Below are 60,000 nucleotides of genomic sequence, written 5' to 3'. Positions count from 1 at the left end.
AGAATGGATTTCTTATGTGGAATACTAATGGATAGGGCCTCGTTGCTAAGTGCTACAAGATCTAGTGCACTGGAACTCGTGGTTATGGACCCGAATCCTTTAGTATGGAACATTGTCTTTTCCAAGTAAAAACCCCTAGTATATGAAAGAATGAAAAGGTGCTTTCGTTCTTGTGGAATAAGAAGCCCTCGTACCTTAATGAAAGGAAAATCGTAATTTTTCGTTAGGTATTTGACCAAATAGGATCGTCCAGTTCCTATAGAACCTATCACTAAAATACCCGATAGGGCTAAGCGGAACGAAAAGGGTTTTCCATGAGATGGTAAATGAAAACGATTAGTCCCACACGAGGTTTGGGAATAAGTGATTGTCTGATAATGAGCAAGGAATATACGTCTTTCTGCTAAAGAGGATCTATTAAACTCATAATTCATTAGATCCTTGTTATCAATGCCAACTAGGTATCATAAGGAAATGGATCCCGGTTGTTCAATCCTTTGATAACCAAGGTCATTCTTTGCTAAAGAGAAATGATCACTATGAGTCAGACTCAATAGAATTGGATCCATTCCAAATAGCGAGAATTAGGATTCTTGATCCCTCTCAATCTCTCTTTCAATTCGAGGATCCAGAGAGGTGTTTTCATAGTCATCTCCGAATATTTGCCATCTCGGAATATTTTCGATTTCATTTTTCTATGATATGTCTTTCTATATGAAAATTGGTTATTTACGATGTACGATGATCCCTGTTAAGCATCCATGGCTGAATGGTTAAAGCGCCCAACTCATAATTGGTAAATTTGCGGGTTCAATTCCTGCTGGATGCACACGAACGGGAACATTCCATAAGTCTATTGGAACTGGCTCTCTATCCATGGAATCTCATCCATCATCCATACATAACGAATTGGTATGGTATATTCATACCATAACATAAGAACAATAAGAACTCGAATTCTTATCGATACTGGAACTCAGAGCATAGGAGGGAAAGTCGATTTATGGATGGAATCAAATACGCAGTATTTACAGAAAAAAGTCTTCGTTTATTGGGAAAGAATCAATATACTTTTAATGTCGAATCGGGATTCACTAAGACAGAAATAAAGCATTGGGTCGAACTCTTCTTTGGTGTTAAGGTGGTAGCTGTGAATAGCCATCGACTACCTGGAAAAGGTAGAAGAATAGGACCTATTCTGGGCCATACAATGCATTACAGACGTATGATCATTACCCTTCAACCGGGTTATTCTATTCCACTTCTAGATAGAGAAAAAAACTAAAGGAGAATACTTAATAATACGGCGAAACATTTATACAAAACACCTATCCCGAGCACACGCAAGGGAACCGTAGACAGGCAAGTGAAATCCAATCCACGAAATAATTTGATCCATGGACGGCACCGTTGTGGTAAAGGTCGTAATTCCAGAGGAATCATTACCGCAAGGCATAGAGGGGGAGGTCATAAGCGCCTATACCGTAAAATAGATTTTCGACGGAATCAAAAAGACATATCTGGTAGAATCGTAACCATAGAATACGACCCTAATCGAAATGCATACATTTGTCTCATACACTATGGGGATGGTGAGAAGAGATATATTTTACATCCCAGAGGGGCTATAATTGGAGATACTATTGTTTCTGGTACAAAAGTTCCTATATCAATGGGAAATGCCCTACCTTTGAGTGCGGTTTGAACTATTGATTTACGTAATTGGAAGTAACCAATTAGGTTTACGACGAAACCTAGAAATCGATCACTGATCCAATTTGACTACCTCTACGGGATAGACCTCAACAGAAAACTGTTGAGTAACGGCAGCAAGTGATTGAGTTCAGTAGTTCCTCATAGAAAATTATTGACTCTAGAGATATGGTAATATGGAGAAGACAAAATTGTTTGAAGCACGCACAGAACCGGAAGCGCCCCTTGTTTCAAAGAGAGGAGGACGGGTTATTCACATTTAATTTGATGGTCAGAGGCAAATTGAAAGCTAAGCAGTGGTAATTAAGACCCCCGGGGGAAAATAGGGATGTCTCCTACGTTACCCATAATATGTGGAAGTATCGACGTAATTTCATAGAGTCATTCGATCTGAATGCTACATGAAGAACATAAGCCAGATGACGGAACGCAGAGACCTAGGATGTAGAAGATCATAACATGAGCGATTCGGCAGATTTGGATTCCTTTCCTATATATCCACTCATGTGGTACTTCATCATATGATTCATATAAGATCCATCTGTCTAGAGATCGTCATATACATCTAGAAAGCCGTATGCTTTGGAAGAAGCTTGTACAGTTTGGGAAGGGGTTTTTTGAGAGAAAAGAAGAATCTACTTCAACCGATATGCCCTTAGGCACGGCCATGCATAACATAGAAATCACACGTGGAAGGGGTGGGCAATTAGCTAGAGCAGCAGGTGCTGTAGCGAAACTCATTGCAAAAGAGGGTAAATCGGCCACTTTAAGATTACCATCTGGGGAGGTCCGTTTAGTATCCCAAAATTGCTTAGCAACAGTCGGACAAGTGGGTAATGTTGGGGTGAACCAAAAAAGTTTGGGTAGAGCCGGATCTAAGTGTTGGCTAGGTAAACGCCCCGTAGTAAGAGGGGTAGTTATGAACCCTGTGGACCACCCCCATGGGGGCGGTGAAGGGAAAGCTCCCATTGGTAGAAAAAAACCCACAACCCCTTGGGGTTATCCTGCGCTTGGAAGAAGAACTAGGAAAAGGAAAAAATATAGCGATAGTTTTATTCTTCGTCGCCGTAAGTAAATACGTAACTAGGAATATGGAAAATTGCATTTTTGGAATTTGCAATAATGCGATGGGCGAACGACGGGAATTGAACCCGCGCATGGTGGATTCACAATCCACTGCCTTGATCCACTTGGCTACATCCGCCCCTTATCCAGCTAAAGGATTTTTTTCTTTTTTCCGTTGATCATTATTCTATTTATTCTGACCTCCGTACTTCGATCGAGATATTGGACATAGAATGCCACTCTTTAAAAAGGAAAAAAGGAGTAATCAGCTGTGACACGAAAAAAAACGAATCCTTTTGTAGCTCATCATTTATTGGCAAAGATAGAAAAGGTCAATATGAAGGAGGAGAAAGAAACAATAGTAACGTGGTCCCGGGCATCTAGCATTCTACCCACAATGGTTGGCCATACAATTGCGATTCATAATGGAAAGGAACATATACCTATTTACATAACAAATCCTATGGTAGGTCGCAAATTGGGAGAATTCGTGCCTACTCGGCATTTTACGAGTTATGAAAATGCAAGAAAGGATACTAAATCTCGTCGTTAACTGAATTCTGAATAGAAAGATTAAGAAGAAAAAAAAGATTCAAAATAAAGTAAAGGTAGGCGGGGAATAAACTTATTTATGACAAGTTTCAAACTAGTAAAGTATATCCCTAGGATAAAGAAGAAGAAAAGTGGGCTAAGGAAACTCGCAAGGAAAGTTCCAACCGATCGTCTACTTAAGTTCGAGAGAGTTTTCAAAGCACAAAAACGTATCCCTATGTCTGTTTTCAAAGCACAAAGAGTTCTTGACGAGATTCGGTGGCGTTACTACGAGGAAACTGTTATGATACTGAACCTCATGCCCTATCGAGCATCTTATCCCATCTTAAAGTTGGTTTATTCGGCAGCCGCAAATGCAACTCATTATAGGGATTTCGACAAAGCGAATTTATTCATTACTAAAGCCGAAGTCAGTAGGAGTACTATTATGAAGAAATTCAGACCTCGAGCTCGAGGACGTAGTTTCCCTATAAAAAAAAGCATGTGTCATATAACAATTGTACTAAATATAGTAAAGAAATCTAAATAACCTTTAGATCCATCTAAGATTTCGATTCCCAGTAAAAAAAAATATAGAATAGAAAAATATGGGACAAAAAATAAATCCACTCGGTTTCAGACTTGGTACAACCCAAAAACACCATTCCTTTTGGTTCGCACAACCAAAAAATTATTCTGAAGGTCTACAGGAAGATAAAAAAATAAGGGATTGTATCAAGAACTATATACAAAAGAATAGGAAAAAGGGCTCGAATAGAAAAATAGAATCAGACTCAAGTTCCGAAGTAATTACACATAATAGAAAAATGGACTCAGGTTCAAGTTCCGAAGTAATTACACATATAGAAATTCAAAAAGAAATCGATACGATCCACGTCATAATCCATATTGGATTCCCAAATTTATTAAAGAAAAAAGGAGCAATCGAAGAATTAGAGAAAGATCTACAAAAGGAAATTAACTCTGTAAACCAGAGATTTAATATTTCTATCGAAAAAGTTAAAGAACCTTATAGACAGCCTAACATTCTTGCAGAATATATAGCTTTCCAATTAAAAAATAGAGTTTCATTCCGAAAGGCAATGAAAAAAGCCATTGAATTAACTAAAAAAGCAGATATAAGGGGAGTAAAAGTAAAAATTGCGGGTCGTCTCGGAGGAAAAGAAATTGCACGTGCCGAATCCATTAAAAGGGGCAGACTTCCCCTCCAAACAATCCGCGCTAAAATTGATTATTGCTGCTATCCAATTCGAACTATCTATGGAGTATTAGGTGTAAAAATTTGGATATTCGTAGACGAAGAATAACTAATCTTGTCTTCGAATTCTGTCCATTGATAGAATAAAAAATGACAAGAGACTTTTTTCCTGAAATCCCTGCAAAAGAAGAAATTCTACCTCTTTCTATAAGATTTAATGAAAATTGATAAATCATTTAATATAATTGCTATGCTTAGTGTGTGACTCGTTATTTTTTTTTCTTTTTTAAAGAAAAAAACTTAGTAATTATAGAAAATTAACTAATACTAATAACCAACCTATTGCTTCGTATTGTCGAGATCCTAACTAAGAAACAGTCACTATATGAATAAATACCTCTATCATAAATGAGTAGATGTGTCATATAGTTGTAGCAACTGCACTTTTTTATCTAAAAAAAAAATGGGATTCTAGGTTGTGAAGCAAAACTAAAGGGATGTGGATAAAGGGAGGGATGATAGAAAGAAGGAAGAGGAAATAAATAAGATATAGAATTCCACTGTGTATGGTCTATGAATTACATCATAAAAGGCAATGTGAAAAAGCATCAATATAATAAAACTAATAGAGAATGAAAAATTGTAACTTGAAAGAAGAACTACAAATTTTAAGCAATAATAAAGAGCCGCCCGGGTTAATAAAACTGAGAAAATTAACTCGGAAAGAAATTTTTTGGAAGCTCCGTTGCGGGATTCAGACCTAACCATTCAAGGAGAAGCAGTGGGAACGACAGAACCTATGATTCCATAGGATTTTATTGAAAAGAATCCTAACACTTCATTGGGTGGGATGGCGGAACAAACCAAAAAAATTGTCTTATTTGGTAAGTTTATAAATTAACAAATAAGACAGGAAAGAGTAAATATTCGCCCGCGAAATTCTTATTGAATTAGAATACTTTACCGCGATTCAATAAGAGTAAAAATAAGGATATTTTTTAGAAGGACTACATTATTATCTATAAATATAGAATTTAGATAAATATCCACACACATCTGGATATATTCTAGATCTTCTTTTTTGACTATATATTATATTTTTCTGTTTTAACAAATTCAATATAAAAATAAAAAAAAAACCTAACTTTTTCTATTATCTATTAATGTGTATCTATCCGTACCGTAATATTTTTAAATATTATGGAATTAGAGAAATTTATTTACATGCTTTCTCATTCCATTCGCGAGGAGCTGGATGAGAAGAAACTCTCATGTCCAGTTTTGGAGTAGAGATGGAACTAAGAAAGAGAACCATCGACTATAACCCCAAAAGAACCAGATTTCGCAAACAACATAGAGGAAGAATGAAAGGAAAATCCTTCCGAGGCAATCGTATTTGTTTTGGTAGATATGCTCTTCAAGCACTTGAACCCGCTTGGATCACGGCGAGACAGATAGAAGCAGGACGAAGAGCAATAACACGATATGCACGTCGTGGTGGAAAAATATGGGTACGTATATTTCCCGACAAACCGGTTACACTAAGACCCACGGAAACACGTATGGGCTCGGGAAAGGGGTCCCCCGAATATTGGGTAGCCGTTGTTAAACCAGGTCGTATACTTTATGAAATGGGGGGAGTATCTGAAACTGTAGCTAGAGCAGCTATCTCCATAGCGGCCAGTAAAATGCCCATACGAAGTCAATTTATTCGATTAGAGATATAGAACCCTAAAAGGGGTATGGAAGAAAAAAAATGCCCGGTTTTTCTTTCTGGAAAGACAATATTTCTTTCATCCTTTTGCATTGAAATAACAAATTGAAATCAAAATAATATGATTCAACCTCAGACCCTTTTAAATGTAGCAGACAATAGTGGAGCTCGAAAATTGATGTGTATTCGAGTCATAGGAGCTGCTGGTAATCAGCGATATGCTCGTATTGGTGATGTTATTGTTGCTGTAATCAAAGACGCATTGCCCCAAATGCCTCTAGAAAGATCCGAAGTAATTCGAGCTGTAATTGTACGTACATGTAAAGAATTCAAATGCGAAGACGGTATAATAATCCGCTATGATGACAATGCTGCGGTTATAATTGATCAAAAAGGCAACCCAAAAGGAACTCGAGTTTTTGGCGCGATTGCCGAGGAATTGAGAGAATTGAATTTTACCAAAATAGTTTCATTAGCTCCTGAAGTATTATAAATACTAGTAGGCGAAATTTAGATCAAAGAATTAATATTAGTAGATTGTGTTTTACGTATATGTTTTAAAATCCAAAATGAAAAGAAAAAAAAAGAAAACATGTTGATTATAGAAAAATTAGGAGGAACCTAGAATTAGAGTCTTATGGGCAAGGACACTATTGCTGATTTACTAACTTCTATAAGAAACGCGGACATGAATAAAAAAGGAACAGTTCGAGTAGTATCTACAAATATTACCGAAAACATTGTTAAAATACTTCTACGAGAGGGTTTTCTTGAAAGTGTTCGGAAACATCAGGAACGTAACAGATATTTCTTGGTTTCAACTTTGCGACATCAAAAGAGAAAGACTCGAAAAGGAATATATAGAACAAGAACTTTTTTAAAGCGTATTAGCCGACCCGGCTTACGAATTTATACCAACTATCAAGGAATTCCTAAAGTTTTGGGTGGAATGGGAATTGCTATTCTTTCTACTTCTCGAGGGATAATGACAGATCGAGAAGCTCGACTAAACAGAATTGGGGGAGAAGTCTTATGTTATATATGGTAATCGCCCCGCCTATAGTGCTCGAATTCTACCTCGCCCTTCCTATTTTGAAAATAAAAATGGAAAAATAGGAGAAAAAAATATGACAGAAAAAAAAAATAGGAGAGAAAAAAAAAACCCGAGAGAAGCAAAAGTTACTTTTGAAGGTTTAGTTACGGAAGCCCTACCCAATGGAATGTTCCGCGTTCGGCTAGAGAATGACACCATCATCCTAGGCTATATTTCAGGAAAGATCCGGTCTAGTTCTATACGAATACTGATGGGGGATAGGGTCAAAATTGAAGTAAGTCGTTATGATTCAAGCAAGGGACGTATAATTTATAGACTTCCCCATAAGGATTCGAAGCGTATCGAAGACTCGAAGGATAGCGAAGATTTGAAGGATAGCGAAGATTTGAAGAATACCAAAGATTCAAAGGATTAGGTTTTTCTTTTTTTTTTCTAGGGTAATAAATTCTAAGTTCTAAAATTCAAGCGAAGAGACTTATTTTTTTCCAAAATATTAGATTCATAGTTTAAAAAAGGATACGGAAATATGAAAATAAGAGCTTCCGTTCGTAAAATTTGTACAAAATGTCGACTGATTCGTAGGCGTGGACGAATTAGAGTGATTTGCTCTAATCCGAAGCATAAACAAAGACAGGGGTAATCTTTCGAAAAAGAACTTTACTGTCTAAAAAGTAAAAAAAAAGTACCCGCGGAAATGTTCCAATTCCAAATAAAATAATTTCAAATAATTAAAGTAAAGGGTGTATTTTACCCTGAAACGGATATCTTTGTATCTTTTTTTTTATTTCTAACTCATATTTATGAGATAATAAAATATGGCAAAAGCTATACCAAAAATTGGTTCACGTAAGAAAGTGCGTATTGGTTTACGTAGGAATGCACGTTTTAGTTTACGGAAGAGTGCACGTAGAATAACAAAAGGGGTTATTCATGTTCAAGCTAGTTTCAACAATACCATTATAACTGTTACAGACCCACAAGGTCGGGTGGTTTTCTGGTCCTCGGCCGGTACTTGTGGATTCAAAAGCTCAAGAAAAGCATCACCCTATGCTGGTCAAAGAACAGCAGTAGATGCTATTCGTACAGTAGGTTTGCAACGAGCAGAAGTTATGGTAAAGGGCGCTGGTAGTGGAAGAGATGCCGCATTACGAGCCATTGCTAAAAGTGGTGTGCGATTAAGTTGTATACGCGATGTAACACCTATGCCGCATAATGGATGTCGACCACCTAAAAAAAGACGTCTGTAAAAGAATTAACCCGCTTTCAACTTTCAAGAGAAATAAACGATTCAATGATAAAATAATAATACTAGTCTATTATGGTTCGAGAGGAGGTAGCAGGATCCACTCAAACACTACAGTGGAAGTGTGTTGAATCAAGAGTAGATAGTAAGCGTCTTTATTATGGTCGTTTCATTCTGTCCCCGCTTAGAAAAGGTCAAGCGGACACCGTTGGTATTGCCTTGCGAAGAGCTTTACTTGGCGAAATAGAAGGAACATGTATCACACGTGCAAAATTTGGGAGCGTGCCACACGAATATTCTACAATAGCAGGTATTGAAGAATCCGTACAAGAAATTTTACTAAATTTGAAAGAAATTGTATTGAGAAGTAATCTCTATGGAGTTAGAGACGCATCAATTTGCGTCAAAGGTCCTAGATACATAACTGCTCAAGATATCATCTTACCGCCTTCCGTAGAAACCGTTGATACGGCACAACCTATAGCTAACTTGACAGAGCCCATTGATTTCTGTATTGATTTACAGATCAAGAGAGATCGTGGATATCAGACAGAACTCAGAAAGAACTATCAAGATGGAAGTTATCCTATAGATGCTGTATCCATGCCTGTTCGAAATGTGAATTATAGTATTTTTTCTTGTGGGAATGGAAATGAAAAACACGAGATACTTTTTCTAGAAATATGGACTAATGGAAGTTTAACCCCTAAGGAAGCGCTTTATGAGGCTTCTCGTAATTTGATTGATTTATTTCTTCCTTTTCTACACGCCGAGGAAGAGGGCACTAGTTTCGAAGAAAATAAAAACAGGTTTACTCCACCCCTTTTTACTTTTCAAAAAAGATTAACTAATCTAAAGAAAAACAAAAAAGGAATTCCATTGAATTGTATTTTTATTGATCAATTAGAATTAACTTCTAGAACATATAATTGTCTAAAAAGGGCCAATATACATACACTATTGGACCTTTTGAGTAAGACTGAAGAAGATCTTATGAGAATTGACAGTTTTCGTATGGAAGATAGAAAACATATATGGGACACTCTAGAGAAGCATCTCCCAATTGATTTACTTAAGAATAAACTCTCGTTTTAAATCCATTGCAATTTTTTTTCTTCTTCTTTTTCGAGTTAGAATAGAATAAAAAGAAAAAAGAAAACAATTTTGCATCTTTGGTACAATCTATATTTTCGCGAAATGGATCATAATAAAATAATAAAATGGATTTTAGGTATCTAGGGAAGATTCTACTTGGAAGTAACTATTTCCTAGATACCTATGGTACTTCATGGTTGAATGAATCAAAAAAAATCTAAAAAAGACCTAAAGTTAACGATTTATCAATGGGTAGTGTTGCTCCAATACCTAACCAAAGAGCTACTACAGTACCGATTAAAAAAACGGTCGTAGCTACTGGGCGGCGAAATGGATTTTGGAATTTATTGACATTCTCTAGAAAAGGTACTGTCAATAAGCCTGTTGGCACAGAAACCATTAAGAGAACGCCCAATAACTTATTGGGTACCGTACGGAGTATTTGAAACACGGGAAAGAAGTACCACTCGGGTAATATTTCCAAAGGAGTTGCAAACGGGTCTGCCGGTTCACCAATCATTGATGGCTCGAGAACCGCTAAACCTACATTACATGCAATAGTACCTAGAATTACTACTGGAAAAATATATAAAAGATCGTTGGGCCATGCGGGTTCCCCGTAATAATTATGTCCCATCCCTTTAGCTAATTTAGCTCTTAATACAGGATCATTTAAGTCTGGTTTCTTTGTTATTGGGATAGGTGAACTCTTTAGGATCCATCCCCCAAAGGAACCGGACATGAGAATTTATCATCATCCGGCTCGAGCAAGAGTGAAAGAAATAAGACCGCGGAAGATCCTTAATAGAATTAAGGTATATAATGACTCAATGACTCTAGACAAAAAAAGCTTTATCAGATTCTCTTTTCCAAAGTTGCACCTACCACTACTCATTGAAAATAATCCTATTCTTATGGGTAAATGCTCAATATCCAAGTGGGCTTACAAATTTGATCATGATCAATTGCTTTGTGGATTGTCTCATGTCTCTTGATTAGTTGGTATTTATCCCCTCAATATCGCAAGTTTCTTACCTCCAAACAAAATATTTACTTGTTACTAATAAAAAATCAAAAAGTTTAGCCTACATTCTTCCTTAGATCCCTTCTTTTACTCCGATAGTATTGCGGATCACAATCGATGCAAAGAAAATGAATGCATTTCCATACTATAATAAAAAGGTAAGTGTAATAAATAGAGAATTGGATCATGTCACATGACTGATTCCATTTCCACTCTATGGGATCTTACGGAGCCTGTTCATGGATGACATGGTTGCGGTATGATCATAGAAGATATTCTCCTCAAGTGAACCAGCCTATCCTTCCTAGGTAGGGGACTTACATGTTGATTGGATGCGGAGACACCTTTGGTTGTGAATTCTAATGTGGCAGATCCAATTCTTTATCTGCATGGCCAAATCAATAATTCAAGTCACACACTCCCATAATCCGCCTTTTTTCTTTCGTAAAATTAACTTCAACTATTTGTATCGTATAAAAATACTTCGGAGTTGAAGAGAAGTATCCAAATGACATGTGTTATTTTACAATAACCCATGCTTGTAGCAATGAAATACCACAACCTACCCGATATGATATATGAGAATTAGAATTCTCTATGATATGCCTTCCCTATAAAGGACCCGAAATACCTTGCTTACGTATCATTGGAAAGTGCATTAACATAAATACGGCAGTAAGCAGAGGCAGTACAAAGGTATGTAAACTATAAAAACGAGTCAAAGTGGATTGGCCCACACTAGCACTTCCGCGTAATAACTCCACTAAAGGCGATCCTATTACCGGAATGGCGTCAGGTACACCTGTCACAATTTTGACTGCCCAATAGCCAATTTGATCCCAAGGCAAAGAATAACCAGTTACACCAAATGATGCAGTCAAAACAGCCAAAACCACACCTGTCACCCAAGTTAATTCACGGGGTTTTTTAAATCCCCCTGTGAGATACACACGAAATACATGCAGGATCATCATTAAAACCATCATACTTGCTGACCATCGATGAACTGATCGGATTAACCAACCAAAGTTGGCCTCGGTCATTATGTATTGAACCGAGGAAAAAGCCTCTGTAACGGTTGGTCGGTAGTAAAAAGTCATAGCAAAACCGGTAGCGACTTGTACTAGAAAACAAGTAAGTGTAATTCCCCCTAAACAATAAAATATGTTGACATGGGGAGGAACATATTTACTAGTTATATCATCCGCAATTGCCTGAATCTCAAGACGTTCCTCAAACCAATCATATACTTTATTGAGATAGGTAACTAACCCACGCCCCCCTCTAAGAGCCGTATATGAAAATTTCATCTCGTACGGCTCAAGCAGAAACACACAAATTTTCAACGAATATTAGAAAAAAGGTTCAAAACTTCATCAGCCACTGAATCGGGTCGATTTGCCTTGAAGATAGCAAATAAAAAAAATCCGGAATATCTTCTTTGTGATGATAATGCCAAAAAATCTCAAGTTGGCGCGTCTTTCTTTCTTCCTTTCCCTTATGTTGGTCATTAGAGGCTTCTTGACTTTTCTCTTCCCTATTTTGGATTTTTTTTTATGCGTAATATAGAAATTATCTTGTTGTGATCCTATGAATCAGTTCAATTAAAACCTTAGATTCATACTAGAGCCACGATGATTTAGTCTCAAGCTAAACAAAAGGCAAGGGTTCTTCGAATAAGAACCGCTTGATAATCATTTATTGAAATTGAATCAGTGTAATGACTCGACAAAATCGATAGAAAAAAAGTTGTCTTTTGGGCAAACAAAATTGTAAGGAAGAAAATTTCTTTTTTATTTTTATTTAAGAACTACTTGAATTTTTCAGTCTGGTTGCGAGGTCTTAATAGTGAGTATGAATCATAGTTCCATTTTTTTTGATCCACTCTATCTATTTCGTGTTCCAGATACTAGAATAAATAATATCTGACGAATTAGAATCATCTTGATAGAGATAACAGGCCCTTTCTATGTATTATCAATAGGATCAATTCTAACAAGTCACACACTCATATTCCAGAGATACCGAAACAAAAAAATTCCGCGGTCGAACTACCATAATATCTAGAAATGTAGAGCTTAAACTAGAAAGGCTTTTTTGGATGGAAAAACTCTGACTTCCTAGTTTTAGTTAGTAGAAACCTAATTGGTTAAAATTCCATCCAGTAAAATGGAAGAATTATAAATTTCTAAAATGATAGATAGGAATATAGCGAATAAAGCCATTGCGACCCCCATAAAAGGAGTAGTCCCCCAACCCGGGGCGACTTTCCCATATTCCGAATTCAAGGGTTTCAGTAAACTACCTGCACCAGTTCGTTTTGGCCTAGGTTTAGAACTATCTTCAACGGTTTGTGTAGCCATAAATTATATTTAATCATTGGTGTTGACTTTGTATACTATTCCGTTGTAGTTGTAAATACACGATCTTTTCGTAGATCCATTGTAATCTTGAAATTCTATAAAAATGGAAACAGCAACTTTAGTCGCCATCTCCATATCTGGTTTACTTGTAAGCTTTACTGGGTATGCCTTATATACCGCGTTTGGGCAACCCTCTCAACAATTAAGAGATCCATTCGAAGAACACGGAGACTAATTTAAGTAAGAAGTCCCCCTATCTGGGAGACTTCTTACTTAAATGAAATTATTTTATTCTTTTAGTTGGAGTTGGTGGAACCTTAGGTGGTTCTCGGAAGAAGATAGCGAAAAAAATTATCCCTAAAGTCGAAACTAAAAGGAACGTATAAACCAATGCTTCCATAGATTCGATCGTGGTTTATTTACAATTATAACTTCCACACCTATTCATTTGTCATTTGGGAGAATTTCCCATATAAAGAAAGAAAAAGAGTCAAAGAAAGGATGGGAGATGTCAAATCAAAAAAGAGAGGTGAAAGATACCATAACAATGTGTATCAGACTGCCTGTTTCTTTGTAGTTGGATCTCCCACTTTTTGGAATGTTCCAAATTCCACTTGAGCATCCAAATCTGGATCAATACCAGCAAAAACATCTCGGAACAATGTTCTAGCGCCATGCCAAATGTGTCCGAAAAAGAAGAGCAAAGCAAAGGTAGCATGACCAAAAGTGAACCAACCCCTTGGACTGCTGCGAAAAACACCATCGGATTTCAAAGTAGCCCGGTCTAATTCAAAAATTTCCCCTAATTGAGAACGCCTCGCATATTTTTTTACAGTAGCAGGATCAGAATAATTTACTCCATTAAGTTCGCCACCATAGAACTCCACCGTTACGCCTACTTGTTCAACACTATATTTGGATTCTGCTCTTCTAAAAGGAACGTCCGCTCTAACAATTCCCTCCTCATCTACCAAAACAACCGGAAATGTTTCAAAAAAAGTAGGCATACGGCGTACAAAAAGCTCACGTCCTTCTTTATCTCTAAAGACGGGATGTCCTAACCATCCAACAGCTATTCCATCCCCATTGTCCATTGAGCCCGCTCTGAATAATCCCCCTTTTGCCGGATTATTACCAATATAATCATAAAAGGCTAATTTTTCGGGAATTTTAGACCAAGCTTCTGATAAACTAAGATTTTCGGCTAAACCATTGCTAACTCTTCGATATATTTCTTGCTGAAAGTATCCCTGATCCCACTGATAACGAGTAGGCCCAAATAATTCGATTGGGGTCGTTGCTGACCCATACCACATAGTTCCAGCAACTACGAAAGCTGCAAAAAAAACAGCAGCGATACTACTGGAAAGTACAGTTTCAATATTGCCCATACGTAATCCTTTATATAGACGTTGAGGCGGACGGACACTAAGATGGAATAAGCCCGCTAATATACCCAATGTACCCGCAGCAATATGATGAGAAGCTATTCCCCCCGGAACAAAAGGATCAAAACCTTCTGCACCCCACGCTGGATTTACAGCTTGTACTTTTCCAGTTAGTCCATAAGGATCGGATACCCATATCCCAGGACCATACAAACCCGTTACATGAAATGCCCCAAAGCCAAAGCAAGCCACCCCTGCAAGAAATAAATGAATTCCAAAGATCTTGGGCAAATCCAAAGAGGGTTTTCCCGTCCGCTCATCAGAGAATATTTCTAGGTCCCAATATACCCAATGCCAGATCGCTGCCAAGAAACACAAGCCAGAAAACACAATATGCGTAGCTGCCACACCTTCATAACTCCAAATACCCGGATTTGTTACAGTTCCTCCTGAAATACTCCAACCACCCCACGAATCCGTTATTCCTAAACGAGTCATGAAGGGAATTACGAACATACCTTGTCTCCACATTGGATCCAGAACAGGATCAGAGGGATCAAAAACTGCTAATTCGTATAAAGCCATTGAGCCAGCCCAACCAGAAACTAGAGCTGTGTGCATTATATGCACCGCAAGCAATCGACCCGGATCATTCAATACGACAGTATGAACACGATACCAAGGCAAACCCATGGAAATACCCCTTTAGCAAAGAAAAATAGACACGATGTCGCTTTATTTTATCGCATTGAAAAAGATTATCCATTGTACCTAACCCTTCTAGGGGATTCTGTGTCAGAAAGCGCGAATATTTATTTCATTCCATTAAAAATAAGAAGCCAATTCTGTTCATAAGAAGAAAGAGAAGCAGATCTATTCTATACTCGATAAGTGCCAATATGCAATGGGTAACTTGGCCAATTTGGAAAAAACGAAGAATAGATCGCTACCCCTCTTTGTTTAGCATTCGAATCACCCATTCCTTTTTCTTTATTCAATCTGTCTTACCTTTCTTATATGTATAACCTTTCCATCTATGTATTAATAGAATCTATAGTATTCATATAGAATAGAATAAGAATAAAATAGAATAGAATAAGAATAAAAATTAAGACAATAAACTGCAGATTCTTTCTTTCTGTTCCATTCTTACGTTTCCATATTAAAGTGTTTCTTACTTAAATTTAATAATATTAATCTAATATGCCCATTGGTGTTCCAAAAGTACCTTACCGGATTCCTGGAGATGAAGAAGCGACTTGGGTTGACTTATACAATGTTATGTATCGAGAAAGGACACTTTTTTTAGGTCAAGAGATTCGTTGCGAGATCACGAATCATATTACAGGTCTCATGGTATATCTGAGTATAGAAGATGGAATTAGTGATATTTTTTTGTTTATAAACTCCCCAGGCGGTTGGCTAATCTCAGGAATGGCTATTTTTGATACGATGCAAACGGTGACACCAGATATATATACAATATGCCTCGGAATAGCCGCGTCCATGGCGTCCTTCATTCTGCTTGGAGGAGAACCCGCCAAGCGTATAGCATTCCCTCACGCGAGGATTATGCTTCACCAACCTGCTAGTGCTTATTATCGGGCAAGGACACCAGAATTTTTACTAGAAGTAGAAGAGTTACACAAAGTTCGCGAAATGATCACAAGGGTTTATGCACTAAGAACAGGCAAGCCTTTTTGGGTTGTATCCGAAGACATGGAAAGGGATGTTTTTATGTCAGCAGACGAAGCCAAAGCTTATGGACTTGTCGATATTGTAGGGGATGAAATGATTGACAAGCACTGCGATACTGATCCAGTGTGGTTTCCGGAAATGTTTAAGGATTGGTAGTGTCCGGATTTCTTGTAAAGTTATTTCACAGCTAAATTCGTGTTTTCCTCGATTTAATAGAAAATAGAAAGACTTCATGATGAGCAATCATCAGGTTAAGATGGATCTAAACCAATCCATTTTTTTCTATATACATACAACATGCCAACGGTTAAACAACTTATTAGAAACGCAAGACAGCCAATACGAAATGCTAGAAAAACGGCTGCGCTTAAAGGATGCCCTCAGCGTCGAGGAACATGTGCTAGGGTGTATGTGCGACTCGTTCAGATCATGACTTCAAACAAATATAAAAAAAATTTGAAGTATCCCTGATTAGTACCAATGAATAGGATATAGCTTCTCTATCCTAGATTTCTATGGTATATGGAATTTCTGGTTTCCTTTGGTGCAAATCGAATTATCTAAATTTGGAAATAAGAAGCAATTCTCCCATTGGTAGCAAATGGTTATCCATTAAGCGGAGGAAATAGTAATAAAAAGAAAAAGGCTTATGCTCTTTTATCTTATAAAGAACGGACTAACAGGGTCAGCTACTTAGCCAACTTTCATAATTAAATACCGTCACTGTATGGATAACTCTTATTGTGAAAAGAGCTATTTACTCTATAATGGATAGGTAGAGCCAAAGAATGTGAACTATACAAGTTCGTAATACTTTTTGATGAAAGAAAGGGCTCCGGTGTATAGAGAGGGCCTCACCGTTTAAAAGGGAACCATAGAAACGATGGAACCCACTATTTTTTTTAGTATTATTTAGAATGAATTTGTTATTTCGTATAGAAATAACTGAACGGAGTGGAATAAAAAATCGTGGTTGGGAAGGTTACTATAGCAAAAGCCATTGGAATTAATATTTTATATATCGGAATAATTAGTTTTGTTATTAATGAGAAAAAGGGTGGCTAAAAGAAGAGAAATCATTAGTTATTCATTAAGGTTAATTTGATTCAATGACCAGAGTTCCGCGAGGATATATAGCCCGGAGACGACGAACAAAAATGCGTTCATTTGCCTCAAACTTTAGAGGGGCTCATTTAAGACTTAATCGAATGATTACCCAACAAGTAAAAAGAGCTTTTGTTTCCTCTCATCGAGATAGAGGTAGGCAAAAGAGGGATTTTCGTCGTTTGTGGATCACTCGGATAAACGCAGCAACGCGGGTATATAAAGTATTCGATAGTTATAGTAAATTAATACACAACCTGTACAAGAAGAAATTGATTCTTAATCGTAAAATGCTTGCACAAGTAGCTGTATCAAATCCAAATAATCTTTACACGATTTCCAATAAAATAAAGATCATCAATTAAAGGTATAAATAAAGTAATATACTGGAATAATAAAAGATGAATTCCCGGAGAGGGAACTCCGGGAAGATACAATAAATTAAGATTAAGTGGTAGGAATCGACGAGCTGGATTACTTTCTTTATAATATATATAGGTCTGGCCCTTGCGAATTCGAATAAAACATCAACAATCGGAACTTAAGTTCCGGTTGTTGTTTCTTAAATTTTGGTTGTAGTTTCTTAAGTTTCGATTGGAATTGTACTTTTGCGTTAATTGAGGAATATGTCTATTTTTTCTGGGTCTAGAACCTGTAATTATTGAAATTGACTGGGCTTGAAATTGTTTTTCGTTCTCATAGTTACGAAACGGTAAAAAAGATAAAATACGAGCCTGTTTTATAGCAAGAGTAATTAATCGTTGTTGTTTCAAGGTTAATCTATTTATTCGTCTCGATAATATTTTTCCTTGTTCACTAATAAATCTATTAATTAAACTCATGTTTCTATAATCAATTCGATCTCCCGGGCCAATCCGGGGACGCCTACGAAAAGGTTGTTTAGATTTACGAAAAGGTTGTTTGAATTTACGAAAAGTTTGCTTGGATTTACGAAAGGGTTGCTTGGATTTATTAAAAGTTTGCTTGGATTTACTAAAGGGTTGCTTAGATTTAAGAAAAGGTTGTTTAGATGTATACATGATTTATTCCTTATTTAATTTAAAATTGGAAAATGCACTTCTTTATTTTATTAATTTAGGATCCAGAAGAAGTAGTTTTTCTTTGATCCATATCTTATTTGATTCATATTTATAGTATATGAATACCCTCTATACATATGAAATAATATCGACCGGAAATCAGATGAGTTGATTTGTATTTTGTATTCTATACTATGTTTTATTTATATATAAAATATGAAGTTCTTACTCTTTCTGTTGTTTGGAAAGATCGAATACACGATGTTCCTATTTCTTTATTTCGTGATGAGTCGTATGCTTGCGACAATAACGACAAAATTTTTTGAATTCTAATTGTCCGGGTGTATTGTGGCGATTCTTTTGAGTACTATATCTAGAAATCCCCGTCGATTCCTCATTGGCACCTTTTCGAACACAACTGATGCATTCCAAAATAACTCTGATTCTAACATCTTTTCCCTTGGCCATGAACCTCCTTTTCCTTTTGGATTGACTTAATTTAATTCTTCTACTTATTCTTTTATTCTTCTATTTTGAATCCGAAGAAGAAGAATAAAATTCATTAGAATAATTTTTTTTTATTCTTAAATTAAGTAATAAAAAATAGAGAAATAATTAAAGAATACAATCCTTGTCGAATTAGCAAAGATTTTGGTTCGAAATCCTTTCATTTAATTAGTCAGCCCCGCCTTTTTCTATGCTCTGATTTCTGAGGCCTGATTTAGCTTGGGTACCCCTTTAAATTGAATTTCTATTTTTAAAAATAGGGTTTACCAAATTTTTAATGACTCTGAGGTTCAACCCAATCCATCTTTTCTTTCTTTTTCCTTCCGATACTAAAAAAAGATTGAAAAGGATAAGATAAAATTTTGTCATATCACGAAGAAATCTATCCCTCCCATAGCAATAACTAGAATTAAAAAAAAGGGAATGACAAAGCATCCGGGAATAAACGATTAATTTCTATCAATAAACCTGCTAAAGCACCAAACCATAGAGTACTTAGCACGGGTGCTACAGAGAGATATGTTTTTATATCCCGCATTGAAAATCCTCCTTCCTTGTTGGAATACATATATGATCATAAACTTATGCTATATATAAACTGAACCATAATCGACGAAATTTTCCGAAATTGTCCTATCCCTAAAAAATAAAAAGATGACCCCTTCTTCCTATATATTATCAAGGAAAAGTAATCTTTCTTTTATAGGCGAAATTCTATTGGATTTTAGCTGTATATAATTCCTTAATTATATGAGACCAAAAAGAAGAAATGACACGAGGGTTCTATATAGATAGAGAAAGAATAAGAAAATTATGATGTGGAAAAGAAGACAGGAATTGTGTACAATGGCATTGCACAACAATTTAATTTGGAAAAGGGATGTAGCGCAGCTTGGTAGCGCGTTTGTTTTGGGTACAAAATGTCACAGGTTCAAATCCTGTCATCCCTACCTATTACTTCTTTCTTCTTTATAGGCAGTAGCAACGAGATCAATTAAAGTAAAGTGGGTATAACTGGAATTTGTGGAGACTATACGTACGTGAGATACATTAGGAATAGAAAAAGATTTTCTTTTTGAATGAATGAAAGCGCTCTTAGTTCAGTTCGGTAGAACGCGGGTCTCCAAAACCCGATGTCGTAGGTTCAAATCCTACAGAGCGTGATTCCATCTATCTTATGTCGAAGCAGAGTAAAATAATTTAACAAAATTGAATTGTAACTCCAATTTGACCTCCTCCAGACCAGAGAGGAGGTCAATAAAAAAAAAAAAATGACTCAATCAAAGATCCAACTGATCCCCACGCCTGTATTGCAAATACGCAGTCACGAATAATCCCGCTAAAGTAATAGGAATTAGGCCTAAGACGATTCCAAATAGAAAAACTTCAATCATTTCGATTTGTTCGGGGGGATAAAAAAAGAGGTACGATCTATCCCTAAATAGTACTCTAAATTATCCACGAATCTCAATGACCAAGAAAAGAATTCCTAATTAGTCTGGAAAAGAGTCGTAGAATATCAGGAATCCCAAAGAAAGATTTTGCTTTTCTGAATTATTATTATTCAGTCAATTCAAATAAGACGTATCTTGTTCAAGCCAATAAATAGAGCTGGGGTTATAGTTAAAGCAGCCAGTAGAAAACCGAAATAACTAGTTAAAGTAAGCATGAAAGAGTTAAATTCCATTTATTTTTTTTTACTACACTACATATGTTGGTAAAGCATTTACCTAAGTTATGGAAAATTCATAATTCATCAGTTATTTTAGATAATACTAAAAAACAAGATAGAGTGAGATACAGAAGTGTAAAAGAAAGTGGATTCATCAGATGATACATGAGTCCCTAATTTCGAATCAAGAGATTTGTTATGGAATTTTTCAATTGAGTAAAGTAATAATATTAAGAACTAGATCATATAACCCCATTGAATGAAAAAATGAAATTGGATTTTCAGGGAAATTTCGGAATAAGAGATAAATAAACAATTGAATTTGAAAAAAAAACTTCTTTCTATTTTGGATAATTTCTTTTTCAATAGGACCCTCTTTTTGGACTGAACGATCGAATATTCCCCTATTCCTTCTTATTTTAATTTTAACTGATTGTATTCTATATGGAATAAGAGGAGAAGAAAAGCATTCCACGACCTCCCGAGGGTCTGTTAAAAAAAAAAGAAAGCTCTTCCTTGAATTTACTTTATTTTTATTCCTTTTTCGAACTCCAACCAAAGTAGATTCGAAGACGAGTCACTTCAATTATCCTTTTAAGTTCTATTCTATCTTCTGTCTTTCCCTATTTCATCTCGTAAAGTTCCACGCTCGCAGTTTGGTCAAGAAAGTTAGACCTAATCCAACAAACAAGACAAGGATTAATTACGAATTATGAAAGGATAAATTTCACATATATATACTTGTCCTTGTATTGTGTCAGTATGAGAATATCCTTCCTAAATTATTTATCCAAACCTATTGATCATTAACTTAGATTTTCCCAAGATTTTGGCTGCTATTCCGAATTACTCTATTATTCCGAAGCCAAGGAAAATAAATAGAACCTACAAAAAAGGGGTTTTCTATTGACGCCTTGAATAACATATAGCTTACCTATAGACAAAAAAAAGTAATTATGTTTCGGAACCAGGCAAAACCAGATTGCTGTGCCATAGGAAGGATAGCTATACTAATTCGGTATACTCAAAATACACCTTTGGTACAAAATTGACAATCTCACAAGGATGAAATATCAGTAATTTTCTATTTACTGGTTGATCCCATCTTTTACGGAATCAATTCCTTTTTTGAATGTACAAAAATTTTGGGAGTTCAGCATGTCTGGAAGCACGGGAGAACGTTCTTTTGCTGATATTATTACCAGTATTCGATACTGGGTTATTCATAGCATTACTATACCTTCCCTATTCATTGCGGGTTGGTTATTTGTCAGTACGGGTTTAGCTTATGACGTGTTTGGAAGTCCTAGGCCAAACGAATATTTCACGGAAAGCCGACAAGGAATTCCGTTAATAACCGACCGTTTTGATTCTTTAGAACAACTCGATGAATTTAGTAGATCCTTTTAGGAGGCCCTCAATGACCATAGATCGAACCTATCCTATTTTTACAGTGCGATGGCTGGCTATTCACGGACTAGCTGTACCTACTGTTTTTTTCTTGGGATCAATATCAGCAATGCAGTTCATCCAACGATAAACCAAATTCCAACTATAGAACTATGACACAATCAAACCCGAATGAACAAAATGTTGAATTGAATCGTACCAGTCTATACTGGGGTTTATTACTCATTTTTGTACTTGCTGTTTTATTTTCCAATTACTTCTTCAATTGAGAGAAAGAAAGAGACTAATAAGAATTCTCTTATCCCATTTGGAAAGATACCATCCTTATAACTACCCATGACTGTTTTTGTCTCTAGCATGACCAATTGATAAAATGTGGAGGAAAGTAGGGGAAATGGCCGATACTACTGGAAGAATTCCTCTTTGGCTGATAGGTACTGTAGCTGGTATTCCTGTGATTGGTTTAGTAGGTGTTTTCTTTTATGGTTCATATTCTGGATTGGGTTCATCTCTATAGTAATCGGAGGGACCAGATTGTAAACATGAAAAAGTAGGAGCTTAGCGGGTCCTTACCCCCTTTATCTGATTAGAGCGGAAAGGACCCGCGGAATTTTTACTCTTATAACGCGAATTGAATCTATTCGATTCACTCTTATGAAGCAACAAGAAAAAGAGATCACTCGAGGATCCAATATCTTATTCCACAAAGGAAGTATCCTGAAAATCCTTGATTTAGTTTCGAGTAATAAACTAATAAAACCTTAATCAAAACTATTCAACTAGCCTAAAAATAAAAAAAAAACCTTCAATGGAAGAGTTTACTTTTTTTTGCAAAATTTCTGTAAGTTTGAAGTTAAACTTAATTAAACAAGCCAAGCAATTCTATTTGCTTACAATCACAAGAAATTTGTCCCCCGCCATATTTTCTTCCCCTCTGTTTGTCCACTACCTCGGCTAAACCTAAGCAAAAGAAAAAGAGGCCCAAGAGACAGACCCGAATAAAGAAGAAATAGTAAAGTAATCTTTGACGAATTAGGAAGAAAAAGGATTCTTATTTTGATACAAGAAGAATCGGCACAAGAAAAAGCCTTTTTCTTGTGCCGAATAGACGATTAAGAAGACCTGCAATCCCTCGAAAGAAATTTAAATTTTATTGTTCTCGCCTTTGCCTTGGATTCTCTTCTTTTGCATGAGATATAAATAAGGAATTCCAGACATCTCGTAAACAAAAAAAAGTCTAAACAAAAAAAGGATTTCCAAAAAAGATCATAGATAATTCTAGCAATTGCCAATAAATCGAGGCTTTTTACCAACTTGATGGTAAGAAATTCCGGGACCTAGAAATTCATTTCGTACAATTGAACCTTTTCAAACTGTTTCTTTTTGAGAACCAAAAAAACTTGTGCCAAAATAACGGATGCGAAGAAGAACAAAAGGCCTTGGACACGTAATGGATCCTGAAGCACGATTTCTGCGTCCCCCTGACCAAAACCTCCCACATTAGGATTGCTTGTTAATGGTTGATCAATCTTGATGGATTCCCCCTCTGAAACAAGAAGTTCTGGTCCGGGAGGTATAATATCAATCACTTGGCGTCCATCTGATGCATCAACTATGGATATTTCATACCCCCCTTTTTCTTTACGTAGTATTTTTCTTACTATACCTGTTGACGTAGCATTATAGACTGTATTGTTACTCTTGCTACCATCAGGATAGATCTGTCCTCTTCCTCGGTTTCCCCCTACATATATAGGATATTTTAAGAAATGAGCATCTTTCTTCGTAGCAGGATCAGGGGAAAGAATGGGAAAGACAATTTCACTATATTTCTTACCGGGAACAGGGCCTATCACAAGAATATTTTTTTTATCGGGACGATAACTCTGAAAAGCAAGATTTCCTATCTTTTCTTTTAACTCAGGGGAAATACGGTCGGGCGGCGCTAATTCAAATCCCTCGGGCAAAATAAGAACAGCACCTACATTCAACCCTCCCTTTTTTCCATTAGCAAGAACTTGTTTCAATTGCATATCATAAGGAATTCGAAGAACTGCTTCAAATACAGTATCGGGAAGCACAGCTTGGGGAACTTCAATATCGACGGGCTTGCTAGCTAAATGGCAATTGGCACATACAATTCGCCCAGTTGCTTCTCGTGGGTTTTCATAACCCTGCTGCGCAAAAATGGGATATGCATTTGAAATAGATGTCCGAGTTATTACGTATATCATGATCGATACAGAAATCGATCGAGTTATCTGTTCCTTTACCCAAGAAAAAGTATTTCTATTTTCCATGTCCAATCACAGATCCCAGAATTTCTACAATAAATTAGATAGGTAGCTAAGCTAATCTAGTTCCCTATACACGAATTTGTTGGCATTCTACTGCAACAGTTGTACTGCAATGATGAATACCTTAAAGCAGGTATAAATAGAAAGAATTTTGGTAAAATGGAAAAGGGCTTTCTTTCTAAAGAAAGATGCTAATTTGATTAATATTAATATCGGGAGATCAAATGAATTTATGCTTCACTAATTGAATGATAAATGACTACAAGCGAAGGAGATAGACGGTTTAAACAAAAAAAGACCCAAAATTTCAAACATGTATCTAGAATTACTGGAAAACTACAAACAAAAATAGTGAAAATAAGCTCATTAGGAGCCCATCCAAAATCGTTATAGACCCAACGAATTACTAGTTCCCAACCACGGGTGGAGTGAAATCCAACAAAAAAATCAGTAACTAAAAGAATAAAAAAAGCTTTTATTGAGTCATTTAAATTATAGAAGAATTCCTGAACCCAAGAATTCAAAATGACAAGTTCCTCTTTACCCAGAAAAAAAGAACCACTTAGAATAGCCAAACAGATTATATTTGTCGAGAAATGCAAAATGATATGGAGATGATCCTCATTATTTATTTTGACCCATTGTATTATTTCCTTGTGTATTCCTGTAGGAGGTTTTTGTACATGTGTCTTTAGTTTCCCTTTTATCATCTCGTCCAAGAGAGAAAGTTCTTCTAATTCTATGAATCTTTCTAGAATCCTTTTCTCTTGAATATCAGTTAAGAGAGTTTCGGATTGCCTGGTATTCCACCAATTCTTAATCCAAAGTTCCAGACATTTGTTAAATGAGGAAGAGACCCCCCAAGGCAAAAGTACGATAAATACAAGATATAGTAAAGAAGGCAATGCTTTCTTTTTTTTCATTTTTGATCTGTAAATGGAGTTGTTAATGAATATGCTTCATTCGCTGACTCTATTCCATTCCCTGACTCTATATGATGATATTTCTATTTCATGATATTTCTATTTCTTTGAAGCAAAAACTCTATAGGTTTGATACCCTGTATCTATTCTTCTTTTTTGTATATTAGTGGAATTTCAGTGCATTGGGTTCTTTCTTAGATCTAGATGGAATGAAATAGTGAAATAGAATAAAAAAAGCCCTTTCGGGTGAAAATGGAAGAGAAGAATAGTATGCAATATATCTAACTTCGACAAAAAAAATTTAAAATAATTTTATCTTATCCTCGTTTGTTCCTTCCTTTAGATAAATACTTAAAAATCCCCTTACAATAACAAATCCAATTTCGAAGGGACTTCCTCCCCATGTTGAGAAAACTTTTCTTCTTCCAATTTATCTTTTCTTCATTCAATTCAGTTCAAAAAAGATACCTCAAAATACTTCAATTGGTACGCGCAAGAAATAGGCCAATTCGGCAGCTTTTTGTTCAATTTCTCGTGGAGTAAAAAACTTATCATCAGTACGAGTCAAGGGAATGATCCCCTGGCCCCGGATTTCCATATAAAGAATACGACGAGGATAAAGACCCTCTTTAACCTGAATTCTAATTGATTGGATATCCCGCATAAGGAATCGAAGGAAGACGCGACGTTTTATTCCAGGGAATCCCCAACGAAAAATGCAAACTATTCCCTCTTTTCTATCGAATCGGTCATAACCACTACCTACATTCCACAAAATAGTACACCACAGGTAGGAGCTAATGAATAGGCCTGCGATTCCGTAGAAAGACATCACGACCCCCTGCGGAAAAAAAAGAATTTCTTGAGATGGAAGTATAGATATAATATTCTTACCAAGATAACTGGAAGTCCCAACCAATAAGAATCCTAGTGAACCTAGAAAAAGAATACAGGCCCAGAAAAAATTACTCCTTTTTCGAGAACCTTTTAGAAGTTCTACCCATATGTGTTCTGATCGCCAATTCATATTAGATATACTAAATCCAGCAGCGGTCGATTGAAATTGAGAGAATAAGCTAAATAATTTTGCCTTTACTTTTTTTGATTCTGAAATCGCCTTCAGCAACTAGTACTCCTGTGAAATAATAGGTTAGATACATTGACTTTCTATTCAAAAAATATTCGTTGATTCAATTAAAATAAATAAAAAAAAACTCGCTATACCAAGCTCTGCATATTCATGCATTTATGCTCGTAGCCTATATCTGCATCCATAGCCGTTTTTCATTTGTGTGTAGAAAGTGTGTGTAGAAAAAGTCACATACCCTACCATATTATATTACTTACACTAAAAAATACTAGACAATCTTTTTTTTTTGCACATAAAGAAATAAAGAAGTCATTGCAATTGCCGGAAATACTAAGCCTACTAAAGGCACGAAAATAGAAGGTAAGTTTAAATCCGTCATGGAATAGGTGTCTCAATTCAAATTTACTATTTCTATCTAGTCGAAAAATATCTTAAGATTCTTATGATATAATTAAGTATATCTATTATAAGGAATATTGACTATTGTATTTTTTTAGTTTGCAAAATATTCTGTAAAAAAAATGATAAGGATAATAAGAAAATTCCAAAAAAGGAGAACTAATTAAAAAGATTTTTTTTATTTTCCCATCCTCATGGCCTTTCTATCTTTCTAATCTAATTTGAAATTGGATTCAAAAGAAAGCGACTAGAATTTACTTCCTGCATACATACTTCTCTAGAAGCGCATACAATAATGCGTGGTAAAGGCAGAAAAATAGTATATTCAATCAAAATCAAAGGGCAAATTATCTTACCTACTATAGATCCCCTACTACCCTCTTAAGATCCCCTACTACCCTCTTAAGATCCCCCCTACTACCCTCTTAGACTTTTAAAGGCGATATACCACCCAAAGAAAGGGTATGAAAATGCCGGGTGGTGTTAGCTTTTCGACGAAGACCCGTCCTGTGCCGCGAAGTCCTGTTAGTAAGACCCCGCGCAATAATGGATTATAGAAGAATAGTATTCAAAATACTGCTCTGGACGCATATAGTAGCATTGCGATTCCTAATCTTTTTTATTTATGAATATGAACAGAAAAAATTCATTGTATCGTTGGGTCGGAGCGGAGGTTTGGTCCAGAAAAATTAGGAACAAAACGTCTACTCTACCACACTGAAGTCTATAGCGCTGTATTTCCACGAAAGTATAATTCTTACCATCAGGATACGCTCCTTTCAACGTCTCTCCGATGGGTCCAGGTTCTATGTCCAATCCCAAATCAAGGATTTCTCGCTCTTGATCGGAGTCATAAACTAAAACTACCTTTTTATCCTTTTTATTAAGGTTATAGAAAACTTCCTTATCTAGTTCTAGCATGTTGACTCACGATTACGCCTGTTAAAAGTTTCAAACGTCCTCTTTTTTGAAATTGAAAGAGAGTCTTATAAAAAGGTCTAACTTCCAAACTATGTCTTTTTTCATTCATTCTCCTTTAGTTTTTTTCTCTATCTAGAAGTGGAATAGAATAACCCGGTTGAAGGGTAATGATCATACGTCTGTAATGCATTGTACGGCCCAGAATAGGTCCTATTCTTCTACCTTTTCCAGGTAGTCGATGGCTATTCACAGCTACCACCTTAATCCAAAGAAGAGTTTGAACCAATGCTTTATTTCTGTCTTAGTGAATCCCGATTCGACATTAAAAGTATATTGATTCTTTCCCAATAAACGAAGACTTTTTTCTGTAAATACTGCGTATTTGATTCCATTATCATATGATACTACTATATTTTATTATTTTCTTTTTATTTCTTTATTGTATTATACCTTAATATATATATATATTCTAGATATATAGAATAGACGAATCTCGATTTGTCAAGTCTCATGATCATATCATGATCTATTTTTATTCGGCTCAATCTTTTTTATAAAAAAAAAGATTGAGCCGAGTTTAATTGCAATCAATTAGAAGAATAAAGAAGAATTACTGCATTTCATAACTTATTTTTTTCTCTTTTTATTTCGTTTATTTTTTTTTAGACCTTCTTATCGATAGTATCTACCGGCTCGAACTCGAATTTGATCGCCTTCCATACTTCACAAGCTGCGGCTAGTTCAGGACTCCATTTGCAAGCTGCTCGGATAATTTCATTACCTTCGCGAGCAAGATCACGCCCTTCGTTACGAGCTTGTACACAAGCTTCTAAAGCCACTCGATTAGCTGCTGCACCAGGTGCATTCCCCCAAGGATGTCCTAAAGTTCCTCCACCAAATTGTAATACAGAATCGTCCCCAAAGATTTCGGTCAGAGCTGGCATATGCCAAACATGAATACCACCTGAAGCTACCGGTATAACACCTGGCATGGATACCCAGTCCTGAGTGAAAAAGATACCGCGAGCACGATCTTTTTCAATAAAATCATCGCGCAATAAATCAACAAAACCTAAAGTCATTTCGCGTTCCCCTTCTAACTTACCTACTACTGTACCGGAGTGGATATGATCTCCCCCAGACATACGCAATGCTTTAGCTAATACACGGAAATGCATACCATGATTTTTCTGTCTATCAATAACTGCATGCATTGCACGGTGAATGTGAAGAAGTAAGCCATTGTCGCGGCAATAGTGAGCCAAAGTAGTATTTGCGGTGAATCCCCCGGTTAAGTAGTCATGCATTACAATAGGAACCCCTAATTCTCTCGCAAATACAGCTCTCTTAATCATTTCTTCACATGTACCCGCAGTCGCATTCAAGTAATGCCCCTTGATTTCACCGGTTTCGGCCTGTGATTTATAAATAGCTTCGGCACAAAAGACAAAACGGTCTCTCCAGCGCATAAATGGTTGTGAGTTTACGTTTTCATCATCTTTGGTAAAATCAAGTCCACCACGTAGACACTCATAACACGCTCTACCATAATTTTTTGCGGATAATCCCAATTTTGGTTTAATAGTACATCCCAATAAAGGACGGCCATACTTGTTCAACTTATCTCTTTCAACTTGGATACCATGAGGCGGGCCTTGGAAAGTTTTTGAATAAGTAGGGGGAATTCGTAGATCCTCCAAACGTAGAGCACGTAGGGCTTTGAACCCAAATACGTTACCCACAATGGAAGTAAACATGTTAGTAACGGAACCCTCCTCAAATAGGTCTAATGGATAAGCTACATAACAGATCCATTGGCTGTCTTCCCCAGCAACAGGCTCGATGTGATAGCATCGTCCTTTGTAACGATCAAGACTGGTAAGTCCATCAGTCCAAACAGTTGTCCATGTACCAGTAGAAGATTCGGCAGCTACTGCAGCCCCTGCTTCTTCGGGCGGAACCCCAGGCTGAGGACTTACTCGGAATGCTGCCAAGATATCAGTATCCTTAGTTTCATACTCTGGGGTGTAGTAAGTCAATTTATAATCTTTAACACCAGCTTGAAATCCAACACCTGCTTTAGTTTCTGTTTGTGGTGACATAAGTCCCTCCCTACAACTCTTGAATTAAGAATTCTCACAATAACAGGGTCTACTCGATGTTAATTAGGCGTAAATGAAACTTTAGCAAAAATCTCGTAAAACAAAAAGGATATTCAATTAATATAATATCAACTCATTAAAGAAAATTGAGGGCATGCTTAGGTTAATGAATATGTTTCATTCATATATAATGCGTACACCCTGTGTATGTTCTATCCTATAGGAATTCCACTATAGGAATTCGATAGGAATTGAGTTGTTGTTATGGTAAGTTAACACGGTTCGTTATTAAACCATGGATTTGATTTACCAAATCCATCATTATTGTATACTCTTTGATAGGTATAGCGCAACCCAAATTAATCCCTAATCCTTATTTTACAAGTTCTTAATAGGTCTCTTTTCTTATTTGGAATGCAAATACCTAACTAAATACTAATAAAATTCTTTGTTGACAGCAATCTATGCTTCACAGTAGTATATATTTTGTATATCGAAGTCCTAGATAGGAAAGTAGAGTAGGCACAGATCCTCCACAAAAGGCAAAATGTATATGAAAAAAAGATTGATTGAACTTTCCAACGGACTCATTCCATGAGTAAACGATTGAATGGGATTCGCTTGGGCAACGAAATCAAGTCCTGGTCCCCTTTTCTCTCTTATTGAATTAACTAATTCATTTCCTTTTTACTTTTGGATTTTTTTTGATTTGATTTGGCATTATTCAACAATAAAAAAAGAAAAATTTCGACAAATTCCTTTTTTTTAATTATGTGATAATTATGAGAACCAATCCTACTACTTCTCGTCCCGGGGTTTCCACAAGTGAAGAAAAAAGTACAGGTCGTATCGATCAAATTATTGGACCCGTGCTGGATGTCACTTTTCCCCCGGGCAAGTTACCTTATATTTATAACGCTTTAGTAGTCCAGAGTAGAGACACTGCCGATAAGCAAATTAATGTGACTTGTGAGGTACAACAATTATTAGGAAATAATCGAGTTAGAGCTGTAGCTATGAGTGCTACGGACGGGTTGATGAGAGGAATGGAAGTGATTGACACGGGAGCTCCTCTCAGTGTTCCGGTCGGTGGAGCTACTCTCGGACGAATTTTCAACGTTCTTGGGGAGCCTGTTGACAATTTGGGTCCTGTAGATAGTAGTGCAACGTTCCCTATTCATAGATCTGCGCCTGCCTTTATCGAGTTAGATACGAAATTATCCATCTTTGAAACAGGTATTAAGGTCGTCGATCTTTTAGCTCCTTATCGACGTGGAGGAAAAATAGGACTATTTGGGGGGGCTGGAGTAGGTAAAACAGTACTGATCATGGAATTAATCAATAACATTGCTAAAGCTCATGGGGGCGTATCCGTATTCGGTGGAGTAGGGGAACGGACTCGTGAAGGAAATGATCTTTATATGGAAATGAAGGAATCCGGAGTAATTAATGAAAAAAATATTGAAGAATCAAAGGTAGCTCTAGTCTATGGCCAAATGAATGAACCACCGGGAGCTCGTATGAGAGTTGGTTTAACTGCCCTAACTATGGCAGAATATTTCCGAGATGTTAATAAGCAAGACGTGCTTTTATTTATCGATAATATCTTTCGTTTTGTTCAAGCAGGATCAGAGGTATCCGCTTTATTAGGGAGAATGCCCTCCGCAGTGGGTTATCAACCTACTCTTAGTACAGAAATGGGTTCTTTGCAAGAAAGAATTGCTTCTACTAAAAAGGGATCTATAACTTCGATTCAAGCAGTTTATGTACCTGCGGACGATTTGACCGACCCTGCCCCTGCCACAACATTTGCACATTTGGATGCTACTACCGTACTTTCCAGAGGATTAGCTTCCAAGGGTATTTATCCAGCAGTAGATCCTTTAGATTCAACATCAACTATGTTACAGCCTCGGATCGTTGGCAACGAACATTATGAAACTGCGCAAAGAGTTAAGGAAACTTTACAACGTTACAAAGAACTTCAGGACATTATCGCAATTCTTGGCTTGGATGAATTATCGGAAGAGGATCGTTTAACTGTAGCAAGAGCAAGAAAAATTGAGCGTTTCTTATCACAACCGTTCTTTGTGGCAGAAGTTTTTACTGGTTCTCCAGGAAAGTATGTTGCTCTTGCGGAAACTATTAGGGGATTTCAACTAATCCTTTCCGGAGAATTAGACGGCCTACCTGAACAGGCTTTTTATTTGGTGGGTAACATCGATGAAGCTAGCACGAAAGCTATAACCTTAGAAGAGGAGAACAAATCGCAGAAATGAAATTAAATCTTTATGTACTGACTCCTAAGCGAATTATTTGGGATTGTGAAGTGAAAGAAATCATTTTATCCACGAATAGTGGCCAAATTGGCGTATTACCAAACCACGCCCCTATTAACACAGCAGTAGATATGGGTCCTTTGAGAATACGCCTCCTCAACGACCAATGGTTAACGGCGGTTCTGTGGAGCGGTTTTGCGAGAATAGTTAATAATGAGATCATCATTTTAGGAAATGATGCGGAACTGGGTAGTGATATTGATCCGGAAGAAGCTCAAAAGGCACTTGAAATAGCCGAAGCTAACTTGAGTAAAGCTGAGGGTACGAAAGATTTGGTTGAAGCGAAGCTCGCTCTCAGACGAGCTAGGATACGAATCGAGGCTGTCAATTGGATTCCCCCATCCAATTGAAGACAATCCAGTGGTTTATAGTTGATACAAAGAAAAAGGGAAGAGGGGTAGAAAAAGTTATTAGATAGCGAAGCGAAGTAAGTCCAATGCTATCTAGTAATTTTTCTACCTACTTACCTACTATTGGATTTGAACCAATGACTCCCGCCGTATGAAAGCAATACTCTAACCACTGAGTTAAGTAGGCAATTTATCACCACAAAGGAAGACCCATTACTTCGATCGATTATATATTGAATCCCTTTTCTAAGCAATACCGCTCTGTTATTGGTCTGTTATATACTAAATACTAAACTAAATACTAAACAGATACAGATCAAAGGGATATCCTCTGGCATTAGAAAATATTCATCTTGACAAGAAATTCTCTATATGTTAAGATATCTCTGATAAGGGCTATAGCTCAGTTCGGTAGAGCAACTCGTTTACACGTGCGCCAATGCTTTTCAAAGGAGCTTATTATGCAATGAACATAATCGATCTTATTGCAAAATCAATGTCTTACTTCATAGATTCGAGAGAATAGGAGAACAGTAGCCTGACAAACAGTCGGTTCAGTCCGATTCAGGTGCCAATTCAGGTGCCTAATCAAATAGAACCCTTATGGATTTGCTAGTTGATAAGGTAAATATCCAGCCCACTAAATGCTAGGCGTAATGAGGATAAGGGCCTCCAAAAAACTTCTTTTCGTTCTATGAACTTTAAGGTGTATGAAGTCTCATAGTTAACTCTTGCAGTGGAACGATAGAGACTCCATTTCACTTAGGTTGATTTAATTTAGACCAGAGGCAGACCTAAGTCAAGGTAATCCTCCTTTGAAACACTTTGGTATTGCTCCTAGATAGATCATAATACAAAAAATCAATCAGAGCACAGGGAGCCATCTCATTATCTTTCCGTAAAGAAAAACTATGGTGGACTAACTGATCTTTAAATCAGTTTATGAAAGAGCCCAATGCAAAAAAATGCATGTTGGGTCTTTGAAACAGTTCAAATCATTTCGATAATAATCCGTTTGATCTGTTTTACCGAGAAGGTCTACGGTTCGAATCCGTATAGCCCTAATATGCCCTTTTTTCTATTTTAGGATCTCTATCCTATGTTTTCTTTAGTTTAGTATAGTTTTCATTTTCGCATTAGTATTTGTTTATAGACTGGATAGGCGCCTGCGACATAGAATAGAGATAAAAGCATTACCAAAGGCTCATTCATCGAAAATCAAAATCATACAGACAGGAAAAGAAAAACGAAAAATAGAAAAAATAAAGTAAAGAGTAAATAAGAAAACAGAATATTCTGTCTCATAGTTCTGAAATAGAGTTCTTTATTTTTATTTTTATAGTATTACTTCTCATTATACTGCATAGATTAGTCCTACTATCTTAATTAGGTTCTAATTATTCTAATTAGTAGTATTCTCATTTTTATTTAATAGTCTCTTATTATTATTAAATAGTAAATAAAGGATAGAGCTATTCTTTTTTTATAGAGATTCTAGAGAAAGCGAGACAAAGTGAAACGATAAAGTTTTCTTTATATAAGAATTAGATCTACATACACCATATCTAAATAGAATGGAAATCCAAAAGAAAGGGAGTTGGGATTCCATTGGATGAATCTTTAAAGAAGATGCAGCACAGAGGAAACAAAGGCTAAACTAAGCGCTTTTGTTTGAACAAAAAAGATTCTTGTTTCACCGAGGAAAAGAGAGAAGTTCTGGATAAATTGACAATGCTGAATTGAATTGACTAATTTAAGTTCCGCCTATTCCACATTAATGGGAGTACATTATGTTTCTGCTTCACGAATATGATATTTTTTGGACATTTCTAATAATAGCAAGCCTTATTCCTATTTTGGCATTTTCGATTTCAGGGCTTTTAGCCCCGGTTAGTGAAGGACCAGAGAAGCTTTCTAGTTATGAATCGGGTATAGAACCCATGGGAGGGGCTTGGGTACAATTCCGAATACGCTATTATATGTTTGCGCTCGTTTTTGTTGTTTTTGATGTGGAAACCGTCTTTCTATACCCTTGGGCAATGAGTTTCGACGTATTGGGTGTATCCGTTTTTATCGAAGCTTTGATTTTCGTGCTTATCTTAGTTGTCGGTTTAGTTTATGCATGGCGAAAAGGAGCCTTGGAATGGTCTTAACTGAATATTTAGACAAAAAAAAAGAAGGAAAAGATTCTATTGAGACAGTTATGAATTTGATTGAGTTTCCCTTACTTGACCAAACAAGTTCCAATTCTGTTATTTCAACTACACTAAATGATCTTTCGAATTGGTCAAGACTCTCCAGTTTATGGCCCCTTCTATACGGTACCAGTTGTTGTTTCATTGAATTTGCTTCATTAATAGGTTCACGATTCGATTTTGATCGTTATGGATTGGTACCAAGATCAAGTCCTAGGCAAGCAGACCTAATTTTAACAGCCGGTACGGTAACAATGAAAATGGCTCCGTCTTTAGTGAGATTATACGAGCAAATGCCTGAACCAAAATACGTCATTGCTATGGGAGCCTGTACTATTACAGGGGGAATGTTCAGTACGGATTCCTATAGTACTGTTCGGGGAGTTGATAAGTTAATTCCTGTGGATGTCTACTTGCCGGGCTGCCCTCCTAAACCGGAGGCAGTTATAGATGCCCTAACAAAACTTCGTAAGAAGATATCGCGAGAAATAGTTGAGGATCGAACTCTATCTCAAAATAAAAAAAGATGTTTTACTACCAGTCACAAGCTTTATGTTAGGCGCAGTACTCATACAGGAACTTATGAGCAAGAATTGCTCTATCAATCACCATCGACATTAGATATATCTTCTGAAACTTTTTTAAAATCCAAAAGTCCAGTACCTTCCTACAAATTAGTGAATTAGGAGGGGGGGGCTCTTTTGTGTAGAAAAAGAAAAAGCAGAGCAATCTTTCAAACTTGCATCCGAAATGGGAAATATTTATACAAAGAGGGAGAGATGAAGACAATGCAGCAGGGTTGGTTATCTAATTGGCTAGTCAAACATGAGGTGGTTCATAGATCTTTGGGCTTTGATCACCGAGGAATAGAGACTTTACAAATAAAAGCAGGGGATTGGGATTCCATTGCTGTCATTTTATATGTATATGGTTATAATTATTTACGCTCCCAATGTGCTTATGATGTAGCACCCGGTGGATCTTTAGCTAGCGTGTATCATCTTACAAGAATACAATACGGTATAGATAATCCAGAAGAAGTCTGCATAAAAGTCTTTGCCCAAAAGGATAATCCTAGAATTCCGTCTGTCTTCTGGATTTGGAGAAGTGCCGATTTTCAAGAACGCGAATCTTATGATATGGTGGGAATCTCTTATGATAATCATCCGCGCCTTAAACGTATCCTAATGCCTGAAAGTTGGATAGGCTGGCCCTTACGTAAGGACTATATAACCCCCAATTTTTATGAAATACAAGATGCTCATTGAATGATAAGAAATTCGTGCTCACTTATACAACACAACTCCAGATTTTATTCAAGTCAAGGAATATTTTTAGGTTCTTTTCCTAGATGAAACGGAATACCTATTTATAATTAATTCCTATTATACAAAAGCATTCCAGATAGACTGAGCCAAAAAAGGGTTTCATTTGGATTCCCCTATTTTGAAAATCACATATTAATTTCCTTCATATGAACAGAAAAATAGGATGACTCAAAGAAGTTCTCTACCAGGAACTTTGTATCGCGCACATGACTTAGCACAACTAGGAAAATAAGATAAGATAAAGATAAGCAAGACTAAAAAAATATTCGTCGGAATAGTGGAATACAAAATAAAGAAACGCAAAAAAATAAAGGGGAACCTAATCTCACCCCCTTCCTTATCATAAAGAAAGGGTATATTTTAAAACTTCTCTAAAAAGAAGTGCCTCTATATTTATATTATAGATTTATCCACTTAGATGAATAAATCATACTCTATCTATATTATATATTATTAATAAATATGTATCACAATCCATCTCGAGGTATTTGGATCAATACCTATTCGGTGGATCTTTTTTTTTCTCTGCCAGGAACCAGATTTGAACTGGTGACACGAGGATTTTCAGTCCTCTGCTCTACCAACTGAGCTATCCTGACCTTTTCTTGTGCATCATCCTAGTAGAGTATTTGTATCTATGTCAATTAAAAGGACTAAAAAATCAATTAAAGTATTTCAAATTCAAAATTTGAAAGGGGGGGGGTAGCCCTATGCATTGTGCATGGTTTACTTAAATAATACTTAAAAATAGAGTGAATAACCAAGATTTCTTGCCGATACTCTAATAAAAAAGAAATCTATTCAATGAATAGGATAAGATCCATTGAGTTCTCTTCGCATTCCTTTCCTTTGTGAAAGAGTAGAATGAGAAAGCTAATGAATCTTAAACCCATTGATAAAAAGAAAAAAAAAGAGGATTTGGGGATAGAGGGACTTGAACCCTCACAACTTAAAAAGTCGACGGATTTTCCTTTTACTAGAAATTTCATTGTTGTCAGTATTGACATGTAGAATGGGACTCTCTCTTTGTCCTCGTCCGATTAATCCACTTTCTTTTTAAAAGTTCTCAAAACTTTGAATTTGAATTGAAGAATTTGATTATTCAATATTCGAATGGAGTGGATTCACAATAATTCAAAATAAAATTATGATATGAGTTTTTTATTTCATAATCATTTCGAATTTTATTTTGAAATTTTAAAAAAGATAAAGAACCTATATTATAATATGAGTTCTGTGATTAATCGTTTGCTATGTCAGTATCTATACGTGTTTATTAAATGTATAAAGTATAAAACCCCTCTTTCTCTAATTTAGAATTAGAAGGAATTCCACTAACAACACAACGTAATTAACTCGATTCGTTAGAACAGCTTCCATTGAGTCTCTGCACCTATCCTTTTCCTTTGTATTCTAGTTCGAGAATCCCTTCAAAACACGGATTTGGCTCAGGATTGCCCTTTTTTAATTCCAGGGTTTCTCTGAATTTGGAAGTTACCACTTAGCAGGTTTCCATACCAAGGCTCAATACAATCAAGTCCGTAGCGTCTACCGATTTCGCCATATCCCCACTTCCCTCTTCTTTGAGACCAGGATTCCTTGTGTAATTTCATCCATCTCTTAGTTTTTTTTTTGAATCATTGAGTTCATCACTCAACGTAGTCTAGCAGTTCAGTTCGACTCTATTTGAGAGACCCCGCTTGCTTATTGCAATTCTGAATTACATTGATTCTATCCTTGATGTATTTGCAATTCAATCCGAATCAATATATCCAAAACTTTTTATCTCCCCCACCTCCCGTCTTACTTTTTTATAGTATTCGAAATTATACTATAACGCTGGATATTTATTCTTTTTTTCTAATCAGAATTATCAATTTTATTTACTCTGACTTTATGTTCCCCTTAGTGAAATATTAATCCTCAAATTATTAACAAATAATAAAGTCTATAATGATCGAATGAAAATACCCATAAAGTCTATAATTTTCTTTTTAAATATCCTATAGTTAAGCATATCAAGCTAACTTTATCTTTAAGAAGTTTTAGTATTTTTTTATTTAGTATTTTTTTATAAGTAGAACTTCAAATTTAGAACTAGTTAATAGCTAAGAGTAATAACTAATATCTGAGATTTTACGGATTTCCTATACTATACCTATTTCTATTTGTTACACTATTTCCGTTATGTAAGCCCACTTAGCTCAGAGGTTAGAGCATCGCATTTGTAATGCGAGGGTCATCGGTTCAAATCCGATAGTCGGCTTTTTTTTTCTCTATCGATGTTCTACGAACAAGAATCTCTTTTTTTCCGAATTAAATGGAGAATCCAGGATCTTTTATGTTTTTTACCTTACTATTTTGCTAGATACAAAACAATAAAATAAATAATATATATACAAAAAATACAAAAAATACAGATTTTGATGAAATTCCATTTTTTGTGGTACTTTAGTTGATTTTACTCTGTTTATCCTGTAGTTTAATTCAGTTTTAATTTCGATGTATTCTGTAATGTAAATACAATGAAATTAATTGTGTAAAATGAAATTTCAATAAAAAAAAGGAGTCTTCATGTCCCGTTATCGAGGACCTCGTTTAAAAAAAATACGCCGTTTGGGAGCTTTACCAGGACTCACTAGAAAAACACCTAAATCCGGAAGTAATCTTAAAAAAAAATTCAATTCTGGGAAAAAGGAGCAATATCGTATTCGTCTTCAAGAAAAACAGAAATTGCGTTTTCATTATGGTCTGACAGAACGACAATTACTTAGATATGTACATATCGCTGGAAAAGCAAAAAGGTCAACAGGCCAGGTTTTACTACAATTACTTGAAATGCGTTTGGATAATATCCTTTTTCGATTGGGTATGGCTTCAACCATTCCTGGGGCCCGCCAATTAGTCAACCATAGACATATTTTAGTTAATGGCCGTATAGTCAATATACCAAGTTTTCGTTGCAAACCCCGAGATATTATTACTACGAAAGATAACCAAAGATCAAAAGGTCTGGTTCAAAATTATATTGCTTCATCGGACCCGGGGAAATTGCCAAGCCATTTGACGATTGACACATTGGAATATAAAGGACTAGTAAATAAAATCCTAGATAGGAAGTGGGTCGGTCTCAAAATAAATGAGTTGTTAGTTGTAGAATATTACTCTCGTCAGACTTGAACTTAATGAAAAAAGGAAAGGTTCATAGAATTTTCTTCCCCTTCCCCTTTCCCCGAACTAAATAGCCCTAAGACCATTACCATTAATTCGTATTTTCCCATCAACTAGCTAAAATTGATTAACCCTAGGATTAGGATCCTTTTTGCTTTTTTCCTCTATGTTTACATACCACAGTAATTTGCTATAGAGAATTTTTAATTTCTATTAAATAAAAATAAGATAATATAAGATATTATTACTGGAATAAATTGCTATTTGATTTGATACATTGTGATCCTTAACGTTGATGAATTAAGAAAAACGGAAAGAGAGGGATTCGAACCCTCGGTAAACAAAAGTCTACATAGCAGTTCCAATGCTACGCCTTGAACCGCTCGGCCATCTTTCCTACATAACTTATTATGGAAAATAAACTGAGTGAATAGCGAGTTTTCTTATTCCTGCAGTACAGGTACAACCGCAACCGCTCGGGGGTTCCCTAGTTCTATTGGAAAAATTCCTTTTGATCTAGGTGGAAGGATACAGGATTTTTTACTAGAAATTGCGCTCGCTATAAAATAAAAGTTTTAATTTAGGTTTTCCCGCAACTAAAGAAAAAGAGAATGCAAGAATTCTTCTTATTGCATAATAAAATAAAGAAACCTTAGAATTCCGTTTGCATAAGATACGCTACACCATTGAAATCAAAAATAGAGTATGAGACAATTAATAACTTTGAAAACACGAAATAGTTGATGACATAAGTTGTTGTTCAGAAATAGGAAAGTGGAATGAAATCCAGTCTTAGTCAAATATTGCATATCTCTTCGTGTCCAAGCAGAAGGAAAAGGATACAATTTGAGCTGAGCGGAAAATCCATATCTCTCTTATCCATTTAAAACATATGGATTTAGAGCATATGGATCAATCTATTTATAATTATAAGAATCGAATGTGTTTGTTTTTATGTTATTTTGTGAAGGAATGAAAACAATTCTATATAGAATGGCTTGGGAATTATGCCTAGATCCCGTGTAAATGGAAATTTCATTGATAAGACCTTCTCAATTATAGCCAATATTTTATTGCGAATAATTCCGACAACCTCAGGAGAAAAAAAGGCATTTACTTATTATAGAGATGGTGCGATTTGACTCTTTTTTTTTTTGCTTTTTTTTAGACCTACCTATACCTCAGTCTTAGGAAAAAGAAAAGGGGTTGGCATAGAGAGAACCAAATTTGTAAAGCAAGCAAACCCACGCTTCGGGAAGGTGAGGCGAACTAACAATTCCTTCCGTCGTGTATCCTCGATTGATGCGGCTTCAGATACTTCAATTGTAGATTTGAGTATTGAGCGAAAGGTTACACCTACAGGATATGGTATGGTATGGATTACAGGCCACTCTATTAGTATCCGTAGGCAGCATAGGGGAGAAAAGCACTACACCTAGAAATAGGAATCAACAAGAGAAAAACTTTGGTAGAAATTACCCCTTTCCTGATCGGTATCAGGGCTGGGAAGAATGGTTGGGATAACAAACAACCATCAGGTTTGTACTTTGGATACCCCTATAACCATCAAAGATCGTTGAAGTAGCTAATTCCTCTAAATAGGAGGCGTTGAGAACAAAGAAATTATTGGAGCTATCGTTTTCCTCTAGCATTAATAGAATTCATTGGTGTTAAGAAAAACCTCTTGTGGGAAGGTTGGCTAGAGATTTCTTGGAAAAATACCAGCCCCTTTCGGTTCATAATGAGACGGGACTAATTCTATTTTGATTCTATAGATTAAGATTATTTCGCTTAGTACTATTATGTACAGAAGGGAGGAGCCGTATGAGATGAAAACCTCATGTACGGTTTTGGAACGGAGATTTTTTGAATAGAATGAACGACCGTAACGGATGTTGGCTCAATCCGAAGGAAATTATGCGGAAGCTTTGCAAAATTATTATGAAGCTACGCGACTAGAAATCGATCCCTATGATCGAAGTTATATACTCTATAACATAGGCCTTATACACACAAGCAATGGAGAGCATACAAAGGCTTTGGAATATTATTTCCGGGCACTAGAACGAAACCCCTTCTTACCGCAAGCTTTTAATAATATGGCCGTGATCTGTCATTACGTGCGACTATCTCCACTATAGAAAGACAAAAAAAGAGAGGATCAAATTTTCTAGTAAATACTGGAAAAAAGGGCTTTCTACATAGGGATCGTAAAAACAACGATTTTTCCCTATCAGCTGTAGGAAGGAAGGACACTTCACGAGAATCAAAAAACGAAGAAAGTATGGCCTATACTACTACTCTATGGATAAAGTTTCTCAAATTGATAGAGAAAGCACCGTAAAGATCAATTAGTGAGCGACTGGGTCGATACAACTAAAAAAAACTGCTTACTTATCCCATGATATGGGGCAAAATTTAGGAATCCGCTTATGTAATAGAGCCGATCCACTAAGGGATTAAGCAGCGGTGTAGTATCAGATCCCAAAGATAGTAAGTTCTTTTTTCTTTCTTATGGAAAAAAGTCTTTTTCAAGGATTCTATAGAGATTTCATATATGAAACCGGGATAGTTACCTTTCAGAAAATTTGAACGAAGGCTCTATATCTATCTATGCTTCATTCTTCTGAAGGTGGGAAAAAAGATCAAACTAATTATTGAGAAAAATTAGGGTTTGAAACTTAGGTAATTAATTTCTTCTGCTTAACACAAGAACAAATTGGATCGATTTTTGATAAATCGAATTCAGTTAAGATAGGGGAAATTAAGATAGCAATTTCTGAGCCGTATGAGGTAGGAAACTCTCAAGTACGGTTCTAAGGGAAGGAACTGCCTATTCCGACCGAGGAGAACAGGCCATTCTAGAGGGTGATTCGGAAATTGCGGAAGCTTGGTTTGATCAAGCTGCTGAATATTGGAAACAAGCTATAGCGCTTACTCCGGGAAATTATATTGAAGCACAAAACTGGTTGAAGATTACGAAGCGCTTTGAATTTGAATAAGACCATGCTCCTTTTTTTTCCTAAAATGGATGGTTTGGTTGTTGATCCATTAATCAAATAAATTAGGTCGTAAGATCGAATCAAGAATTTCATTATATCCATTTCTTATACCTTCTATTTTATAAGATATTTCATAAGAATAAACCATAGGGATAGGGTCTAGAATAGAAGTAATAAAGTGAATAAAAAAAAGGGGGCCAATCTAAATATTGCTAATATATTAGAACCATCTTATTAATAATTCTAATGAGTTATCTTGGAATTTAGAATCAAATAAAAAATAAAAAACCCTATATTATGCTCAAGGAAAGTAGATATAGATAGGAGCTTATGCCCTAAAAAAAAATACACTAGTTTCTTAAATTTAAAATAAAAAAGATTTTTTCTTACGCCGAGAAATATTTGTTTTTTCAAGATAAACAATGTCCGTTAGGCACCTAACCTTTATGTCATAATAGATCCGAACACTTGCCTCGGATTGACTTTAATATATAATTGCTCCAGTGAATAACTAAAAAAAAAGAAGGGTGGTAGTATAGTAAAGAAAAGAACTAATCACAATATCTATCTTTCAAAATCTATCTTTCAAAATCTATCTTTCAAAGATTCACTAAAAAAAAAGACAGTTGGCGGGTCTCTTTGTATGTCTTGTCCGGAAAGAGGAGGAGTTAATGATTATTCGTTCGCCGGAACCAGAAGTAAAAATTGTTGTGGATAGGGATCCTGTAAAAACATCTTTTGAGGAATGGGCGAGACCCGGCCATTTCTCAAGAACACTAGCTAAGGGCCCTGATACTACCACTTGGATCTGGAACCTACATGCTGATGCTCACGATTTCGATAGTCATACTGGTGATTTGGAGGAGATTTCTAGAAAAGTTTTTAGTGCTCATTTCGGGCAACTTTCCATTATCTTTCTTTGGTTGAGTGGCATGTACTTTCATGGTGCCCGTTTTTCCAATTATGAAGCATGGCTAAGTGATCCTACTCACATTGGACCCAGTGCTCAGGTAGTTTGGCCTATAGTAGGGCAAGAAATATTGAATGGTGATGTAGGTGGGGGTTTCCGAGGAATCCAAATAACCTCTGGTTTTTTTCAGCTTTGGCGAGCATCTGGAATAACTAGTGAATTACAACTCTATTGTACTGCAATTGGTGCATTGGTTTTTGCAGCGTTAATGCTTTTTGCTGGTTGGTTCCATTATCACAAAGCCGCTCCCAAATTGGCCTGGTTCCAAGATGTAGAATCCATGTTGAATCACCACTTAGCGGGATTATTAGGACTTGGGTCTCTTTCTTGGGCGGGACACCAAATTCATGTATCTTTACCAATTAACCAATTTCTTGACGCTGGGGTGGATCCTAAAGAGATACCACTTCCTCATGAATTTATCTTGAATCGGGACCTTTTGGCTCAACTTTATCCTAGTTTTGCCGAAGGAGCAACCCCTTTTTTCACTTTAAATTGGTCCAAATACGCAGAATTTCTGACTTTTCGTGGAGGACTAGATCCAGTAACCGGTGGTCTCTGGCTGACCGATATTGCACACCATCATTTAGCTATTGCTATTCTTTTCCTAATCGCAGGTCATATGTATAGGACCAACTGGGGTATTGGCCATGGACTTAAAGATATTTTGGAGGCTCACAAGGGCCCATTTACAGGACAAGGCCATAAGGGTCTTTATGAAATCTTAACAACGTCATGGCATGCTCAATTATCTCTTAACCTAGCTATGCTAGGCTCTACAACCATTGTTGTAGCTCATCATATGTATTCTATGCCTCCCTATCCATACCTAGCTACTGACTATGGTACACAACTTTCCTTGTTCACACACCACATGTGGATTGGCGGATTTCTAATAGTCGGTGCTGCTGCACATGCAGCAATTTTTATGGTAAGAGACTATGATCCAACTACTCGATACAACGATCTATTAGATCGCGTCCTTAGACACCGCGATGCAATCATATCCCACCTTAACTGGGTATGTATATTTCTAGGTTTTCACAGTTTTGGCTTGTACATTCATAATGATACCATGAGTGCTTTAGGCCGTCCACAAGATATGTTTTCGGATACCGCCATACAATTACAACCTATCTTTGCTCAATGGGTACAAAATATCCATGCTACTGCGCCTGGCGTAACAGCTCCTGGTGCAACAACAAGTACTAGCTTAACGTGGGGAGGCGGCGAGTTAGTAGCAGTAGGTGGCAAAGTGGCTTTGTTACCGATTCCATTAGGAACCGCAGATTTTTTAGTCCATCACATTCATGCATTTACCATACATGTGACTGTATTAATACTTTTGAAAGGTGTTTTATTTGCTCGGAGTTCCCGTTTGATACCCGATAAAGCAAATCTAGGTTTTCGCTTTCCTTGCGATGGGCCTGGCCGAGGGGGAACATGTCAAGTATCTGCTTGGGATCATGTTTTCTTAGGTTTATTCTGGATGTACAATGCAATTTCGGTAGTCATTTTCCATTTCAGTTGGAAAATGCAGTCGGATGTTTGGGGTACCATAAGTGATCAAGGGGTGGTAACTCATATTACAGGGGGAAACTTTGCACAGAGTTCCATTACGATTAATGGGTGGCTTCGAGATTTCTTGTGGGCACAGGCATCGCAAGTCATTCAGTCTTATGGTTCTTCATTATCTGCATATGGTCTTTTTTTCTTAGGTGCTCATTTTGTCTGGGCCTTCAGTTTAATGTTTTTATTCAGCGGCCGTGGTTATTGGCAAGAACTCATTGAATCTATCGTTTGGGCTCATAACAAATTAAAAGTTGCTCCTGCTACTCAGCCTAGAGCCTTGAGCATTATACAAGGACGTGCTGTAGGAGTAACCCATTACCTTCTGGGTGGAATTGCCACGACATGGGCATTCTTCTTAGCGAGAATTATTGCAGTAGGATAGTGGCTAGGAGGATTTGAAAGGCATTATGGAATTAAGATTTCCCAGGTTTAGCCAAGGCTTAGCTCAGGACCCCACTACTCGTCGTATTTGGTTTGGTATTGCTACCGCACATGATTTCGAAAGTCATGATGATATTACTGAAGAACGTCTTTATCAGAACATTTTTGCTTCTCACTTTGGGCAATTAGCAATAATCTTTCTATGGACGTCCGGAAATCTGTTTCATGTAGCTTGGCAAGGAAATTTTGAATCATGGATACAGGATCCTTTACACGTAAGACCTATTGCTCATGCGATTTGGGATCCTCATTTTGGTCAACCCGCTGTGGAAGCCTTTACTCGAGGAGGTGCTGCTGGTCCAGTGAATATTGCTTATTCTGGGGTTTATCAGTGGTGGTATACAATAGGATTACGCACCAATGAAGATCTTTATACTGGAGCTCTTTTTCTATTATTTCTTTCTACGCTGTCCTTAATAGCGAGTTGGTTACATCTACAACCCAAATGGAAACCAAGCCTTTCGTGGTTCAAAAACGCGGAATCTCGTCTCAATCATCATTTGTCAGGACTTTTCGGGGTAAGTTCTTTGGCTTGGACAGGACATTTAGTTCATGTTGCTATTCCCGCATCCAGGGGGGAGTACGTTCGATGGAATAATTTCTTAGATGTATTACCCTATCCCCAGGGGTTGGGACCCCTTTTGACGGGTCAGTGGAATCTTTATGCCCAAAACCCTGATTCGAGTAATCATTTATTTGGTACCGCTCAAGGAGCGGGAACTGCCATTCTAACTCTTCTTGGGGGATTCCATCCACAAACACAAAGTTTGTGGCTGACTGATATGGCTCACCATCATTTAGCTATTGCATTTATTTTTCTCATTGCCGGTCACATGTATCGAACTAACTTCGGAATTGGGCACAGTATTAAAGATCTTTTAGAAGCGCATACTCCTCCGGGGGGTCGATTAGGGCGTGGGCATAAGGGCCTTTATGACACAATCAACAATTCGATTCATTTTCAGTTAGGTCTTGCTCTAGCTTCTTTAGGGGTTATTACTTCCTTAGTAGCTCAACATATGTACTCTTTACCTCCTTATGCATTCATAGCACAAGACTTTACTACTCAAGCTGCTTTATATACTCATCACCAATATATTGCGGGGTTCATCATGACAGGGGCTTTTGCTCATGGAGCTATTTTTTTCATTAGGGATTACAATCCGGAACAGAATGAGGATAATGTATTGGCAAGAATGTTAGACCATAAAGAAGCTATCATATCTCATTTAAGTTGGGCTAGCCTCTTTCTAGGATTCCATACCTTGGGCCTTTATGTTCATAACGACGTCATGCTTGCTTTTGGTACTCCAGAAAAGCAAATCTTGATCGAACCTATATTTGCCCAATGGATACAATCTGCTCATGGCAAGACGACATATGGGTTCGATATACTCTTATCTTCAACGAATGGCCCCGCTTTCAATGCGGGTCGAAGCCTATGGTTGCCCGGATGGTTGAATGCTGTTAATGAGAATAGTAATTCGCTTTTCTTAACAATAGGACCTGGGGATTTCTTGGTTCATCATGCTATTGCTCTAGGTTTGCATACAACTACATTGATTTTAGTAAAGGGCGCTTTAGACGCACGCGGTTCCAAATTAATGCCGGATAAAAAGGATTTTGGGTATAGTTTTCCTTGTGACGGCCCAGGGCGCGGCGGTACTTGTGATATTTCTGCTTGGGACGCATTTTATTTGGCAGTTTTCTGGATGTTAAATACCATTGGGTGGGTTACTTTTTATTGGCATTGGAAACATATCACATTATGGCAGGGCAACGTTTCACAATTTAATGAATCCTCCACTTATTTGATGGGATGGTTAAGAGATTACCTATGGTTAAACTCTTCACAACTTATCAATGGATATAATCCTTTTGGGATGAATAGTTTATCGGTATGGGCTTGGATGTTCTTATTTGGACATCTTGTTTGGGCTACTGGATTTATGTTCTTAATTTCTTGGCGGGGGTATTGGCAGGAATTAATTGAGACTTTAGCATGGGCTCATGAACGCACACCTTTAGCTAATTTAATTCGCTGGAGAGATAAGCCTGTGGCTCTTTCCATTGTGCAAGCAAGATTGGTTGGATTAGCTCACTTTTCCGTGGGTTATATATTCACTTATGCAGCTTTCTTGATTGCCTCAACATCAGGCAAGTTTGGTTAATTTAGTTTGTTTTTTTGTACTGTATCAGCACCTAGTTCATTACTCTTGATAGAGAGGGAGGATCCGCCTTCTTAAATTTCTTTTTCTATTTATTTTTCCATCTAGGATTAGAACCGTATACTTGATAATAATAGCAACGGCACATTATGGCAAAAAAGAGTTTGATTCAGAGGGAGAAGAAGCGGCAGAAATTAGAACAGAAATATCATTTGATTCGTCAATCTTTAAAAAAAAAGATAAGAAGCAAAGTTTCTCCCTTGAGTTTGAGTGAAAAAACGAAAATGCGAGAAAAATTGCAATCCCTACCGCGTAATAGTGCACCTACACGCCTTCATCGACGTTGTTTTTTGACCGGAAGACCTAGAGCTAACTATCGACATTTTGGGCTATCCGGACACGTACTTCGAGAAATGGTTTATGAATGTTTATTACCGGGTGCAACAAGATCCAGTTGGTAAGGATAAAATACCCTTTCGTATTTGTATGGATTTCTGGAATTGATAATCATAGAGGAGCCCTCTTTACCATTCTGTATAAATGGACTATTCTATTTGTATAGATATGGTAGAGGGACGTATCGAACCCTCTTTTATCCACTAGTTACCCCTCTTTAGTTTAAGAGTATAGAGCAGTTTGGTAGCTCATAAGTCTCATAACCTTGGGGTTGCGGGTTCGATTCCCACTACCGGCCCCATACTCCTTCTTTAATGATATATGCATGATATATACATCATCCATTTGTATCTGGATTTTTTGATTTCCTAAAAGAGTTTTGGTCTAACAGTTTTTTCTCGGAAGAAGACAACAAATAAAAGAAAGAATAAAAGAAAGAATAAAATACGAAAGAAAAGCGTCCATTGTCTAATGGATAGGACAGAGGTCTTCTAAACCTTTGGTATAGGTTCAAATCCTATTGGACGCAATCTTATTTCTATCTATTCTTTAAATAACTATACTAAACTAAAAACAAAGAAAACTTTTTTGCATGATTCAAATAACAAGAGTAGACATGCAAAATAACAAGAGTAGATATGCCAAATTTATTTGTTACTGAAGGGAAAACCGTTCCAGCTGTTCCTGAATAGCTTCCTTCAAAAGGATTTCCGCTTGCTCGGTGAATGTCTTGCTAGAAGATATAATTTCTTGGAATTGAGGTTTAGTATCTTTTAGGTGTTTACGTAACTCATCCAGAAATTTATTTACCTGTTCGATTTCTAACGAATCAAGATATCCTCTTGTTCCGGTATAAATAGTAGCTATCTGCTCTTCCACTGGGAGAGGATTTGCCTGGGATTGTTTAAGCAATTCCCTTAATCGTCGACCCCTTGCCAATTGATTCTGACTTGTTTTATCGAGAGCAGAGGCGAATTGTGCAAAGGCTTGTAACTCTGCGAATTGAGCTAGTTCCAATTTTGATTTGCCAGCTACTTGTTTCATGGCTTTAATTTGAGCCGCGGATCCTACTCTGGAAACAGAAATACCCACATTAATAGCGGGTCGAATTCCGGCATTGAATAGATCCGCCGATAAGAATATTTGTCCATCTGTAATGGAGATTACATTAGTAGGAATATAGGCGGAAACGTCTCCAGATTGAGTCTCAACTATTGGTAAAGCGGTCATACTTCCTTCGCCTAAAAGAGAATTTAATTTAGCGGCTCTTTCTAAAAGGCGTGAATGCAAATAAAAAACATCCCCTGGATAAGCCTCACGGCCGGGAGGTCTTCTTAATAGAAGGGACATTTGGCGATAAGCTTGTGCCTGTTTGGAGAGATCATCATAAATTATTAAAGTATGCCGTTCGCGGTACATAAAATACTCAGCCAGGGCTGCTCCCGTATAAGGAGCGAGGTATTGTAATGTAGCAGGTGAATCCGCCATTTCAGCTACTACAATAGTGTATTCCATGGCCCCCTCCTCATGGAAAGTAGTTACTACTTGAGCTACGGAGGATGCTCTTTGACCGATAGCTACATAAACACATATTACACCTTGCCCTTTTTGATTGAGAATTGTATCTGTAGCTACTGCTGTTTTGCCAGTCTGTCTGTCCCCAATAATTAACTCTCGCTGACCGCGCCCTATAGGAATCATCGAATCGATAGCAATAAGCCCTGTTTGAAGAGGTTCGTATACGGAACGCCTGGAAATTATACTTGGAGCAGGAGATTCAATTAAGCGAGATTCGGAAGCTATAATTTCGCCTTTCCCATCAATAGGTTTAGCCAGAGCATTTACAACACGACCCAAGTAAGCCTCACTCACGGGTATCTGAGCAATTCTTCCTGTTGCTTTTACAAAACTGCCCTCTTGTATCATCAACCCATCGCCCATTAATACAATCCCAACATTTTTGGATTCCAAATTCAGAGCAATACCCCTAGTACCTTCTGCAAATTGGACTAATTCACCCGACATTATTTCACCAAGACCTATAATACGAGCAATCCCATCCCCCACTTGAACTACGCGACCTATATTCTCAATCCCTACTTTCCTATTATATTGTTCAATACGTTCGCGGAGAATTTTATGAATTTCGTCGACTCGAAGGGTTGCCATTAGTGTTTCTTGACTCTTTTTTCGAAAGCAAGGGGAAAAATAATGCCTAAATTCTAAACGAAAGTAGAAGTTCAAGGCCTAATTAATTTAATTATCTCTTCCATTCCAGGGACCCGAGAATGCCAATATTAGCACGAATCGTACGGAAATGTAACTCGGTATTCAAACAACTATTCAGAGTTCCTAGAGCTCCTTGTACGGCCTGTTGGAAAACCCGCTGTCGGACCTGATTCATTGCCCTTTGTTTTTCAAAATAAAGGGTTTCGTTTTTAGACTTTTCTAATTGTTCCAAACTAATAGAAGTAGCATTAATCAAATTTGCTTTTTCTCGTTCTATCTCAGAGTATCCATTCATTCGATACTCATCCGCTTCTAGTTCGACTTTCTGTAATCGAATCCGAGCTTTTTCGAGTTGCTCAATGGTCCCTCTACGCAATTCTTCTGAATTTCGAATAGTACTCAAGATCCTCTGTTTTCGATTATCTAATAAATCTTTTAATGAAAGTAGATTATTTTGTAAGTTTACAACTTTTATGATCTCTTCCCGAACCAAACATGAATCTTTCGATTCATTTGGCTCTCACGCTCCTTTTTTTCTTTTTTTGCTATAGCAATTTCCATATCTTTTTTTAAGTATAAGTAATGAGCCTATCCTCTATCTTATTTTTTATGTTTATATTTCAATATACCGAAACCTATATAAGACTAGATAAATATTAAGAGGACTCTTCCGCCTAGATAAAAATATATCATGGTCAGCAAAGTTGTTTCTTTATTTATATTTGCCCTTTAGTTAATAATTTCAATTTCATTAAGAAAAACTAACTAAATAAATGGAAAATGAAAATTAATAGAATTCTTTTTTTTTTTTCTTCAAATCCAAAAAATTTCTCTTTTTTATACATAGGTCGTCGATTCGGCATTGGTTAAAAAAGGGCAGGGTGCCCCTTCTTTTTTTTTCTAGTAAATAGTTCAAACCATTTTATCGATATGAGTGTTCTATATCAGATAAATTTTACATTAGCTATTTCCCGTTTAAATTCGGTACTAATACTAATATAGTTGTAGAAAGAGTACCTCTTTTTGCCTGGACTTCAAGCAGTTTAGCTTTAACCGTGTTAATGGTCTCACATTCTTGGTTTATAGAGAATCAAAATTGATTTACCAATGAGTCGCGAAATGCTATGGTTCTTCCATATGATTTCTGAATTTATTCAGAAGTAATTCGTCGAGATCGTGCACCCTTTTCTTATTTATCCGAAAAATACTAAAAAATATTCTAAAGTGCAGCCGGATAGATCCAATCTATTCTTGAAATAGACAACTCGCACACACTCCCTTTCCAAAAAAAATCAAAACACCAACCACTACAGTTAGATTTATTAGATTTGTTGCTAAAATATCGGTATTAAGCCCGAAACTGCCAGCGGATGGCCAGTGAGCTAAAAAAACGAAAGAATGGGTTACATTTTTCATATGCTCTCCTCTTATAGATAGGACGAACAAAGAACAAAGTTTTTCGATCACTTACTTCGCTCGCCCTTTTTTGATCGGTTTTTTTAATGCAAATAGATTCAATCTAGTAATTTCTTTTAGATTAAGTCTTAGGTCTTGTTTGACCGGTGAAAGGCTTCCTTTGTTGAAATGTTCCGTTCCCAAAATTCCTAAAATAAAAGGAAAAAACTTTCCACTTTCCTAAACTAAGGACGGGAAATAAGAAGGCGAGCATATCTTCTAAATTAATCATACTCAACTCAGCCCTTCCTAGAATGCGGTATTATCTGTCCCGATAAATAGATAATTCCAGGAGTAATAAATAGGAGTAAATTAAATAAAGTATTGATATAATTGGAATTGCGGAAGCAAATACCAATTTACTAAAAAAAGAAAAAAGTATCTAATCGAAATCGAAAGAACTTTTTTTTTTAGGATTAAACAAAAGGGTTCGCAAATAAAAGCGCTAGTGCCACAACTAGTCCATAAATTGTTAAAGCTTCCATAAAAGCTAGACTAAGCAATAAAGTACCTCGTATTTTACCTTCTGCTTCTGGCTGTCTCGCAATACCTTCTACAGCTTGTCCTGCAGCAGTACCTTGACCAACTCCAGGTCCAATAGAAGCAAGCCCTACGGCCAATCCAGCAGCAATAACAGAAGCAGCAGCAATTAGTGGATTCATGGTGAGTAGTTCCTCGTGTCAAAAAAAAAGAAATGGTTAAGGATACAATCAACCAAAAAATTCTTACTTCTAAGCTCTATTGGGGAGAAGTAAAGTAACTAAAAAGTACAAATTGAAATCAAATTGAAATGTGAATTGTCCGAACTACATAGAAGGGAATTCTATATCCATATATCGGATTAGATAATGAATCTAACCTAGGAATATATAATATAATATCAATATCCTATATACATTTGTTTCTTCTATTTTGTTTGCATATTTTCTCATTTTCTATTGAATCGGATTCTAAAATCATTGCTTAAAGTGGAAACCCGCATAAAAGAGGACTCCACTTATAGATATTAAGGATATTTATTATAGTATAGATCTAGCCTGACTCCACCCTCCTTAATGCATATATACTTTGAAAATTCCATAATATAGTCTATTCTATTCTCTCTCCTACAACTCTAGGCTATATATTCATACGCATTTCTAACTATTGCAACCAAGCAGATTATCTGGAACCATGCATGAATTGAGCTAAGCTGAAAAAAAAAATACTATATTCCAAAACTAGTCAATTCAATGATGACCCTCCATGGATTCACCTATATAGGCTGCGGCTAATGTTGCAAAAATAAGAGCTTGAATACCGCTTGTAAATAATCCAAGAAACATGACCGGTATAGGGATTACTAAGGGGACTAAAGAAACAAGAACAACAACGACTAATTCATCCGCCAATATATTCCCGAAAAGTCGAAAGCTAAGCGATAATGGTTTTGTGAAATCTTCTAGGATGTTAATTGGTAAAAGGATTGGGGTTGGTTTAATATATTTCTCGAAATAGCTCAATCCTTTTTTGCTAAGACCAGCATAAAAATATGCCGCTGACGTGAGTAAAGCTAAAGCAACAGTAGTATTTATATCATTCGTGGGCGCTGCTAATTCCCCATGGGGTAACTCTATAATTTTCCAAGGTAAAAGAGCACCCGACCAATTTGAAACAAAAATAAAAAGGAACATAGTTCCAATAAAGGGAACCCAGGGACCATATTCTTCTCCAATCTGAGTTTTGCTCAAGTCTCGAATAAACTCAAGGACATATTCAAAAAAATTCTGCCCGTCGGTCGGGATGGTTTGTGGATTCCGAACAGCTATGACAACTGAACCTAGCAAGATAGTAATTACGACCCAAGAAGTGATGAGTACCTGGGCATGAATTTGAAAACCTCCTATTTGCCAATAGAAGTGTTGGCCTACTTCTACACCCGATATATCGTATAACCCCTTGAGTGTTTTAATGGAACAAGGTATAATATTCATATTGTCCTCTGATAAAAATTGAACTTCAAAAAAGGAATTCTTTTGATTCAACCATCTCTTTCTCAACTCAGCAACTTGAACTATTAATTTGATATTTAGGATACCAAGAAAGCACATCAGATCATAATATATATCAATACCCTCTAATATATATCAATATTCCCCTTCTTTTTTCTATGCAAAACAAATTCTATGCAAAAAAAGATATAGTAAGTCATTCCATAAATCTACGCAGTTGTCCAAGAATTCACTATATATTCTTAATCAACGATTTCTTATATAGAGAGAACGGCCCTCACAAATTGAAAATACTAATTTGTTAAGAATCAATCGAATTGAAGTCATAGTGTCATCGTTGGCTGGAATCGATATATTCGCGAGATCCGGGTCACAATTTGTATCGACTAAAGAAATAGTAGGAATTCCCAAAATGGCACATTCCCGAAGAGCTATATACTCTTTTTGCTGATCAAGGACGATCACAATGTCTGGCAATCTCGTCATATATTTGATCCCGCCGAGATACCTTTGTAAGGTAGATAATTTTCTCTTCAAGATTGCCACATCTCTTTTTGGGAGATGGTGGAATTTTCCCATTTTTTCTTCCGCTCTTAAGTCTCTAAATTGAGAAAGTCTAGTTTTCGTAATCGACCAATTCGTTAACATACCACTGAACCACTTTTTATTAACATAATGACAACGAGCCCTTATTGCAGCTGATGCTACTAAATCTGTTGCTCTTTTTTTGGTACCAACAATTAAGAAACTTTTTCCCTGACTTGCTGCATCAAAAACTAAATCACAAGCTTCTGATAAAAAACGGGCCGTTCTAGCGAGATTTATAATATGAGTACCTTTACGCTTTGCCGAAATGTAAGGGGCCATTTTAGGATTCCATTTCTTAATACCATGACCAAAATGAACTCCTGCTTCTATCATCTCTTTCAAATTAATGTTCCAATATCTTCTTGTCATTTTTTCCACACTTCCTTTTTTTTTCATCCTAACATTCCATTACGGAATTTATTTCTTTTTGAAGATTAAGAAAGATCCGAAATAGCTTGAAATAAATAAAATAATAATTGTTCTGAGAGAACCTTGTACTAAGAGTTGGCCATTGATACATTGATACATGGTATAAACAAAACCTTAATTTAATGAATTAACTGACTTGTTTTACTTATTAAAATAAAAATCTTAAAAATCTAAAATTTAACCTGTTAGTGTTCTAAGTTCAAAAGTCTAGTAAAGTAAAAAATATGTTTTATGTATCCTTAGGGTTAAATGTTAAATGGGGGTTTTTATGTCTCATAAAAATTGTTTGTTACGTCAGAATCTGAAGAAACTAATTCTGTATGGAGAAACAAAAAATCTCTCATTTCCGACGCGAATAGATTTTTTTTTTTTATTTCGAAATAAAGGTTCTTGTCTTGTGGGGAACGATGCACAAATTTTTGGAATCCGGTACCAACAGGTATAATCCCCCCCAGAACTACGTTTTCTTTCAAGCCTTTCAACCAATCAATGCGACCTCGTAGGGCAGCTTTTGCTAAAACTCGAGCAGTTTCTTGAAAACTTGCTTCAGATATGAAACTTTGGGTATTCAGGGAAGCCCTTGTTATTCCCAATAAGATTGCCCGATAATAGATCGATTCATCCAAAGCTCGCCCTGCTCGTTCCGCTCGCAATAGTCCGATTAATTCCCCAGGCGAAAAAACATTAGACATTCCATCTTCGGAAACCCGCACTTTTGATGTTACTTGGCGTATAATAATCTCTATATGTCTATTATGGATCTGTACCCCTTGGGATCGATAAACCTTTTGGATTTTATTAACCAAAGAAATACGACTTTGGGCTATGGTTAGCTCAGCTCCAATCAAGAATCCCCAAGGGACCCCAAGAATTCTTGGTATACGCTCATTCCAATCCTCAATTCTCCTTTCGAGATTGGGGGATAATGAATCAATTGAACGCGCTTCAAAGATTTGTTCCACTTTTGGAAGACCTTGCGTTATGTCACTAGATCTCGATTTTTCATATATAAACGTAACTAACCTATCTCCCTTGTAAAGGATTTCTCCATAATGACCATTAACAGTTGCTCCTGTAGTGGCCAAATAAGGTTTAGCTGCTCTTATAACAAAGGAATCCATATTTACACTGAAAATTTGACCAGATTTTTTTATGTGCGATTTAAATAGACATACATTTTCACAAATAAATTGTCCAAGGTGAATTATTGCCAATGTCTCTTCCCAAGAATCATGATGGACAAAGTGACAATTCAAAAGGAATGGATCCAACATTATGTTACTATCGAAATTGGAAATCCTTTTATTTTCATCTATTAAAGAGTATTTAAGTTCTTGAAGTACTTGGAAGGTTTGTTTCAAATTGTCAACGAACAAATATTTTTTTAGCAGGATTTTATTATGCGTTAGTAAATAGTAAGATGAAGAAAAATGCGATATACTAGCTACAATAGCCCCTAAGGGCCCAAAAATTTCTAGAATAGGAATTCTAGGATTCCATTCTTTTATCGCATTGGGATGTTTTGAATTCTTGAATAAACCAATTCGAGAACAGTTGGATGCCGACAAAATCATCAAAGATTGGTATTCTTTATTTCGATTCAACAAAGTGCCAATAGCTTCTTGATGTTGGCTAAGTGATTCAATCTTCGCCTTGGAATAAAAAGAATTGCTATTGGCGCGATCTAACCTATTATGGGGAGTCGGTCCTCCACTTGTCCTATCATACCTTTTTCGTGTATACGAAATAGTGGACTTGACTAACTCAATTCTTAGGAAATCGCGAATAAGATCATTTGCTCTTACCTCAACAAGGGAAGCACCAGCCTTTTCTTTTTCTTCTTGTTCCCAATTCACTACTAAGCAAGTTCTAACAAATTGACTATTTGTGTGATAAATTCTTTGAGTTAACTTGCTATTTTCATGATAAATAAAATTGACAAGTCGAATTTGGAGATTATTTTCTTCTTGCAAGAGATCCTGCGGGAAAAGTGTTGCTAAATTTCTTCCTTCGTCCATTTCATATGCCACTGTAGGGCGAACGGAAACAAAATACTTTTCCTTGCTCTTGAGAATTTTTTTCCGTTGAACATAGACCCAATTTTTCTTTTTTTTTGATTCCTTAGAATCTTTTTTTTGTCTTTCTGGCGGTATCAAACACCCACCTAATATCTTATCTGCCTCTTCAGGAAAATGAATATCTCCGGAAAATATTTTGAGTTCCGTATGGCTTTTTTTTCTCTTCACTCGGACCAGTCCGCCTAGTCCACTTCTTGTATTTTTTGTGAGTTGTGTATCCACTCCAATAATACTATTGTCAAGTATCTTTAGGGATGAAGATCTCGGCAAGATATGAAGTTCTTGAAGAATGAAAAAAAACCGATCTACTTCTTTTTGGTATTTTAGACTAAATTCTTTTGTTCCTCGATGCTCAATCAAACCCTCTTTTTTTAAGATGGAATCTTCCTCTGGGCTCTCGTATTCGTCCTCTGAGTCTTCTTCTGAGTCTTCCTCTAAAGTACCATATTTTTCCTCGCCGCTTTCCCCGGGGCTGCCATATTCGTCTTCTGAGTCTTCTTCTAAAGTTCCATATTCGTCCTCTTGGGTCCTATATTTGCTCTCTGGGTTCCCATATTCCTCTTCTGAGTCTTTCTCTAAAGTCCTATATTCGTTCTCTGGGTTCCCATATTTGTTTTCTGGGCTCCCATATTCGTTTTCTAGGGTTTCATATTCGTATTCGTCTTCTAGGATTCCATATTTAGATTCTTCTAGGGTTTCATATTCGTCCTCTCGGGTCCTGTATTCGTGTTCTAGGGTCTCATATTCCTCTTCTGAGTCTTCCGCTCGAGTCCTATATTCTTCTTCTAGGGTCCTATATCTAAATTTAACAATTCCTGAACCCTTTTTATCTTTTCTGTATCGGGGATCGTCAAAATAAGCAAAAATAGTATTTCTACGTAAAACACCCATAAAGGGGATTTCAATCGAAATCCCAAAACAGGATATTAGTTCTTTCTCTTGTTCTTGATGATATTGTAATGGAATGACGAACCTATTTCTTCGCTTTTTCGCCAACAAATCTGAATTATCTTGAAAAATAGAAGGATAGATCAAATTCCAATGGCCATTGGACATGATTCGATCCGACGTTGAATAATCAAGAATTTCCCTATCTTTTTTACCATAAGTATTCATTTGATCTTGATCCTTGTGGAGTGAAAAAGACGCTATACTGGATCTGCACATACTTACGGATAATATCCATAAATGGCTTGTTTTTGGTAATCGACGAAGATTACCATATTGATATTCGGGCGCATGGTAAACATCAGTACTCCAGTGCATTTCGCCGTCTGATTCAGAATAAATATGCTTTTGTACCCTTTCTTTAAAATGTAAAGTGGACGTTCCGGCACGAATCTCCGCAATTACTTGTTCAGATTTTACATATTGATCATTTTGCACTAGAATCAAGCTTTTTGAGGGAATATTCACACTATATAGAATATCTTGACTCTGAATAGTTACATGCAAGTCTATATAACATAGAAAAGCAGGCTGTCCATGACGGGTACGTGTGGGGTGAACCAAATTCTCATTGAATTGGATTTTTCCATTCGAAGGGGATCGTACAAGGTCGGCAGTACCCCCTGTGAATACTCCGCCAGTATGAAAAGTTCTTAATGTTAGTTGAGTCCCTGGCTCCCCAATTGATTGACCCGCAATAATACCTACGGCTTCTCCCAATTCCACCAGATCACTATGAGTAGGACTCCGGCCATAGCATAATTGACAGATCCAAGAAGTGCTTCGGCAAGTAAAGGGGGTTCTAATATATATTGGTTGTGCTCGAAATGGTTGTGCTCGAAAGGCAGTTATGAATCGATTGACTAATCCAATTCCAATATCTTGATTTCGCGCGGCAATGCATCGTGAACCGATATATATATCGTCTGCTAATACACGACCAATTAGTGTTTGGACAAAAAGTTTTTCCGTCATCCCATTTTGAGGACTTACAGAAATACCTCGGATAGTACCACAATCTCTTCTACGCACAATAATATGTTGAACTACTTCAACAAGTCTACGTGTAAGATATCCAGCATCTGCTGTTCGTACAGCAGTATCTACAACCCCTTTGCGGGCTCCATAGCAGGAAATTATATATTCTGTCAAAGAAAGTCCCTCGCGTAAATTGCTTTGAATAGGTAAATCAATCATTTGTCCTTGAGGGTCCGACATTAATCCTCTCATACCTACTAATTGGTGTACTTGAGATGCATTTCCTCTGGCTCCTGAAAAAGACATTAGATAGACTGGATTAGAAGGATCCGTTATCCGAAAATTTGAATTCATTTCTTGTTTCAAATATTCACTTGTCGCATACCATATCTCAACAGATTGGCGTAATTTTTCTACCGCGTGTACAGCCCCATAATAATAGTGTTTCTCCAAAAGAAAACTCTGTTGTTCCGCGTCTTGGACTAACCATCCCTTAGAGGGTATTGTTAAAAGATCCTCGATTCCTAACGAAATCGATGTAGTAGTGGCTTGATAGAAGCCCAGAGTCTTTAGTTGATCCAGTATATGGGATGTATATCCCATTCCAAAATGATCTATTAATCTGCTAATAAGTCGTTTCATACCAGTTCCGTCTATCTCTTTATTATGAAAGACCAGATTGGCCCGTTCCGCCATACATAAGTACCCCCTTTTCGGCTGAGTAGGATTCGACAATTGCTGAGTAGGATTCGACAATGGGCCTGAGTCAGTGATTCGAAAATTTAATTAACTTAATTGCCTCAATCTCAATCTGGATTCGCGTGGCAAATAATGATGATACTAGGGAAATCGGAATGCCCCCCGAAAGCAAAGGGGAGGGGCATCGCCGAATCTAACTTTCTTGTTTAGGTAGTGTATGAATAGGCCTGACTAAATCCTTGTACGGCTTCCTCTATTTCTCTATAAAAAGAAATATGACCAAGAGTGGTTCGAATGTATATCGAACGAATTTCTTTTTTTCTATTTCCCATTATTAGATAGTGAGCATAAATCTCATGATAAGTCCCCAAAGATTCATATTGAATTTCAATCGGAACTTCTCTTGACCCAATGACGCGTTGATCCAGGTTCCATCGTAGCCACAAGGGACTATCTAAACTGATTAGTTTTTGTCTATAAGCTCCCAGTGCATCATAAGAACTAGAAAAATGGGGTTCTTTATCTTTCCTATACTTAGAATTATTATTATTGTAATTGACTTTTAAATTTGGATAGTTTCTGAAACTATTATATCTATTTGCACAAATACCTCGACGCTTTCCAATTGTTAATACATAAAGCCCGATAAGCATGTCTTGGGTTGGTACGCAAATAGGATCCCCAATAGCAGGAGATAAGAGATTCATATGAGAAAACATAAGTAAACGGGCTTCCGCCTGAGCTTCCAAGGATAAAGGTAGATGAACAGCCATTTGATCTCCATCAAAGTCTGCATTGAAACCCTTACACACTAATGGGTGTAAAGAAATAGTACGCCCCTCTACTAAAGTGGGTTGAAAGGCCTGTATGCCTAATCTATGCAGAGTAGGTGCTCTATTTAACAGTACAGGATGTCCCCGCATAACTTCTTGAAGTATTTCCCATACAATGGGTTCCTTTTCCCAAATTTTCCTTTTAGCAATCCTGACATTAGAAGTGGCGCGTTTCGTGATTAAATCGCGAATTACAAATAGCTGAAAAAGCTTTATTGCTATCTCTAGAGGTAATCCACATTGATGTAATGAAAGCGAAGGACCCACA

The 60,000-nt window shown here is 36.6% G+C and overlaps 10 protein-coding genes and 6 non-coding genes across 16 annotated transcripts in view; 9 read left to right on the top strand and 7 right to left on the bottom strand.

Annotated features, from left to right (window-relative positions):
• LOC123420364 (NAD(P)H-quinone oxidoreductase subunit 2 A, chloroplastic) overlaps positions 1 to 1,513 on the top strand; it is a 6,887-nt gene extending 5,374 nt beyond the window's left edge. Inside the window, exon 2 of the mRNA XM_045107341.1 lies at positions 1 to 1,513. This exon is cut by the window's left edge and continues 3,033 nt beyond it. The gene's annotated coding sequence lies outside the window, so the exon portion shown is untranslated.
• Positions 1,514 to 12,150: 10,637 nt separating this feature from the next.
• On the bottom strand, positions 12,151 to 18,310 carry LOC123420366 (30S ribosomal protein S18, chloroplastic). Its single transcript, XM_045107344.1, has one exon. It carries the CDS (start codon positions 18,249 to 18,251, stop codon positions 17,739 to 17,741), a length of 513 nt encoding a protein of 170 aa, XP_044963279.1. The 5' UTR covers positions 18,252 to 18,310; the 3' UTR covers positions 12,151 to 17,738.
• A 1,324-nt stretch (positions 18,311 to 19,634) lies between these two features.
• Positions 19,635 to 19,708, top strand: TRNAP-UGG. Its single transcript has one exon. It is a non-coding gene; the product is annotated as a tRNA-Pro (tRNA).
• A 139-nt stretch (positions 19,709 to 19,847) lies between these two features.
• TRNAW-CCA lies at positions 19,848 to 19,921 on the top strand. Its single transcript has one exon. It is a non-coding gene; the product is annotated as a tRNA-Trp (tRNA).
• Positions 19,922 to 28,028: 8,107 nt separating this feature from the next.
• LOC123420360 (ribulose bisphosphate carboxylase large chain) lies at positions 28,029 to 29,884 on the bottom strand. Its single transcript, XM_045107338.1, has one exon. It carries the CDS (start codon positions 29,570 to 29,572, stop codon positions 28,133 to 28,135), a length of 1,440 nt encoding a protein of 479 aa, XP_044963273.1. The 5' UTR covers positions 29,573 to 29,884; the 3' UTR covers positions 28,029 to 28,132.
• Positions 29,885 to 29,973: 89 nt separating this feature from the next.
• Positions 29,974 to 31,943, top strand: LOC123420359 (ATP synthase subunit beta, chloroplastic). Its single transcript, XM_045107337.1, has one exon. It carries the CDS (start codon positions 30,355 to 30,357, stop codon positions 31,849 to 31,851), a length of 1,497 nt encoding a protein of 498 aa, XP_044963272.1. The 5' UTR covers positions 29,974 to 30,354; the 3' UTR covers positions 31,852 to 31,943.
• Positions 31,944 to 32,644: 701 nt separating this feature from the next.
• On the top strand, positions 32,645 to 42,327 carry LOC123420363 (photosystem I assembly protein Ycf3). The gene is made up of 3 exons (XM_045107340.1): positions 32,645 to 40,086; positions 40,846 to 41,073; positions 41,797 to 42,327. The coding sequence occupies exons 1-3, from the start codon at positions 39,963 to 39,965 to the stop codon at positions 41,955 to 41,957; spliced, it is 513 nt and encodes a 170-aa protein (XP_044963275.1). The 5' UTR covers positions 32,645 to 39,962; the 3' UTR covers positions 41,958 to 42,327.
• Positions 36,311 to 36,383, bottom strand: TRNAF-GAA. Its single transcript has one exon. It is a non-coding gene; the product is annotated as a tRNA-Phe (tRNA).
• Positions 37,978 to 38,050, top strand: TRNAT-UGU. The gene has a single exon. It is a non-coding gene; the product is annotated as a tRNA-Thr (tRNA).
• Positions 39,266 to 39,352, bottom strand: TRNAS-GGA. Its single transcript has one exon. It is a non-coding gene; the product is annotated as a tRNA-Ser (tRNA).
• Positions 42,328 to 42,431: 104 nt separating the features above from the next.
• Positions 42,432 to 44,881, top strand: LOC123420356 (photosystem I P700 chlorophyll a apoprotein A1). Its single transcript, XM_045107334.1, has one exon. The coding sequence runs from the start codon at positions 42,629 to 42,631 to the stop codon at positions 44,879 to 44,881; it is 2,253 nt and encodes a 750-aa protein (XP_044963269.1). The 5' UTR covers positions 42,432 to 42,628.
• On the top strand, positions 44,811 to 47,956 carry LOC123420357 (photosystem I P700 chlorophyll a apoprotein A2). Its single transcript, XM_045107335.1, has one exon. It carries the CDS (start codon positions 44,907 to 44,909, stop codon positions 47,109 to 47,111), a length of 2,205 nt encoding a protein of 734 aa, XP_044963270.1. The 5' UTR covers positions 44,811 to 44,906; the 3' UTR covers positions 47,112 to 47,956.
• Positions 47,957 to 47,961: 5 nt separating this feature from the next.
• TRNAR-UCU lies at positions 47,962 to 48,033 on the top strand. Its single transcript has one exon. It is a non-coding gene; the product is annotated as a tRNA-Arg (tRNA).
• A 19-nt stretch (positions 48,034 to 48,052) lies between these two features.
• Positions 48,053 to 49,776, bottom strand: LOC123420358 (ATP synthase subunit alpha, chloroplastic). Its single transcript, XM_045107336.1, has one exon. The coding sequence runs from the start codon at positions 49,671 to 49,673 to the stop codon at positions 48,159 to 48,161; it is 1,515 nt and encodes a 504-aa protein (XP_044963271.1). The 5' UTR covers positions 49,674 to 49,776; the 3' UTR covers positions 48,053 to 48,158.
• A 2,327-nt stretch (positions 49,777 to 52,103) lies between these two features.
• LOC123420362 (ATP synthase subunit a, chloroplastic) lies at positions 52,104 to 53,673 on the bottom strand. Its single transcript, XM_045107339.1, has one exon. It carries the CDS (start codon positions 53,276 to 53,278, stop codon positions 52,418 to 52,420), a length of 861 nt encoding a protein of 286 aa, XP_044963274.1. The 5' UTR covers positions 53,279 to 53,673; the 3' UTR covers positions 52,104 to 52,417.
• Positions 53,674 to 53,764: 91 nt separating this feature from the next.
• On the bottom strand, positions 53,765 to 58,912 carry LOC123420355 (DNA-directed RNA polymerase subunit beta''). The gene has a single exon (XM_045107333.1). It carries the CDS (start codon positions 58,894 to 58,896, stop codon positions 54,463 to 54,465), a length of 4,434 nt encoding a protein of 1,477 aa, XP_044963268.1. The 5' UTR covers positions 58,897 to 58,912; the 3' UTR covers positions 53,765 to 54,462.
• Between the last annotated feature and the right edge of the window lie 1,088 nt (positions 58,913 to 60,000).

Source organism: Hordeum vulgare, unplaced genomic scaffold, assembly GCF_904849725.1.
Source record: "Hordeum vulgare subsp. vulgare unplaced genomic scaffold, MorexV3_pseudomolecules_assembly, whole genome shotgun sequence".
NCBI lineage: Eukaryota > Viridiplantae > Streptophyta > Magnoliopsida > Poales > Poaceae > Hordeum > Hordeum vulgare.
Note: the sequence above shows the minus strand (reverse complement) of the source record. Positions and strands in the feature narration are given on the sequence as shown.

Coding starts and splice junctions, on each gene's coding strand:
- LOC123420359 (XM_045107337.1), top strand. CDS start 30,355: ATGAGAACCAATCCTACTACTTCTCGTCCCGGGGTTTCCACAAGTGAA.
- LOC123420363 (XM_045107340.1), top strand. CDS start 39,963: ATGCCTAGATCCCGTGTAAATGGAAATTTCATTGATAAGACCTTCTCA. Junction 40,087..40,845: donor ATTTACTTATTATAGAGATG/GTGCGATTTGAC, acceptor AACGACCGTAAC/GGATGTTGGCTCAATCCGAA. Junction 41,074..41,796: donor TATGGCCGTGATCTGTCATT/ACGTGCGACTAT, acceptor CTGCCTATTCCG/ACCGAGGAGAACAGGCCATT.
- LOC123420362 (XM_045107339.1), bottom strand. CDS start 53,278: ATGTGCTTTCTTGGTATCCTAAATATCAAATTAATAGTTCAAGTTGCT.
- LOC123420356 (XM_045107334.1), top strand. CDS start 42,629: ATGATTATTCGTTCGCCGGAACCAGAAGTAAAAATTGTTGTGGATAGG.
- LOC123420355 (XM_045107333.1), bottom strand. CDS start 58,896: ATGGCGGAACGGGCCAATCTGGTCTTTCATAATAAAGAGATAGACGGA.
- LOC123420366 (XM_045107344.1), bottom strand. CDS start 18,251: ATGTATACATCTAAACAACCTTTTCTTAAATCTAAGCAACCCTTTAGT.
- LOC123420360 (XM_045107338.1), bottom strand. CDS start 29,572: ATGTCACCACAAACAGAAACTAAAGCAGGTGTTGGATTTCAAGCTGGT.
- LOC123420358 (XM_045107336.1), bottom strand. CDS start 49,673: ATGGCAACCCTTCGAGTCGACGAAATTCATAAAATTCTCCGCGAACGT.
- LOC123420357 (XM_045107335.1), top strand. CDS start 44,907: ATGGAATTAAGATTTCCCAGGTTTAGCCAAGGCTTAGCTCAGGACCCC.